Source organism: Monodelphis domestica, chromosome 1 (genome assembly GCF_027887165.1).
Source record: "Monodelphis domestica isolate mMonDom1 chromosome 1, mMonDom1.pri, whole genome shotgun sequence".
NCBI classification, from domain to species: domain Eukaryota; kingdom Metazoa; phylum Chordata; class Mammalia; order Didelphimorphia; family Didelphidae; genus Monodelphis; species Monodelphis domestica.
In genome coordinates, this window is record NC_077227.1 from 743258440 (window position 1) to 743329480 (window position 71041).

Genomic DNA, 71041 nt, shown 5'->3' on the forward strand with positions numbered 1-71041 from the left:
TAAGCTCGTGTTGCTCTGATCAGCCACAATCAGTCACACTGTGCATTGAGTGACGATGCCATTTTGGTCCTCTAACAAGTATGAAAGACAACAAGCATCCTTTTATCCAGTCACCAAACAGCAGTGCAGCAGTAGCTAAAACGATCGGCTGCGATTACAAGTATTAGATTCCTGAGCAAGTGACATGCCAAGACACAGCTATAATAAAGGTTCTCATAGCACAGACGGTATTCTCATTGGGAGCATCAAAGTCTAAGCATTGGGAGTAATAAATGCTCAAGCAGTACATGGGCACCAACTCATGTCAGAAAGAAAACTCATTTTCATTTCATTTTGCTAAGATTTCATCAAGCTCGATTGAACATTCCCTGTCCTGGTTCTTTAAACTTCACCCACTACCCACATCCCTGAGAAACTTGCCTCAACGTTAAGCCTCCCCCCTTTGTAAGTCCATCAATCACCCACTTTTCAGTGAAACTTGATTAACCTCATCAAATCTCGCCGGTTCAAACTATTGTCGCGACTCCCGTCAGCTGCAAGACAGACTCCAGAAAACCAAGGCAAGAAATGATTCGGGGTGATATTCCCACTTATAGCACGAGGTGTCACTGTGGAGCCCCAGGGCTCGCTCCTTTGCTTCAGTGAGTTACAGAGCAATTCTTGACTACTAAAGATCATCCTCCTTCCAGCTCCATTCCAGGCAGTTTCCCACCACATTGCTTATTGCCCTTCTCCTGGACCCTCCTACCCCAAGATAATGGTGGCCTCTACTCTATAAGGGGTGTTGGTGAGGTTCTAATCTCTTATAAACTCTAAAGTGCTATTTATTTTCAGCTATTCCTATTCCTGGGGGTTTTCCCTTTCCCCCCTCCATACCTTGCATTGAGTAAGCATTTGATAAAGGTGTTGTTGTTGTTGTTTTTTAATTTAGTTGAATTTAGGGGCAGCTGGTGGCTCAGTGGATTGAGAGCCAGGCCTGGAGATGGGAGGTCCTAGGTTCAAATCTGACCTCAGACACTTCTCAGCTGTGTGACCCTGGGCAAGTCACTTAATCCCCATTGCCTAGCCCTTACCGCTCTTCTGCCTAGAAGCCAATACACAGTATTGACTCCAAGATGGAAGGTGAGGGTTAAAAAAAAAAAAACTAGTTGAATTTGTCTTTAGGTTTCTGCCTCCTAAATCTCCATATCCAATTCTGGCCCATTTCTCAGATTCTAGCTATCTAATAAAGACATCTCTACCTGGCTCTCACATTGGCATTTCTCAAATTCGGCACATCCAAAGAATGAATTCCCAGCCCTCAAGGTGGAACTTCCTTTTAACTTCCCCATTTCAGCCTGTGGCTGGGCTGTTGTTTTTATCTGCCAGGCTAGGAGTCGCATAACTATTTGACACTTCATTCTTCCTCCCCTTCCCTACTGGGTCAGTCATCAAAGCTTATCAGTCCTTCCCAGTGAATTCTTTCACATACATCCTTCTTCTCCATTCCAAACAAGGGCTGTCCTCTATTTTCTCATCCTCAGTCTATGGCAATAGCTCCCAGATTGATTTCCTTGCTCTCCCCTGAGCTGCCCTGAATATAATCACCAGAATGATCTTCCTTAAGGACTATTTAATTCTATAACTCCCTATTGAATAAATGAATTAATGAAAAAGCATTTCAGTATTTACTGCCTCCCAAGGGGTTATAGTATGTGCAGGCGAGTGGTGTGAGGACTTGCTGAGCCCTTTCCTCCTTTGGTGTCCACGTGTGGCTCCAAGAAGCTCTAGCATGCACGGTGGCTCCAGCCTGGCAAACCTTCACCAAAGGCAGGATAAACCAGGTTGAGGGTAACTGACAGGCTTCAAATCTGGCAGTGAGTTCGGGAGATGTCGACTCCAGGCATGTGAAGCCTTCATCTGGTGGAAGGGGCAGAGGAGAATCCAATGGCCATGAAGGCTGTAGAAGGAGGCACTGTGGTGCCCCTAAAGTTTGGTTAGACACCAAAAGGAGCCAAGGTCATCCTCCATTGGATTTTGATGACTGTGGAAGAGGGAGTGATGACTTTGTTTAACTCTGCCTCCCTTAAATCTATTAGCAAGTCAAACGATATCACCAGTGATGCCATTTTGGACCTCCTTGAGTACAAGGACAATGACCAATGTCCCAAGTGCTGTGCTAATTTATAGATATATAAATACAGAAACAAAGAGCCAGCAGGTATAGTCTGAGTGGATAGAAGATAGCTGCACACCACACCCACCTACTTAGACTTCAAACAAGCTTTTAACAAAGACTGCTTTTAGCTTTTTGGGATGTCATCAGCTCTCCATCTCCCGCAGTCAAATTGTTCCCTTCTTTCTCTCTCTCTCTGTCTCTCTCTCATACTCCCTTGCCAAGGGTCACACAGCCAGGAAGTGTCTGAGGTTAGATTTGAATCCAGGTCCTCTGGACTCCAGGCCTGCTGCTCTCTCCATTGGGCCACCTAGTTGTCCTGTGCTATTTGCTTTATGTGTTAGTTTGTTCTTGATTGGATTTTAGATTTACAAGGGCAAAAATGATCTTCTTGTCTTTTCAGGAGCTCAAAAAAAAAAATTGTTGACTAATTGCAACCTTTTTCCAAGTAGTACTTTAGTATTTCCTCTCACATCCTGTTCTTTTCTGGGACCCTTCTAGGATGCAGAACAACCTCACCCATTTCCCCCATTTTTCAGAGGAAGGAGTTGAGTCCCAGAGATGTTGTGACTAGCCAGAGTTCACCAATTGTGAAGTAGCCTGCTGAGAATTGAAAGGAAGGCTTCTCAGGGCCTGGTGTTCTTTCCTTTGCAATCTCATTCATTCACCTGGCTTGTTAATTTTGGTGCTGAATCCTATTGGCTGGAGCGAGGATGTGATTTCTTACAGAAAAGACCACGTGGTCATCCATGAATAAGAATATTGCTTCATTAACTATTTCATTACAGTGTTTGCTTGAGATCACAGAATTTAGAGGGGGAAGAGATCTTTGGGATCTTCTAGTTGAAAACGTTTTAACCTTATTGTTTGTGTCATGGATAACATCTGCAGTCCTGTGAAGCCTGTGGGTTCTTGGCATGATTTTAAAAATTATTCATAATTGAAGGCAATTTTGAATTCAGCTAGAGGTTCCTGAAAATAAAGGCTCCTCCTCTCCCCTATCCAAACTGAAATCTTGGCTGAAATCTGGCATGGGTGACAGAGATACTTGGTTTTGTAGATGAAGAAACTAAAGCTGAAGATGAGAAGTGCCTGTTACCATAGTGAGTGGGCAGAGCTGGAATTCAGGTCCTCTGACTTCAGCTCAGGTTCTTAAGCCCTTTCACCATGCAGCCTCTCCAATTTAATTGCCAAGATTCTGACTTAGTCCAGCACTTGATATACCTAACTTCATTGTGGTCCTTGGTGCCTGGGCCACAGAAAAGCTTGGTTTGTTAGCCTACAGGTCTGGTAGTTAAACCCCGTTCTTGATTTTTGGTATGTATTTTGTTGTTTTTCATTGGTTTCAGTCATGTCTGACTCTTGTGAACCCATTTGTGGGTGCTAAAGAGTGACTCTAGCACAATAGGCAGTGCGTCAGTCTCAAAAGCTAACGTTCCCAAGTTCCATCCTTGAATGGAGGGTGTGACATACTGGGAGAGGCTTCTGGAATCAAGAAGAGCTACTTGACTTTTTGATGGGATCTGCCTCCCCACCTAAAGTGGATGTCTATTGTCTGGTGAAGAGGGACCTTCCCTCAGGGGGAAACCTCTCCTGTGACAAGGTCAAAATCTGGGGTTTTTACCCTCAAACTAAATAAACGGGGGACTTCTGGATTTCCATGTTGACGTTATCTATCCTGTTGGCTTTTCAAGGACCAGCCTAAAGAGAGTTTCAGTACTAGTAGGCTAGTGATGAGGTCAATCCATGAAACAAAGCCATAATTATAGAATCCCTAGAGTCAGAAAATTAGATTGTCTTAGGACAGAGAATAGAAAGGCTCTTAAGAGTTCCTTCAGGAGGCTGGGAGACTTGAGTTCAAATTTGGCCTCAGACACTTACCAGATATATGATTCAGGACAAGTGTTTTACCCTCTCTCACAAGTGCTCATCAGTAAAATGAGAATGATAATAGCACCTACCACCAGGACTGTTTTGAGGATGAAATAAGCATTGTGAAATGCTTATTTAGCACAATGCCTGACAGAGGGTAAGTGCTAGATAAATGTTGTTCTGTTGTGTGTGACCCCCATTTGGGATTTTCTTGGCAGAGACTGGAGTGGTTTGCCATTTCCTTCTCTAGCTCATTTTACAGATGAGGAAATGGAGGCAAACAGGGGGAAGTGACTTGCCCTGGGTGACCCAGCTAGTAAATGCTTTAGTCCAGAATTGAATGTAGGTCTTCCTGATTTCAGGTCTGAGCTCTATCCACTGAGCCAGTTAGCTTCCTCCTAGGTAAGTGATGGTAATAGCTATTCTTATAGCTAGCGTTTACTTATTCACCAAATAGTGTGTGCTTAGTGGGAGTCAGGCCAGGGCTCACCAAGCCAAAACCAGAGCTGAGCTCACCAAGCTTTTCTTCTATTGGGGGAGTAAGCTCCAAGTCTTCAGAGCCCGATAGAAGCATAAAGGTGCAGGAATGGAAAGCCTCGTCCTCTGCTCCTGCCCTCGGAGTTTACTTACATTCTTAACCCCTTACCATGGGTCTTGGAATCAATTCTGTGTAATGGTAGAAAGGACCTAATGGCTGGGCAATGGGGACTCAGTGACTTGCCCAGGGTCACACGACCAGGATTTGGGTGCCCCTAGCTGTGCCTCTTGCACCCTAAAAGGACACAGGTGCTCCTCCTTGGCGGGGAAGGAGTGTGTGTGTGTCCCCCTGTCTGGGGCATTTGCCCTGGGCAGGCAGCAGGATTCATTCTCAGTCCTAAAAGGAGCTGATATCTGGGACTAGAGATGGGGTTGGGGGAGGGAGGAGAGAGGAAGAGCGATCCGTAGGGTAGAAGGATGGGCCCGGAGGGGGTTGAAAGGCCCTGAGACAGCAGAAGAGAGCGTCCTAGGGGGTGAGCAAAGGAAGGCCAGAGTGGTACCCGGGGGGGCGTGGCGCCGCGGGGGCGGGATGGGCAGGGCGTTTCCAGGCTTAGAACCCCTTCCACTACCCAACCCCCAGGGCAGGAGCCCACTCCGTGGCCTCCGTGCAAGCCCGCTTCCGTCACATGGCCCGCAGGCTGTGTTTGGTCATGTGAGCTGATCGGGCCCTGACGTCAGGACCTGGGTGGGGTCTGCGCATGCGCAAACAAGGGGGCGGGGGCCTGGGCTTGTTGTGTAGCTGCCCGAGTGCCACAGAGGGAGCTGGAGCTGTTGTTTTCCGTTCCAGAGCTGCTGCTGCTTCCTCCACCTCTTCATCCTCCTCGTCCTCCTCGAACTCTGCTGCTGCTGCCGCCGCCGCCTGAGCATGTCGTCTCCGTTGGTAGAGCAGCCGCCGCCGCTACCCAACAATAACAACAATAATGAAGGCGAGCAGCCGCTGGCCCCGCCTGCGGGGCTCAACAGTGAGTGCCGGGGGGATGGGAGGAAGAGCTCGGGTCCGGTCGCTACTGCAGCCGCAGCTTCTGGCCGGGGCGGGAGCGCGCCGCCGCCGGAGACACCCATTGGCCCGCTCCCTCCCCTAGCTCGGCCTGACTGACAGCCGTTCGTACCTCTCCCAGCCTCCTCCCCGCCATCGGGCCCGCCCTTCCTCGGCCCGCCCTCAGCCTCTTTTCCGTCCCGGGGTCCGGCGGGAGGTCCGGGGGTCTCCCGGTGGCGAAGCGGGGGTGGTTGGAGCACGTCTGAGCGACAGGCTCAGCCGCCAGTGGTTGGCCACTTAGCCCGGCTCTTTCCAATCCACGTCGGCCTGGGGCGGGCTTTGGCCAGGGCAGTTAGCGGAGGCTGAGGGGGTGGCTGGGGGAGCTCTGGGCGGGGCCTCCGGCGCCCCTCTTGGCAGAGCAGGAAACTGAGGCAGGCGTTGGTCAGCTGGCTGGGGCCAGAGTCCTAGGAGGTTCTCGACCCACCGCCGGCCTCCCCCCCTATCCCCGGCGCCCTGACTTTATCTTCTGATTATGAGGAAGCTGAAGTAGACCATGGCGTTTCCTGGGCCACCCGGCCGAGCGCCGGAGGCGGCCTTCTGGGCCTCCTGCTTCAGGGTCTGCCGGACCAGATACAGCACCGACTGGTGCGCAGTGGGGGATTTGAAAGGCTCCCGGCCCTACCCCACCTTGTTCAGTGGAGGAGACGGGGACTCCAGGCGGACCCTGATGGGGCTGGATTGGAATAGCGAGGTGGGAGGAGGGCCCAGCTTCCCTGCCCCCAGCGGGTCTCTTGGCGCTTCCTTTTCTCCCACCTTTGTGCCTGTGGAACATGCTTAGAGAAAGGGCCCTGTGCGTTTAAAGGGCTGGAGGAGTGGAGCTGTAGGGCATTAATCCCACTTTGTTAATAATCCATCCGGAGGCCAGGTCTGAGCAAACCGGGTCTCCCCACGATCTAAGGAAGCAACCGGCGGCCTTTGGGGGTGGGGGGAGTCGGGAGGGTCCTCTGTGTCCGGAAAGGCTGCGGATACAAGCCTGGATGCCAGCTTTGCTCAAGTCTGGACCAGCCCGGCTGAGGCTTTCCCACAGCAAACAATTTCTTAGAATAACTCTAAAAGGAAGGCTCAGGTTTGGAAGGGACACAGGCTGGCCAGGTGGGGTGGCAGGAGCACCCAAGTGAGACCAAACATCCAAAGAACCCTGGCCCAAGTAACTCATGGTCTCTAAGGACACTTGCTACAATCTGCTGTTCAGGAATGGATTTCATTGGAATGACAGTAGGGATGTTAAGAGTTCATGATTCAGCCCCCTCCTTTTATACTGGCCCCCAGGGAAGTCAAGTGACTCATCCAAAGTCCTTCCCACCAGTAGCTGGACAGGGATTTATGAACAGTATTGCTTTTCACAGACTAGCTGTTGCTGAGACTAGGATTGTTACTGTTTTCTTGGAGCCCAGAATTCTCCCTTCACTGGACAGAGGAGAGGTTTCCTAACCTTCCCTCCAATTGCCTCACTGCCAGGATGTTGGTAATTGGGGTTAGACTTTTATCATGTGATTGAGTTTACAAAACGAAGTGTTAAGATGCTTAAAGGTCATTGAGAGGAACATCTAAAAAGTTTTGTTTAGAAAGTCTTTTAGAGAAGGTCCCCTGACTACAGACACCTAAAATACATTTGTGTTGGTTAATAGGATTCTTCACAAGACTTGGAGATGGGAATAGATAAAATGTTAGGATTTCTATTCTTTTTCCTTTCTCTTCCATCCTTTATTTTTAAAAAATCTTAATTTTTCCACCAGTTACAGTTTTCAACTTATATTTTCTAAAATTTTAAGATCCAAATTGTTTCTCTCCTTCCCTTCCATCAGTGCTTCCTCAACATAGTAAGCAATTCCCTCCCTCTTTCAGAACAGAAATTCTTGACATAGGGTCCATGAACCTTTTGTAGAATATATTCATAACTGCTTCAATATAACTGGTTTCCTTGGTAATTTCATGTTTTATTCCATGCATTTAAAACATTATTAGGCCTTTTCTACAGTAGAAGAATTTGTAATTAACAGAAAAGGTAAGTGATTTATCCATGATCACAGAGCTTAGGCTCAGAAGCAAGATTTGATTGCAAGCCTACATCCAAAGCAACTTAGAATTTCTTCTTTTCCCTCCCTTCCTTCCTTTCCTCTTACTCATTTTATACTTAGGAATATATTTCTAGATTGTATTTTTTTTTCAAATTTGGGGAAATTTATATCCTATACCAAATTATGTTATGGATTCAAGTCTACAAAAATTCTTTTCAGTTCATAGTTCAATCCTTCCTCCAGTGCCACTCAATCTGATAATTATTAGTTCATTATTAAAGATGTTCACTGACTACTTTTTATGCCTTTTTCCTTTTAACATCAGGATCATTCCCAATATCTTGCTCCCACACATCCATTGGATCTTACTTTCGTAGCAAAGAAAATCTTAATCAAAAAACAATGAGGAAATGACCACATCTGACAGTATATGCGGAGTTTTTATCTGCCATCTTCTGCCTTTCTAACCTTTTTCTCTGGGACCAGAATTTGTTGATCATTACCATTCTTAATTTGGCTATATGATAATGTGAAGGAAAATAATGCTAAAATGTTCCCTTAGGAAGGTTTTTGTTTGGCTTTTTCCTTTGGGACAAAATTATTTTGTGATTTTTTTTTTAAAGGAAACTAATCAGTACATTCCATCACAAAAAGAAGTAAGATTTTCTTTTCCCTTTGACCACAGGCCAGAGAAAATAAGGCTAGACTGCAGTGAATGTTGGCCTTTATGCCAGTCTCAAGAAGTTCTAAATGCTGCCGGCCAATCAGGAACAACTACGTTCATTCTGGCCCTCCTTACCATGTTGGAAGGAAAGTCTACTGTCCTAGAGATATGGAAATGCTGTTGTGGGAAATGTGCTAGAGTGCTAGAGAGATCCTCACGTTGTAGGAAATGGAGGGGAGGAACCTTTGAAAAGTTATTGAAAAGCTTTCTAGATAATGTATTTAATTACTGGGAAGTGAGTTCCTGACTAGCTAGCTCATCATTCAGCCCTGAGCTTAGCAAAACAAGTGCCTGTATATTCCCCCAAGTGATTTTTTTTTTTTGTTCTGAGTAAAGAAATATTCAGGCAGCTAGTCTAATCCATCCCCAAAAGCAGATGGGTTAAGGAGCCTGCATTGGACAGCAGAGCCCAGTTGAGAGTAAGTCAACCCTTTTGGAGAGAAGGTCTTTAGTTGATGCCTTTCTGGGAACGTGTTTCTAAGGACCTCGTGGGAGAGCCTTTTAAATCCATTGGAGTCTAGTGCTCCTTGTTCAGTCTTTTCAGTTGTGTCTGACTTTTTGTGGCCTTGTTTTTTTGGCAAAGGTGCAGAAGTGGTTTACCATTCCCATTTTTTCCTCATTTTACAGGACTAGGAAACTGAGGCAAGCAGTATTAAGTGACTTGCCAGATTCACAAATCTAGTAGATGTCTGAGGCTGGATTTGAACTCTGGTCTTCCTGACTCCAGTCCCAGGGCTCTAGTCACTGTTCCTAGCTGTCTCATATAGTGCTGCTTGTTCTGGAATTAATTTAACCTCTGTGGTGGGAGGGAACTTCCCCCTTGGTGATGCTGATAAGACTTTCTAGCTGCAAGACTTTCCAGCTGCGAGTTTTCTTGTGGGACTCACTTGAATTGTGCTATTAATCAGTGGTCAAACTCGTGAATGACTCCCAAACTCTTACAGACCTCTCAGTTGTCAGGTACTTCTTCCTTTCCTACAAAATGCTGAGGAACTCAGTAGATAGTGGTCAAGGCAGCTTCCATCTAGAAATGTTTCAAAAATGGAGGAAACATGATTAGGTGTCTGGAGACACTCCAGGATGTATGTCTTCACTGGTCAGTGGGGTCAGTAGGCTTCTCTAGGTTCTTGAAGCAACTGTGTCCTGGAAAGGCTCTTAACGTAGAAATGAAATTCCTGTCTTTTTGGTTCTAAAGAAGAAAAAGGAACCTTAACACATATTAGTTTGTTTTTACCTTTCCCCCCTTTCTTATCCTTAATTCAGCAAACTACAAATAAAATGAGGTGGGTCTGATACTTATTATAAACAGCCTGTGTCCTTTCTATAGTTCAACTAGATTTTTAAAAATTCTGTAGTTCTAATTTTCTTTTTTGTAGATAACCATGGTGAAATACTGTATTGCCTTGCTAAGATGTGTGACCTCGTGTTTGTTCTAATTGAGGCAAACCAAAGTAATAGAGTGTACCAGATTAGGAGTTGGGAGCATCTGGGATCAAATTTTGCCTTGACTTTGTGACCCTGGACAAGGCAGTTGACCTCTGAGCTAGGTTTCCTTATCTATAAAGTGAAGATAAAACCCACTTGTTTGGGCTATTGTTTGTGAATTAAGTTTAAATAGGTAAATGTTAGCTATTCTTTTTTTTTCTTTTAACCCTTACCTTCCATCTTGGAGTCAATGCTGTGTATTGGCTACAAGGCAGAAGATTGGTAAGGGTAGGCAATGGGGGTCAAGTGACTTGCCCAGGGTCACACAGCTGGGAAGTGTCTGAGGCCAGATTTGAACCTAGGACCTCCCATCTCTAGGCCTGGCTCTCAGTCCACTCAGCTACCCAGCTGCCCCCTAAGTTTAAATAGGTAAATGTTAGCTATTCTTATCCCACACTTGAAAACCTTTTTTTGGTGTGGGTTCCCATCATGAATAGAGCATGCTGCCTTCTCTTTGCTGGTGTAGGCGGTTGATAAATTATTCTGGCCCCCCCAAAAAATTTGCCAGCTAGTGCTAGTGTCCAATAACCACCTGCTTGATCTTTCCTGGGGTTTTTTCAGACAATAGACATGGATTTTAGAATTCCTTTCCTAGATTCAAAACTCTTCCAGCTTGCCAGGACCTACCACTGGCATATGTTGCCCCAGTGAACTCAGGGTACTTTAATGGAGATGATCACGTGTTTCAAAACCCAAATAAATTGAGGTTTCTAGTATCCTCTGAACCAAAGGAATATTTCATTTGTAGCTGGGTAACCATTAAAGAGGTAGTGCATGTGCAGTTGTGGAAATTCTAGGGTCAGCTTGAGGGACAGCACTTTCTAGAGGGATTGATCTTATATTCCTGGTCATTTTGGAAGAGGCTGTCTGGTATTGGTGGAAAGAGCATGGGACTTGGGGTTAGGATATAGAAGAAAGACCTGATGTGAATACTGGCACCCAGTACTTAATGTGATTATGGGTAAATCACAACCTCCCTGAGCATCTGTTTCTTCTTCTGTGAAATGGAAGTAATAATTTGGTTTCCTATTTGACAGGGTTGTTCTATGGAATGAGTTTTGTAGACAGTGATATGATCTGTTATTGTTCTGACCTACTTCTACCAAGAGCCTCAGTCTTTTTTGTTCTTTCTTTTTTAAACACCTTTCCATCTATCTTAGTATCAGTTCTAAGACAGTAGAATGACAAGGCCTAAGCAGTTGGGGTTAAGTGACTTGCCTAGGGTCATAGCTAGGTAGTGTCTGAGGCCAGATTTGAACCAAGACCTCCTGGCTCCAGGCCTGAAGCTCTATTCACTGTGCTGCTTAGCTTCCCCTGGCTTTTTCAGAGGAAGCCATGATTTTTAGCCCTCTTTGGTGAGCCTGAACCATTTTTAAAAAGATCTCCGTCTTCCTGGACAGGTAAGGCCTTGAAAAGGGTTGGAGAAGGGAAAGAAATGCTCCTTCACACTCTTATCTCTTTCCCTTTCTGCACTCCTCCCTCTTCTCCAATGTAGAACTGATTATCTTGAACTGTGAAGAAGACACAGCAGTGCCTAATAGTGCCTGGAGTCATAATTGTGTGAATGGCATTAGCTGGCCAAGTCTGTGGGATTCAGCAGAGAAACTGAAAACGTGCAACTCTGAACGTTGCCTGCCTGCCTGCCTGCTGAGATGCCAACTCAGTCAGCCACTCCCAGAGCTTTACACTGGACAATGTTGTTACTGCACAGAAAGCAATGCCATTTTCCTTTACATACACCTGATTTTACAAAAAGACTGTTTAATAATTGAATCATATTTTTAATTTAATAAAGTCCTCAGTTGAGCTAAAAGTATTTTAGTAAAATTATTCATTGCATCAAGTTCCCTTTTTGAGTTCCCCCTTCCCACTTCGCTGACCGTGGATAGATTCTTTAGACATTTCTTTGCCTATTTTTCTCTAAGTGAAATTGAGCTTTTGCCTTATATTTAGAAATTCTGAAGTTGTTATTAAGAAAGACTTTGGGTAGATCAGAAAGGATATATAAGACTCCTTTTAAAAGCAAAATTTTTCTTTTTTTTTTTCCCATATAAGAGAATGTGAAATTAAGCTATTCTGCTTTTAATTAAGAAAAAAAACAAAACAAAACCACCAAATAGCATTAGCCTTAAAGGAACAAATGTCTTAGTTACTGCATTAAATTAAAAATGTTTTAAAAATCACTTCATGAATTTAACTTTTCTCTTTGCCAGTTTTCTAGATGTTAATTTGCAGTTTCCAAAATGTACTTACTTGAGGATTTAATAATGGATCTGAATATTAATGGGGAAATGTCAGTCCTAATCACATCTGTTTGCTCATTTGTTGTAAGCACAGTTCCACTGAAAGACAAGAATTGTTGTTCCTGTTATTGCTGATTTTGTCTTTGTCCACATAGACAGATCATGAGGCCAAAAACTCCATGAAATGAGCCAGTGACCTGGCATGGATATTTGGATTAACTTAGCCCTAGAATCAGGTACTGTGGAGATAGAACCTTTAGTCAGGAGCCGTAATTTGCTATTTACTTTCTATAGGACCTCAGCAAGTCATTAACTGGACTTTTGGTTTCTTCTTGTATAACGTTAGGGGATTCAATTTGGCCTTTATTTCAAGCTCCGACTCTTATGATTCTGTGATCTTTAATTTCCTACATAAGGAAACTGAGACCTAGAGAGACAGACCGATGGCAAGCGCAGACTTAGAAATCTGTTCAAAGACCACATATCTGAACAACCAAAACACAAAGTGATAGTATTGGTGGCTGTTTCCCCAGAGCTTGTTCTCTCTCCCCATTGTGATTGGACAACTCAGTTGCATGCTTACAACTTTCCAGGAAATGACCGAAAGAAGGAAATCATAAGTGGTACCTATGGGTATAGTGCTCTTCCCAGTATTAGTCCCCAAATCTCTTCTTAGTCTGACATTCCTTCCTTCCCCAGAGTATGGCTTTGTCAGGGCCTCAGTGATTAGTAGAGCCCTAGTGGGATGCTCTCTATTTCCCAGTTTGTTCTCACTTATTGGTTGAGTCAACACTTATTAAGGACTATACGTGTAGGGGTATTAGGAAAGAGATGACACACCAGGTCTCTGTCCTCTAGGAGCTTCAGTGGTCCTAGAGAACAGATCCGTTATACTAGTGACTAAGAGGAACAGAAAGTGCTCTGAGATCATATTAGGTAGAAATTGTTTCTAGCTGAGGCAGTTATAGAAGGTTCCATGAAAGAAACCATGAAGGTCTGAGGGACTATTTTCAGTCCAGAAAAGCAGGTTTGTGTGGGATTCCTAGGAAGAACTTTGGATTTAGAGGGCATACAAGGTTTCAGATTGGACTGCCTGCCACTTAACTCCCTATGTGATCCTGAGAACTTATTCTCATTTGTATGATGGGAGTTAAACTTTTTTTTAAAAACATGGCTATTGAGAATCAAGTGTTTAGCTACTATAGGCACCTCACCCCTCTTTCCCTGGAATGCATGTAAGAAGTAGGACCCGGGCTTACTAGTTTTGCCTGGTGATGATGATTTCTCAGATCAAAGACTCTGAACAGTTTTGGTACCTACTTATGGGCAACAGTTCTACCATGATTTCAGATTTATTTTTTTTAAACATTTAATTTTTAAAATTTTCTATTTCTCAAATACATGAAAACTAAAATTTTTGAATTTTAAATTCAAAATTGAATTGAAATTTTAAAGTTTTAAGTTCCAAATTCTTTGACCCCTCCTCAGAAGGCAAGTAATTTGATATAGGTTATACTTATGCAGTCGTGAAAAACATTCTCATATTAGCTATTTTGCAAAAGAAAACACAGACCAAAAATTTGAGAATAATAAAGTTTTAAAAAAGCATGTTTCAACCTGTGTTTAGATGTTATCAATTCTTCCTCTGAAGGTGGATAGCATTTTCCATCACAAATCCTTCAGAATTGTTTTTGGATTGTTTCATTGCTGAAAATAGCTACGTTATTCACAGTTAATTTTCATACAGTATTGCTGTCTTCTTACAGTGTTCTGCTTCTGCTCATTTCCCTTTTCATTAGTTCAGAGAAGTCTTCCCAGATTTTTCTAAAATCATTCTGCTCGTTATTTCTTATAGCACAATAGTATTTCATCATAATCATATACCATAACTTGTTCAGCTATTTCCCAATTGCCAGTTCTTTGCCACTACAAAAAGCTGTTAGAAAGGATTCTGTACATATAGGTCCTTTTCCTTTGATCTCTTTGGGATAAAAGTAGTGGTATTGCTATTATCTGGAATCTGGAATTTCTTATGGGAGAACTACATCTGTCCCAGGCTTTCGTTCCTTGGTATAGAGGAAATAGGGATGGGAAAAAGGATACACGTGTGCCTTACTTCCTGATGGTGGTGGGATAACTTACTAAAACAATTTTCAACTGAGTCTAAAGACTTTCAAAGCTACCTGCATGTGTATGATGGCTAAAATGAAAAGTTCCTTGGGTTCACAAAGCCCTTGGGATGACGTGATATTTTCAACAGTAAGGTCCCTCCCCGTCCTTCTGTTGGCTCCACCCCCTGCAGCTCTACAGCTTCCTAGGCTCATAATAGGATGAGTCAGGCTGGGGCAGACACTGCTGTCTCTACAAAATCAGCTTTAGAAGAACCCAGAGAAAAAGGACAGCCTATGGGCCAGGAGAAATAAGTCAAGATCACAAGGTATATTTCTATTATAGAAAGAAGGTGGGGGGAGAGAGAGAGACGGAGAGGGCGAGGGCTAAAACTTGGTGTCTTTTTGGGCTACCTGGGGAGACTTCATAGAGTAGGAAGCCAATGAATTGAAGTTAGAGGGCCAACCAGGGTTAGTCCCAGCTCTGCCCCACAGGAAACCACTTGACTGAACTTCAGCCTCTTTTCCTCCTCACCAAAACTTGTTGGCCTTGATCCCAAAGATCTCCTTTATAGTGGAAACAGCTATGTTTTGTGAAGTCCTGGCCTTAGCAAATGTAGGCTTTTTATAATTAAGTGTTTGGGTCTAGATTAAGAATTTTTTGATCTAAATTAAATTTGTAAAATGTTTGATAATAGTGATGAACGTGTGAGAAACTTTGGTAGTTCTCTATTTCGATTTGAAGAGATCACTCATGTATGGAGAGTTAATAGCTGAGGCCTACTGTGAGTTATAGAGTGACTGGGATATATGGAAGTCCAGAAATGTCAAAGGCACACAGCCTGATTTTGCTGTTTATATTTAAACAGCGAAGATACTTTTTCAAAGTAATAGTTTCATCATTCTAGTTTCCTCAAAGCTGCATGATTCTCTGAATTGCTTGTCCTTTTTCTTCTGAGTTTTTGTGTTTGTTTTGAAGGTAGCATCCAGGATTGTTATCAGAATTCAGCACATTCACATCTGGGTGCTGTGCATGGCAAATTTCTGTTTTACTGTGGTTCTAACTGAAGTTATCTGGCTTGCTCAACAGGTTCCTGGGTGGAGCTCCAGATGAACGGCAATGGCAATGGCAATGATGGGAACGGAAATGGAAAGAATGGTGGTCTGGAGCACGTTCCCTCCTCCTCCTCCATTCACAATGGAGACATGGAGAAGATTCTTTTGGATGCCCAGCATGAATCAGGACAGAGTAGTTCCCGGGGCAGTTCTCACTGTGACAGGTAAAAGAAACATTTATTTTTGCCTTTCATTCTCAAAGCATTTTGTGGGTTTAACTTCTGGCAAGTTCAAAGTTGAGCTTTTCCAAAAGCCAGGCCTCAGTTCCAATTCAGAACGGGCTGCAAGATGTCTTGTGAGTCCCCTGTAGTGTGAGGGTCTGCCCTGGAGAGCTGCCTCTTTCCAGTGCTGGAGGGCCACTGACTAGCTATGCGAAGCCCATCGGGGTGTTGGACTAGGTGACCACAGCTGTCTCTCTGACTTGTGATTTTTTTTTTTTAAGCATAGGAGGACTTTGACCAGTTGGGTTTGTGTTTTTAAGTCTTGGCTGATTAATAGTTTATCAAAGTGCTTCCTTGGCCCAGGGCTAGTGTGTTGTTTGGGGTCTGCCAGAGTTTCTGAAGGAGACAGGAGATACCTTTGTTCTAAGCATCCCCCTATGTAGACACAGTCTTGGTTTTTTTTTGGTTTGTTTTGTTTTGTTTTTGTTTTTTAAACCTTACCTTCCATCTTGGAGTCAATACTGTGTATTGGTTCCAAGGCAGAAGAATGGTAAAGGCTAGGCAATGGGGGTCAAGTGACTTGTCCAGGGTCACACAGCTAGGAAGTGTCTGAGGTCATATTTGAACCCAGGACCTCCCCCGTCCCTAGGTCTGGCTCTCAATCCATTGAGCCACCCAACTGCCCCCCATCTTTGGGTTTTAAATGAAGAACTTTCTGGCCCTGGACCCAAGAGGAGTCAGCAGCTGGTTTTTGTTTTGTTTCCCTTAGAGCAAACTCAGTAAACAGTGACCTTTACTTGCTTTAGTGAACTTGAGCCGTTCATTGTTTATCCAGCTTGGCTTTAACATCAGTGGTGGCTACCACAACGAGGTTTTATAATAAGGAACTGTCTCACATACTTGTTCCTGAAGGTTTCTGCTCAGATAACAGATCTTTACCTTGCATTGGATTACATGACTCAGGATCCCCAGGAGTGCAGAGAGCTTTATGTTGTTGTTTTTCACCAGCTGCTCTCCGTGAGAAAAGAAGTTTAACCCCCTTCCTTTCTGGTGGAGAGAGCTTTCGTCTAAGTGTGTTCCTGAGTTAGCTCTCATAGACAGTCCCTCCCCACCTCAGTGGCCCCATCCCCCTTTTGTAGGCCCCCCTATTCTCTGGTCATTCCGATTCCACACCTCAGAGCCACCCTTACTTACCCACCATGCTGCTGCCTAGTCATTTCTCAGGTCTTGTTAGTTTGACCTCCATGGCATCTTGCTTTCTTCCCTTCCATTTCCACAGCCAGCTCCTCATCCTGTCTACTCTGTGGTAGTTGCCACCTTGTTTCTGGCCTCCCTCATTTATCTTCCACAGAGCTGCCGAGAGAACTTTGTGGAAGCCTCGGTTTGGCTGTGTAACTCCCTGGGCAAAAAGCTTCAGTGACTCTGTTCGTCCATTCGGACGGTTTAGCTTGTTATTCCAAGCCGTTCCAGGCTACCTCTAGACTGTCTTAGTTGGCACTTGTCTTTTTCAGCCATCCTGGCCCACTACCCTTCCCTGAAATTCATTTTTCATCTCTTGAATATGCTTTTGCAGCCTCCACTAATCCTCTGGTACCTTCTTTCCTCATCTGCCTCTCAGACAGTTCAGGCCCTCCCTCTGCTGGGAAGCCTTCAAAAGATGCTCAAGCTCAGTGTCTTTGCCTCTCTTTCTGGCCATGGGACTGGCATCTCATTCGATCCCTTTCTCAAGGCAGTGACGTAGTAAATATGGGATGATTGAATGAACTGTAAAATGGAGGTTAGTTACTTCTTCAGCTCTTCCACTGAGATTGATTACAATTGACTCAGCATTTTAAAAAGAGCTTGAAAATTATGGAAGCCATTTTCTTGGATCCCCTTATGGTCCAGCAAGCCAAATAGAATTTTCTTCCTGCCTGCCAGAAAAAATTGGCCTGGAATGGTTCATCAGTTTTTCTATTACTATGGTATTTGAAATCTCCGGTGATAGGAAAATTTGATAGTTGTTTTTATTTTGAATCAGCCTAATAATGAGTTCCTAACCTACCATTGCTTTCTTTTCCACCTGCTATTGTTAAGTTGTAAAGTGGATAGAATGCCAGGTCTGCCGTAAAGAAGAGTCCAGTTCAAATCTGATCTCAGATACTTAGTAGCTGAGGGACCCTGGGCAAGTCACTTAATCTCTTTGCCTCAGTTGCGTCATCTTAAAATGGGGCTAATAATAATAGCATATACCTCTCAGGGTTGGAAGAGGTAAGTTTGTAAAGCTTGTAGCACAGGTCCTGACATAAAATATAATTATTATTGTCATTACTGATACAACTACCTAGATAGGGATTCGCAGTGTTTGACTCTGAATGGGAAAGAGTGGAGGCCAGGGTCAGTGGTTTGCTACTTAGGCATTAGTCCAGTGTCATAACAAGAGAGACTCTGTGGTACAGGGAAAAGACCTTGAGACTTGAGTCTCAGCACTGCCTCCCCGTGCTGAGAGGTGTGTGACCATGGGTGAGTCCTTGATGCTCCTTAGCCTCCGTGCTCTCATCTGTAAAAGGGCAATATCAATAATCCCTAGAGTGTTCTTCTTCCAGGATTATTTTGAAAGTAAAATCAGATAAGGAAATGCACTTGGCAGACCCTTCCAGCACTATATCAGTGTTATTGTTTTTATAACTTGGGCTTTGCCAGTCAGATCCCTGAATGGCATTGATAAGATAGATGCAGCTAGATTATAGAAAACAGAAAGACAACTCTAGCTTGTCTTTGGGAGCCAAAGGCATCTTGGTGTAGTCGGTCACCAGGAGCTTGTTACCACTCCTAAATTGATAGTTGCCTCACTCAGGAGGGACACTAGGTTCAGAGATGCTTCTGTTGATGTTCATTTTTTCATAGAAACACCCTGAATGGAAGCTCGGGCATGCTGGGCCAAGCTGGCAAGGATTCGAGGACACTCTTGGTGATAAACTATATGCTCTGTGCCTGGGCCTGCCCAGCTGGGTTCTAGGAGGCTCTGAACCTACTTGGCCTCATGCTGATGAGTCTTGTGGCCACACCAGCTCTTGGACCATCAGCTTTGAGCCATTGTATGTTAGAGTGGAAAGGATTTGACTGAAGAGTCAGAAATTCCTGACTTGGAGCGAACCTTTCTAAGCTTTGGATCCCTCTAGCATCTCTCTGCCTTCCAAGATGGTTGGTTGTAGAGGCCCACATGAGGAAGGTTTACAGAGTGCTTTGCAAACCTGATGGTCAGCTCTCTTCAGGAAGTCTTTTGGGGACTGAGCTGAGGACCCAATGAAATCAGAGCATTTCTAAAGTAATTCTATTCCTCTGGAGTCACTTGCAGATGTTAAGCTCAGACACTTGGTTTTTTTAGGACCTGGGAGTTAATAACCCAACCTTCCATGGAGAAAGGCCCAAATGCCTGCCATTCATTCCAGCTAAGTAATTCAGCAGGGCCAGAAAGTGGTCAAGTACACTGCTCCCATTGGGCATGTGAAACTGCTCATCCATCCATCCTCTGCATTCTGCATTCTCTAAGCTCGGAAAGTGTATTTCATTGGGAAATTGTCTATTGGGAAAAGGTCTGAAAAGATTCAGTGCATTTAGATGAAATTTGACTTTTCCTCTCGGATAATTTTTAAAGAAGTGGTACTCACCAACTAACTATGTTTAATCCCTTTTTCTTCAGATTTCTGACAACACTGTGAGATGTTTTGAGGGGGAGGGCCTACCGGGGAGGGAGAGAAAGGTCTTTTTCCTTGATGCCCCATTAGAATCTCTTGGCAAGGACATAGGCTGTTGCTTTGGGTCATTCAATTTTTCTCTAGCAGAATGAAAACTAATGGTTCACCCTTTTTCCCCCCCAGCCCTTCTCCACAAGAAGATGGTCAGATAATGTTTGATGTGGACATGCACACCAGCAGGGACCATAGCTCTCAGGTACCTTTTCTCATTCAAAGTGAGATATCTAGCAAAATGCAAACTCCTTTTTCAAAAAATAAATACATTTCACTTAATTGATAAAAGAGTAAAATTCTTGCTAAAATAAATAATTCTGAGTCATTTGGTTTCTGATTTGAGATTGGTGAGGTTGGAAATGTTAGTTTTTACTTGTGTATAAAGATTGAAAGTTCTCCTGTCTACCGTTTACCACAGTGATATTGCTAGAGAGAAGAATGGATTATTTTCCTTATCTCTTAAGTGAGAGACAGAATGGCCCAGTGGATAGGGAGCTGGCTGGAGATTTGGGAAGACCTGGGGGAAGGTGTCCTGTCAGGACAGTGTCCCCTTGCTATCCCCACCCCTCTGCTAAGAGAGAATTGTGTGTCAGCTTGGTTCCCCCAGGGTTTGATCTTGACAAAAAGGAAGGTGAGCTCCTCCTAAGCCCTCTCTACTTTTTCTGCCATTTCCCGAAAAGCCAAACCTGTCAGCCTCTCCCTCCAGACCTCCTTACACCAGGTTGCCTGGAGCATGCCAGTAGTAGGCCCTATTTAAGGAAGGGAATCCTTCTCATAGTTTGTGCTCTGGGACCTTGGGAATTAGAGCCTTTGCTCAGGAACAACACCGAGGCTGAATGGATTGTGTTGGTTTTTTTAAAGAGGAAAGAGGGAGGAGTCTTTTAGACTGTGTTTTGAAGCAGGCATTTGGAGCCCCCACCTCAGGCCTGTATGACAAGTGGAGTGTAGACAGGTCACTGAGGTTCTGGCCACTGGTGCCTGCCCCTGGGGGACCCACGCGGATTCCACCCCTGAGGGATTCCACTTCCACATCTCAGGAAGAGGAGGATCCCTGACTGAACCAAGTGGAAGCTTTGGAGGGGAGGCAGCCTTGTTGCTGCAAGGAGTAGTAATGCTTGACCAGTCTTCTGAATTCTGGGGGGGGGGGGGGAGGTAACAGATGAGCATTATTATGTAGAAGGCCTTTGACAAGTTTCCACACCAAAGCAACCAAAAAGAAAATGTCAGTTACTAGGGATGGGATGGGAAGGTATTTGTTTTCTCAAAGGTACAAAAGTAGCTGAGAAACAAAGCACTGGAGACGGATCAACAGGCATTTCTCTGGAAAGAACCCTGGATTTAGAAATGGAATTCTGGGATTGACCCCCCCACACTAGTATGTGTTCCTGTTGGTTGTGTGATCTTGGCCAAGTCACTGGTTATCCCTGGGCCTCATCTGTAAATGGAAGGGGCTTCTGCTAGACCCACACGTAGAACCTTCTAGTCCTAAATCTTAGGATGATCCTTCAGTCATCTCAGGCTGTCGGTATCCCTCCTGCAGCCAGTGCCTGCTTCTGAAAGAGATGATGAATGAATGAACAATGAGTATTTCTGAAGAGTCTTGGAGAAGGAGGTAGAGAAACGGTAGCTTGGAGTGTCAGGGAGAGCTTTGAGGGTCCTGCAGGTCCAGACAAGGGGCTGCCTCAAGGCACTGGTAGGTAATAAAGAGGAAGAGCAGAGGGCAGCCCTGACTCCAAGGATGATCAGTCCTGAGCTGTTGGCTTTGATTTTGGAAAAGAATCCTCTCTAAAGAGACTGTGCTGCTAATAGCTTAAGATGGTTGCTGGCATTAGGTTTTTGGAAACAAAGTTAAATAGTGTTACCCTTCTTTCCTGGGGCTCCCCTAGTCTATACAGGTCTTTCCAGGCTGCACAGAGCCACTGCTTAGAGCTTCTGGCAACAAGGGCCTTCTAGGTGCTCCCAGAACCACAGTGGGTCATCTGTCGGGGGGTGGGGGTGGGGGGTGGGGTTGATATGGAGCAACTTGTGAACAGCTCTGCATTTCCCCCTAGTTCTGGAGTGCTAGAACTTCAGGGCACCTCTAAAATCCCAATTGATAAGTTTAGGACAGAGAAAAGGGAGCTTGTTAACTTCCCCAAAAAGTGATGGTGCAGATGACAAAACCTAAACAGAAGATTTTCAATGAATTTGTGGTTTAAATCCATAAGTCAGCGATTCAAGAAGAGATTTGTGCAAGGCTAAGCCCTGCTTTTGAAGTGGAGACAATCGAGAATGGCTGGCTGTGCCCTTTCTTTGGGGGGAGGAGGGGGAGGGAGGCCTGTGGTACGCTTGGGAGACCCTCAGCCCTTAGCCGCCTGGTGCATTGACGAAAACCTTATTTCAAGAGACTGGAAACATAGCTACCTGTCCAAAATAGGGCTTCATGGACCTCTCCTTCCCCGGAACTCATAGGCTGAGGCCTCTGGATCCCTTCTCAGACTGTTTCAGTGGTTACAAAGAGAACCAAATACAACGAAAAACAGTTATCAAAGTGGTTTGTTTTGCGTTTTTTTTTTAAATGATGATGGTGGCAACTAAGATGGCTCAATGGATAGAGGGCCAGTCTAGGTCATGACAGGAAGTCCTGGGTTCAATTCTGGCCTCAAAGACTTCTTGGCTATGTAACCCTGAGCAAGACACTTAACCCCTGTTGTCTAGCCCTTACTGTTCTCCTGCCTTGGAACTGAAACACAATACTGATTCTGAGACAGAAGGGAAGGATTTTTTTAAAAAAGAGGACGGATCCCAAGTTAAGAGCCCCAGTTTAAAGGAAAATTTATTTTTATATGTAGAACAAAACTAAAAGTTTCCAAATTAGTGAAAATTGTAAATAACCTTTTTAAAGCACTTTTGGAGAGAGAGAGAAGTACAAAGCAGTAAACTGTGGCCAGTGTTAGTGTGGTATGTGTAGGAATCAGGCATGATAATGGCATGTTTCTGTAAGTGTACAGAATGGCTATGTGTGTACACAATAGTGCTTTAAGTAAACTGTTACCTTTTGAAGTGGCCTGATTTAGTATTGCTCCTTAGAGCCAACTCATGATTCAGTCATCTCAGTAGGGTAAGAAAATACTCAACAAGAAAGCTTCCTCCTCAATGCAATAGTGTGTCACTCTGGAATTTGCTCACTTAAGCAGACCAGCAGAGTCCAGAAGCTGACTGTATCTGTCTCCTGCCATGGATAGTTAGAGAGAGAAGAGAGAGGGCAGAGGGATAGACAGTGTGGCATGGTGGAAAGAGCCCTGCCTTTGGTCAAGACCTGACATTCGGATTCTTTGCCCATAAGTTCCCCTCCTCTGCCCTTAAGTTGAGTGAAGACAGAACAGATTTTGGAAATCCCTTGGAGCTCTAAATCACAGAAAAGATGGGCCACCTTTGGTTTCATAGCATTACTTTTTTGGAAGCCCTTCTGGGAGCTCTAATGGAAACTCACATCTGCTTACTTTGGGCTTGATTGTGATTAAAAAAAATAATAATAAGAGGGGCAGCTAGGTGGTTCAGTGAATAGAGAACTAGGCCTAGAGAAATGGGAGGTCCTGATTTCAAATCTGGCCTCAGATATTTCTTACTGTGTGACCCAGGGCAAATCACTCATCCCCCATTGCCTAGCTCCTATTGCTCTTCTGCCTTGGAACTAATACTTAATATTGATTCTAAGAGAGAAAATAAAGTTTTAAAAATAAATAGAAGATATTTCTCTAATTGGTTGTGGTTATTATAAATAAGCTAGATAGTGAATAAAATCAGGAGGAGAATGATATATCCCAAATTACTTCTGCTTGAGTCAAATTGTTTTTTAATGTAGCTCTTTTGGCCAATTTAGGCTAGTGATAGTCTAAAACCATCATCTCATAACTTTTACTGCTGAATTTTCACTTCCTGTGCTGTTTGTTTTGGCTAGCATCACATTCTTAAACAACTTTATTCAGGTCAGTGAAACCAACTTGAGTCCTCAGGAAGACATTCAATATTTATCATGCCTTGACTTGTGTAACACTTCTAGAAAGCGCCCAGTATTCATCAGCATCTATGCAGCCGATTCTTTTGGATGGTCTTTGTGAACGGCACTATTTTTGACTTTTTGTCCCTGGAGCTAACTGCTCTTTAGAGTAAGGTGGTTTTATTACTTTTTTTTTTCTTGTATTAAAATATGAATTCTCCTTCCCAGTCTGAAGAAGAAGCTGCAGAAGGAGAAAAAGAAGTGGAAGCTTTGCAGAAAAGTGTGGACTGGGTGTCGGACTGGTCCAGTCGGCCTGAGAACATCCCCCCCAAGTGAGTGGCCCAGCTGTTGTTCGAGAGGCCGTGATGGATCACTGTTTCCCTCCATTCTCTGTAGTTGGACCTGACCATTTCCTGGTGCTCTCTTCTCCTCTCCTCTTCTCCTTAAAGTCTTTCTTGGCACAGGCTTCCTGACTCATTTCTCCCTCTCTTACTTTCATCAGGGAATTCCACTTTCGGCACCCTAAACGTTCTGTTTCTTTGAGTATGAGGAAAAGTGGAGCCATGAAGAAAGGGGGCATTTTCTCTGCAGAATTTCTTAAAGTGTTCATTCCATCGCTGTTCATCTCTCATGTTTTGGCTTTGGGACTAGGGTAAGTAAATAGGAAATTTTGACATTTGCATTATTGAATTTGTTTCTTTTTTCATTTAATGCTGTAAACCGGCCCTCCATGTAGTGCATGGCACATAGTAGGTGCTTACTAAATGTTTATTGATTGTAATACAAAGAATATGTTTTCAAAAAGCTTATGGTGTCTTGCATTTTATTTCAGAGTTTCCAAGGAGTTATCCTTTGAGTGTTTAGGTTGTATCATGAGTCAGCCACAGGTTAAGTACTGTCAACAACTTGAACTTGTCTTTACCTTGGATTATTTTCAAATTTGACATCAACAGCTATTTAAGAAACCTCCAATATCAAGGTGTCTTGAAAATTGAGGAATTGATTCAGCTGTCCCCACCCAGAGATGGCAGAATTCCCCCTTGTATTTGAGAATGCCTATTGGTAGACTTCTGGTCTGCAGCTAAAGTCACCAGGGGTCTTCTTTTCGGCTGTGTGCAATCATCAGAAGGAGAAATATTGGCTGTTACAGAGTGATAGAAAAAGCTTATTTATGTTAAGCTCTTATCATGTTTCAGTTCTTGTACATAACGTAGTTAATAGAGTATTCCCTTTAAGGAGCTACAACGAAAGGCATCAAGTGGCTCTAGAGGTGCCTTCTGAGCTGGGAAGACCCAGGTTCAAGTCCTGCCTCTGATGCATCCTGGATCTTGATTTAATCTTGTCACCCCAAATCACATAAGAGTCCTGTCCTCGCCCACACTGGTTGAGAATTTCCTCTCCCGGGAATTCACTGTAGCTATGAAATCCTAGGTCCAGGCCTGTCCCTCTCCTTTTAGAAAGTCAACATCACAGGAAACCTCTCACAGCCTGACATGACATCGTCAGCATTGGTGTGGCAGTGTTTTGGTTTTTCTGTGTGTGTGAGGGGAAGGAACCCCCAGACAATAGCATGAAAGGAGTTTGAAGAGGGGGTGTAGACGGGCCTGTATGTAGTGCAGGGAGTGGCACAGGCCTTCTTCTCAGGAGCCTCCAGGCTGTTCGGTGGGTACGTGATTGGAGGGCTTCGCCTTTGTCCTTATGGGTCTACTTCCTTCCCCCTTCTTGCCCAGCTTCATTGATCAGAAAGCAGGGATTCGGTGAAAAGGAGCTTGCCTGGGTAGATACAGAAGGGAACTAAGCAAACGAATATTGATTAAACCCTACTATGCAGCCCTGCAGCAAACTATGTGCTAACTGCTTGGGATGCAAAGAGAGGGGCTGAAATGAGCTGAAGTTCTCAAGGGGAAGATGCTGGGCTCAGGGATGAGGTGTGCTGCAGGCCCCAGCCAGGAAGACACCTGGAGGAGGTGGCTGCAGGATGCTTTAGGCCCCAGCACTGGGGGAGGAATTCCTGAAGCTGGGACAGACCCAGGCCAGCAGAATGAATTGCACATGGGTACAGATGGCTGGCTGGCCAATATCTGGCTGGAATACATTTAGTAGCTATTGAAGAAAATTATGGGACTGTGTTTTAGGTACAAGCCTAGAGGAAACAATTTTTTTATTACTGCATCATTGCTTGGATTAGAACAAGAGATGGGCCTCTAGCCCCAATCAGTTGCACGTCCCTTGCCTATCACTGGTTACTCCGGACTGATCTAGGAAGAAGAAAAATCAGGACGCTGGTCCTGGAACTGCTAATTAAAAGAGGATTTCTGACATTTCTATGAGAACTGGTTGAGGGTAAGGCTGCAGAGGACAAGTCAACGAAAGTTAAAGAAGCCCCAATTTCTTTTGTTGTTGAGTCTCAATGAATATTTGCCTTCACAAACTCACTAGCTTGTCAGCTGTGGGCCAGTAATTTAAACTCTATGGCAACTTGGTGGTCCAGTGGCTAGAGCTCTGGGAGTCAGGAAGACTCGCATTGAAATTTGACTTCAGCCATTTACCAGCTTTGTCACTGTGGGCAAGTCACAGCCTCTGTCTGCCTGTGTTTCTTCATCTATAAAATGGGGATAATAATAGGCCCTACATCCCAGGGATGTTGTGAGGATCAAATGAGATAAAAGATGAAAAGCAAGCCTTCCAAGTGCCACAGAAATGCCAGCTGTTATTAAACTTTTGAGCCTTATTTTCCCCATCAGTGAATGAAGACCACTAGCTCTAGGGCTTCCCTGACAAGTGGGGCACTATGATGCCTGCAGGGTCACTGGAGAGCTTTTCTGGGATCTTCCACAAAGGAACAAGTGTTTTTGTAAAGTTAAAAACCTTACTTACACTTTGACATGATAAAGCTTGGCTAATTATTTCTGTTACTACATTTAGTACAAAACCCATCACGAAGTTGTCTCAGAATGATTTTGCACTTGGTAGATGAGCACCAGGGCAGGTAGATGGCACAGTGGATCGGTGTCATCCCTGGAGTCATAGAGTCTGGAAGATGCATCTTCCCAAGTTCAGATCTGTCTGGTGTGGCCCTGGGCAAGTCACTTGTTTGCCTCAGTTTCCCCATTTATAAGATGAGCTGGAAGAGGAAATGGCAAACCACTCCAGTACATTTGCCTCAAAAACCTCAAAAGGGGTTGACTGAAAAGAGATGTTAAACAACAATGACAGCTAAAAGTACTACCAATTTAACATCCTTGACTTGGCTAAAAATGAAAGTTGCGGCCTTGGCTTGCCTATCACTCTGTAGTACAGACAGCCTGGGGGTGGTAGAGGAGGAGAAAGCTGGGGGCCTGGGAACAAAAGATGCTGCTGCCTCTGCTTTGGTCTGGAACCTCTTTCTCTCTTTGGGTCAACTCCAGAGTCACTAGAAACACTCCATCAGTGACCACTCCTAAGCAAGCATTTTAGGCCTAGGAAGAGCGTTCATCTTTATGACCTGGAGTGAGATTCTGTTTGGAAGTAGGAGGTGCTTGACAAACGCTTGTTCTTTTCCCTTTAAAAAGTTCCTTGGTCAGCCTTCGGCAGTGGTGCATAACTGTCCAACAGGTGAAATCTAATGCGCTGTGTTTCCTTTCAGCATCTATATTGGAAAACGACTGAGCTCCCCGTCGGCTAGCACCTACTGAGGGAGAGGAGAACCCTGGACGTGCGCGTGCCCTGTGAAGTGCTGTCCCTGTCACGTTAGTGTATTTGAACTTGAGACCATTCTAAGCATGCCCCAGCCCACGACCTCTTTTTCATAGCCACGTTCCAGCTCCTCTTGGGATTCAGTATTTTATTCGAACTCTTGGGAAGCATTTTCATGACCTCATGCCCTTTTTGGCCTGTAGACCCTCAGAGTTTCCTCACAGAGTTTACCATTGTCTAGAAATTCGCAGTCTTCTTTTCGACGCAGATGCCACCAGCAAGTGATTTTTCCACAGCCTTCTTTGTCTCCTGCTTTTCCATCCCACCTGAGTTAGAACTTCAGCCTTCCCATAGAAATGCTGCCTGCTCTAGGACAACAACCATCACTCTTAAAAAAAAGAAAGCAGGCTAGCAAGTATTCTATCAAACTCTGACTTTTCAGGATAAAGACAAGCTCTCCATAAGCTCACAATTTGTAGTTAAAACAAAAACAAGAAAAAGAAACATGAGAAAAAGTAGTCTGTGGCAATAAAAAAATCTCAAACCAGCTTTGGGGCCATTTTCTCTCTGAGCCTCCCAGTGTTGGCTAGCACAGTGGAGTTTGTAGGAGGCTGGCTGCACAAACATATGATGGAGACCAAGCAGTAAGCTTCTAGTACGATGCCTAATGTTTTGTATCTACGATGTTGGCTTTCCTGTGACGTAGAACCCTTCTTTCTGCTAGACAGTGGCTCAGGCCTAGATGAGACAAAAAAGATGGCATTTGGGACTTTGGGTGTTTGGAGTTTTTCCTGCTATGTGTGAAGAAATTTTCATTTTCATCTCTTTCCTTAAAGGATTGTTTTCCTTCTCCCTCTCCACCCCTCCCCAAAGAGAGTTCTGGTTTGTTTGGTATATTTATAGGCTTCCTGTTTTGGGGAAATTTCCTTTCTTCTGGAGCCCTTTAAAGACACCCTTGGGCTTCTGAAGCTATTCCAAGCCCCTGGGCTGCTTTGGGGAGCAGATGACCAAGTCCTAAATGATGTCCCCTTCGGTGTTCTTCCAAAACTCCCTCTGTTACTGTTTACTGTACAATCTTCCCCGGGGCAATGCCAGGGACCCTCAAGCAGGATTCTCCCAAGGCATCTTGCTCTAGATCATGGAACTCTTCAGTTGGGGAACACAGCCTCTCCTTCGATGACACTTTCCTTCTTCAAAATGTGAAGCTTTAGTACCAAATTGTTAGGGAGCACCAGGATTCCCCGTGTCCTCAAGTAGATTTTATTGGGTTTCAGAACATGTAGCATGACTGAAGGATACTACTATATGTTTGCTATATAAAGAATTACTGTTTATGATAGAGACTTTAATATCGGCTATTTAGAGAACCATTGTTAATTTGAAAACTAGCAATTTGCTCATTTAATTAGAGTGCATTAGATTGATGTGAGTAAAACACTAAGATAACCAGTTTGGCCCATTTGCAGAAATTGCTCCATCAAACAGTTTTCTGCATCACGTTTTCTAAAATGGATGTGTTATAGCAGAAATGAACGGACAGTTCAAACACAGAAATGAATTTGTAACTGACTCCTTTTGTATTAGCAAAGCTGGCTATGGCAAGTATAGAATAACTCCTTGATTATGCTTAAATCTGTTTTCTCCCTGTCCTTTGAGAAAACATCGTAAGATACGAGCCAGGGCCAAATCCTCTATTATTTCTCTTCTCCACCTGAATTCTGAATGTGGTAACCCTTGATTTGCCTTCTGTAACCTATTTATTTCAAGTATATGTCTTGGATTTCATTTGGAGGGTAATCGAGAAGTCTGGTGAGGCTATTCGCTGACATGGCATTGACCACATGATTTAAAAATTATTTAAATGGAAAAAGGCTAGTTTACTTGTAAGGACTAATTAACAGCATCTTGTTTTGTATTAAAATTGGCACAGTTCATGGGTGGGGGGAGATTTCTATTTCAAATTGGTGACATCTTTTTAAGAGAAATAAAGCATTACCCCTTTGATTTTTTTATCTGTAGTGTGTTTAAAACTCGATTATCTTTATGGCTTTTTGAACATTGAAAATAAATCCAGTTCTATTCTGTTATTTCTCAAGTAGCTGTGAAATCAACTGTTCTTGGACTCTTACTGAAAAAAAAATGGATAGATTCATGATCACTATAGAGCTTGTTATCACAAGATGATACAAAGCAGTATTTATTATAACCCTGAGAGAAGTTTGGGGTGGAAGTGTTGGTCCCCCAACCTCTGAGTGAACAAAAACAGATCAATGTTTAATCTGAAAAGGGTTTCAACTATTAACAGTTGAGGTTTTGTTAAGACAAATATTGTTTTAAAAGCTTTATACCTGTTTACAGTTTTGGGGAAAAAATGCAGGCTTCATTTTTCTTATGTTCAATGAAAACTGGCTTAGAATGTTTGTAAATAGGAGCAAAAATGCATAAACTCGCACAAGGAAGAAAAATGTAGCAAGTTCACTTTGCTACAGCAGAGACATTGACTGTTTGACAAAAATGACAAATGGAAGACCACCGTTCAGATTCTTTCCAAAAATTTAACCATTTGATGAAATGATTGGAGTTAACTGAGCCAAAGTGATTATGCATTCTTCATCGATTTAGTTATTAGCACTTTGTAACATTATATACAGTTTACAGTATGTGTATAAGCTGTAGTTATAAACATTTTGTGCCATTAAAGCTCTCACAAAACTGTTTTTTTCTATTAGTAAATCATTTCATGCTCTGCTTTTCTTGCCTGGTATATAAAAGAGAATCCGGGTTTAGTATGTCTGCCTTTTAGTCTTTGATCCTTTACCAAAGACTGGCCATTTGCAGGGAAAGTCCAGCTGATTTCAGCGATATTCGAGGCAGCACGGCATTGATGCTAGAGAACTAATCTTAAACCCAGGAAGCCCTGAGAGCACCCTGGCTAAAGTCATTTAATCTCTTGGTGTCCTAGACTGTATGTTGCCAAGAAGGTGCCCGCATGAACTGGTAGAAGGAGCCTTTTCTAGACCAGTGAACGTCCCAGGTCCAGTCCCTATCCTTTGTCCTGGTTTGTGGGCATCCCCTCCCTCCACTGACTCAGATTTCATTGCTTCCATAGAATCTCAATGGGATGGTCCATCTCAGAGACCTTCTGGCCTCTAGCTGCCCTAGAAATCTCTTTACAGCACCTTCAGTTAGTCTTTGGAGCCTTTGAAGACCTTCAGCATCTCAGAACTTCTCCCCCTGAGGCAGTTTATCCTCTTTTGGGTAGCTCTCCACGTTAGGGAGATGATGATGCCCAGATTAAGATTGCTTTTGGGAAGTGGCTTTAACTCAAACCTCCTCACCTCGTGGACATTTTCCTGCCATTTGGCCATGTTGCAGTAAGCTGGCAGGTGTGAAGCCTTTTGACTTGGACAGGGTCTCTCAGCTTTTGAGAACGCCAGGCCACCGTTACCTACCACTGTCCCAAAGTTAGCTAGAACTAGCAGCGTGGTTCAGAGAAGGCCAAGCGATACAAGCAGGGGCTATTCAGTCAGCACCTTGGTTTGAAGACCATTTTCCATTTGATGGTCCTATGATCCCCACAGAGCTTTGAAATAGAACCACACGTATAGGCTGTAGGCTGCAAAAAGTGAGTTGGGGCAGGGTGAAAAGCTGGCCTGCCTGGATTTGAAACAACATCTAGTAAGTATACCTTTTTTAAACTCTTCGTTTCTGTCTTAGAATTGATACTAGGTATTGGTCCCAAGGCAGATGAGTGGTAAAGGGCCAGGCAATTGGGTTTAACTGACTTGCTCATTGTCACTCAGCTAGGAAGTTTCTGAGGTCACATTTGAACCCAGGGCCCTCTGGCTCTCAATCCACTGAGTTATCTAGTTGCCCCTCAATAAGTAAACTCTTGAGGGTTCTCTAATTATTAATCGGTACTATCAGAAGTGAAAGAATACAGTTTGGGGTATTATTCATTCACTATAAGAGAGTTTGTTGTGAAATAACAGCCACGGATTTTAAACTTAGGTCATACTACAAGATATATTAGGTTGTCTTTGATTTATTAAGTATTGAGAGACTATCAGCGTTTTCCCAGTGGACAAATTCCAATGCTATTGGATCAGCCTTTCTGTAAATAAGACTACAGTCAAGTCAGTAGCAAGCATTTATTAAGCACTTATGTGCCAAGACACATTACATTAGCAAGCCTAGCCCACGTTCTAATGGGGGGAGGCACTCTGCAAAAAGCCCATGGGCATTCATGCTGTACAGGGTAACTTGGAAGCAGGTCATCTCCGAGGGAAGGCATAGACATTGAGGTCACCTGGGAAAGACTCCTTGAGCAAAGTGGGATTCGAGCCCTGTCTTGAAAGCCAGGAGGCAGAGGTGAGGAGAATATTCCACACCTTGGAGGTGGCCAGAAAAAAGTTGGAGAGATGGAGGGGACTGTTGTCTGAATCACAGAGTAAGTGGAAGTGGGTAAAATGGACAGACTAGAAAGGAAGCAAATTACGGAGAGTGCTTGGGGACACCCAGGGTTAGCCAGCGAAGGAAACTGAGGAGGAACCTTTCAGAAAGGTAGGAGATCTAAAGAGCAGTGACATGCCAAGCCAAAGAGGAGAGGGTGAGTGATTATTCAAGACAGGAGAGGGGCTGCCCAGAAGGATGATAGAAAGCCCTTTTAGATTTGTCAATGAAGAGATGATAAGATTGAAAGGCAGGCTGCAGATAGTTGAGAGTGATAGGAGAGGATGTAGATGCCCCAGTTATATTTAGCCTTCTTGGGGAGTTTGGTTTTGAAAAGGAGGAGGAATAGAGAATGGTAGCTAGCAAGAAAGAATGGTTCAAGGGATATTTTTTGAAGGATGAAAGAGATGTAGATGAATTAGTGGGTAGTAGCGAAGTATATGTGGGTGATGGCCTAGGAAAGAGACCTAAGCAGTGAGGGGATTAAAGGTACTGATTAGGACGAAAAGTCTTAGAGGTTATAAAGTAGAGGGAAACATGGTTAGTGGGGATGGCATAGGTTGGTGGTCAAAAAGCAGAGACCAAAGTTGAGACAGTTTGACACAAGCTTCGAATTGAGGTATTCTCTGCATCCTAGCCAGATCCCTTGACCTGTTAAATTCTAATCAGGCTTAATTACATATGGAGAGGCTTGTTTTTCTGTCTTAGAGTTGTGAAAGTAAGGGTTTTTGAAAAAGTAGATGTGGAGAGGAAACTTGATAAAAGTGGGAAAGGAATTGAGCTTGGAGCCAGGAAACATACATACAAGTGGAAGATAATTGAGAGAAAATGTTCAACTAAGTCTAAGATGGAATTCAATAAAGATAAATGTAAAGATTTTCACATGGGCATAAATAATCAATTTCGCAAGTGGAAGATGGTGAAGGGCAGGATTAGGCAACATTTGTTATGAAAAAAGATTTGAGTTTAGTCAACATCAATCTCAATCTGAGACAGGCTTGTGGTATAGCATCTAGCAGTCTTAAGAGGGGCACAGCTTCCAAGAATAGGTAGGGGAGACCTGCCTTGTCAGATCTTATTTGGCAAATGGTACCGTCATTTAAGAATGTCTGTATTTAGCTAAAGAGTGCCCAGAGGAAGATGAGATGGTGTCCTGAGGATGGGTGGGAAGAACTGGGAATGTTCAGTCTAGAGCAGGTCCAGGGGGGATATACATGTACGATTCTCTGAAGGGTTTTCATTTGGAGGAGAGATTAGATTTGTCCTGTTTGGTGCCAGAAGCACCAGAAGTTTGAACCAGAAGCAATGGGGGAAATTGTTAAGAGGCCACCTAAGAGTAAGTTATCCAAAAGTAGAATGACCTGCCTTAAGAGGTATGGTAGGTTCCTCCTCCTTGGAAGCCTTCTAGCAGAGTGGGTGACCATTTGTATGTTGCAGTGGGGATTCCTTTCCATACATTAATTGGACTAGATAGATTCGGGAATGTCTTCCAGCTCTTTGGATTTTGTGATTCTGTGAACTCTCCCAGCTTTTGCATTTTGCTAGCTGTGTATCCTTGGGTAAGTCAATTAACTTTTATAGGCTCCAGTTTCCTCTTCTGCAAAATGGGGGTGATACTATCTTCCAAGGGGATTGTCAGGATCAAATGGAAGTCATGTATATAAAATAATTTGAAAACCTTAAAGCCCTGTATAAATGTCTTATCATTTGCTTTTCAGTGTTGTAACACAGGAAATCTCTCCTTATTAGGCAACTTCTCTGATGGTGGAAGAATTGGGGTACGTACTTCAAGAGACAGAAAGGGAGAAGTAACTCCATTTCAGCCAGGCCTGCTGGGCAGATTCCCGGAATTTTGGAATCATTTACTCACTTGTGAGCCCCATCAGGGAGTGAGTGTGCCCTGAGCCTGGGGTACCGACCCCTTGAGCTCAATCTGGGATCCAGGCGGGGTCAGTAAACATTTGGGAATGGCTGTTGATGTCAAAAAGCAAAACCTTCTCTGGAAACACCAGGCTTAGGCAAAAAGGGGAGCTTTGCATTTCTGTCTGGGGGCTTTGTAGAGTTGAGAGCTCTCCTTGCTTAGAGCCCCATCCATCGTTCAAACGGCCCAGCTTCTCCAAAGCTCTTAGCAGCTCCTGATGCTAAACAGACCAGCCTGGGCAAGGTCTCGTTCTCGGGCTGGGTGCTAGGCGGGGCCTTAACTGGAACCACAGCACCTGACGAATTAGCCATTCTGCTGCAAAAAAAGTATGAATGTGGACAGAGTGGAGGATAGAAGTAGTCGCCTAGATAAGGGGCTGGTGGCAACATGAATAGAGCACTGGGCCTGGAATCAGGAAGGCCTGAGTTCAAATTCAGCTTCAGTGATCCTGGGCAAGGCAGAGTTTGCCTCAGTAAATTGGGGATGAATCTCCCCTTACCTCCCAGGGTTGGTGGAAGGGTTTGTGCAGTGCTTAGCACAGAGTAGACATTCACAAATGCTTCTGTCCTTCCTGTAATTTTCTGAGTCAGCGTTGATGGCAGAGTTCTAGAGCTGGATGTCACCGTAGAAGATTTCTGCTCCACCTCCTCATGAGGAAGTAGCTCCAGGGGACTGACTCAAGGTCATACGTCAAGTGGGCCGCAGAGCCAGGACTGGAATTCAGATCTGGCTCCCAGATATTTGTCCTTTCTTTGACTCTGCGGGAGGTTCCACGTTGGTAGCATGAGCAGATGAATGCAGGGCTTAGCACAGTGGCTGCCACTACTGAAGTTCCCAGCTCTGAGAGGGGCCGGCTTCTGGACAGGGATCCAGAAGGCTGAACAAGAGGCAGTTGGGAGGAGCTCGCGCATAGGCTTCAATCCAATTTATTGGGCACCTACTGTGTGTGTGTGTGGGGGGGGGACCATTAGGCACAGAGGAAAACAAGACAGCGAAAGCATCCCTGCTCCCGTGAAGCTGGTATCCAGGTATCACACGGACACCAAGAATCAGAGTAGATACCCAATAATTTGAGGAGGGGGCGTGCCCTGGGGGGGTGAGGATGGGCCTGAGGGGGTGGTCAAAGGTCTCCCGGAGGACGGGGCACCCCAGGGAAGGAGGGCACGCGCTCCGGATGCCTGTACAAAGCCTGGAGGAGGCAGGTGAGACGGGAACAGAGAATCTCTGAAGGGGACTAGTGTGAACCACGAGAGGAAGGGCACCAAGGCCGCCCCGTTTGAGTCAGAAATGCCCCACAAATCTGTGCTTGATGACTATGTCAGCTGTGGGGGAGAGGAGACCGCAGACGGCCAGAGACCATGCCGTGATCCAGGCAAAGGGTGCCGACTAGGGTAGAGACCGCTGAGAAGGGCCTCCGGGTCACCCTGGGGAAAGAGGGGATGATCCAAGGTGAAGATCCAATCAAAGGATTGCCCAGTTTCAGTGGTGTGTTTGTGGGTGATGGCAGGAGTGGGAGGATGGGTCGGAGGAGTCCTGATTGCGGGGGGAGTAGCGCAAGGATGCTGTCTCCTCGTGGAATGCCAGCAGCTGGGGTAGGGAGAAAGGCCGGAACTGAATCCTGACCTCCTGGAGGAAGGAAGGAAGGAAGGAAGCAGGGCGTCCTGGGCACCAAGACCGAGCTTGTAGACCTGGAAGAGGAGGTTCCTGAGCGGAAGGGCCATGCGGGAGCTCGCAGGATTCTGACTTGCCCACCATGACCAGCAAGCCCCCCAGGGCCGTGAGCCGAGAGGGCGAAGGGAGCCAGTATTAGGAAATATATCAGGATGCCGTGTCACGGGAGGAAGTGAAAAGAAAGAACGAGACAAGGGAGGGTTTGAGATGCAAACAAGTCTGCTAGCCATGGAGTGGGTGCTCCAGAGAGCGCAGAGCAGGGGCACAGTCCCCCGTCTCCAGGTGAAGCCAGTGTAGACGCCGGGGCTGGGGTCTCCAGTCCCAGAGAGACGTTGACGGTGCCTCTGGGAAGAAGAGCCCAGCTCCCCCGACTCAGCAGGGATTTTGTGAGGATCACATGATTGTAAGGGCCCTAGCACAGGCCTGGCACACAGCAGTTGCTTAATAAATGCGTTTCCTTCCTTCCGATCTCTGATTCAGGATATGACACTCAGGAGTTTGTGCCCTAGCTACATTAGCCACAAGGTTCTGTGGGAAGCCTGTATGGGAGATCTTCATGGCCACCATGCTTGTCCACCGAGCTGGGGGCAATGTCTGACCACTGAGAGGTGCCCATAGTTGTAAGTGCCCTGAGGGCTTCCTGAGTCCCAGAACCCTGCAGGAAGGTAGGTAGGCAAGCCCAGAGAAGAAACGTCTTATACAGAGCCCATCTGGGAATGATGGCTGCAATTAGAAGCCTCTGCTTTCTTTTAAAACATTTGTTGGGGCCTCAAAGGTAGCTTTTACAGAGCAGACCTAGAGACGTGAGGTCCTGGGTTCAGATGTGGCCTCAGACAGTTCCTGGCTGTATGATCCTGCCTAAGTCACTTACCTCCCATTGCCTGGCCTTTATGGCTCTTCTGCCTTGGGACCATACGTATTGGCTCTAAGATGGAAGGCGAGGGCTATTCAGAACAAAGCAAACCAAGCCATTTGTCTCTTCAGGCGTCACACTGACTTCATTTCTAATTCGGTCCCTTTTCCCTCTCCTCCCAGTGAGCTGCCCCTTCTAACAAGGATTAACAAGGAAAAGCAAAGCTTTTAAAAAATCTCCAACTCAATCCAGGCAGACAGTGTGCAGGAGCCCCCAGCAGCCCCCACCTGGCCATGCATTCCTTTACTGTTCCTGAGCTTCGTTTTCTCAGCTTTGGGGCATCAGATTTGAGCATTAGCTCCAATAATCAAGTGATCATGTTCGCTTCGTTTTTGAATAATGTTGCACTCAAAAGTCATGGCTAGCACTTTATAGAGGGCTGGGGGGAAGGGGAGAGAGAGAGAGCATGAACTCAGGTCTTCCTGACTCCCAACCCCCAGTCATCCTGGTACAAAAACCATTGGATTAGATTTTGCTTCCTGCCTTCTAGGGAGACTTTCTTTGGGGGCCCTTAGCAGACAATGGATGGGGTTCCTGAAGGTCTGTGGGTCACTCTTTGTGGAGGACCGATGTCCTACGAGGGATGAGGAGGCTCCCAGGCTAGCCCAGGTGACCCCATTCACAAGGAACCTAACCTGTCAGCTATGACGTCTTTGCCACTTGTGAACATTGTGTAGTTGGGTGAGAAAGCCTTCCTTGGGTCCTGCTCGGGAGTCCTGGTGGGTTCCTGGACAGAATGAGAATCTCGGAGATTGGAGGGATCTCAAGGCTTTCCCGTCCCAGCTGGACGCCCCCCCCCCCCCAACCCTCAATTTCCTCTAAAATAGACCAACCAAGTGGCCATCTAGCCTGTGCTGGTAGGGCTCCGGTGAGCAGGACTCCTGCCTCCAAGGCAGCCCATTCCCTCCCCTTTGGGACGACTCCAGTTGTTAGCTAGCCTAACCCTAATCCATCTTCCTCTTGCAGCCAGGACAGAATAAATGCAGACCCTCTGGTTCCCTGAGACAGCCCTTCAGATATTTAATCGGGGTCCACTGACATTGGCTTCCTATGTTCCAGGTACAGTGCTAGGCTCTGGGGATAAACAAAGACAAGCCTAAGTTCTGGTGGGAAGATGGCCTACGCCAGCCGCCCACTTGTGTGTAGCATACCCGTGTGTCTGGGGCTCTTGGGCCCATTGGCCTGAGATTCCCCTGGGAGAGATGTGGGCCTCCATTGGGCGCCACAGCTTTGAGAGAGATGGACTCCCCGTGACTCCAGGATGCTCATGGGAGAAGGAGCCAACCTGAGAGGAGCTGGAGGCCTCCATTGTGCCCCAGGGTCTCCCTGTGTCTCCCCAGGGTGCTGCCCCGGAGCTGGGCCTCTTGGGTGGGCTCCTTCCCTCGGGGTGTTGGTGTGTATTCTCTCCTGTGGGGGCCTTCTTGGATTTCTCTTTTGCTGCTGGCTTGGATAAGGGCTCCCTGGCTCCTTTGTGTCTCTCATTGTGGAACTGGCCTGTGGTGGGAAAGGGCTCCATCCTCCCATATCAAGCTTGGGCCCGCCTCTCCCCAGTAAAGAACTAGGGAGCAGAACCAGAAAACCGCCTCCCCTGAGCTAAGGAAGCCAAAGCCCAGCGGGGTACAGCTGGGCGGCAGTGCTAGACCTAGCTTGGGTTGAGATGTGCTGTCAGACACTAGCTGTGTGACCCTGGACAAGTCCCTTCTCCCTCTGCCTCAGGTCTCCTCATCTGTCAAATGAGCTGGAGAAGGAAAGGGCAGAGCACAGGGCTGAAATGACTGAACCAGGCCCTCCCCCTCCGTTAGGGGGCCAAGCTTCTGGCCCCAGCCTCACCCTGGGAGCCCCCAGACATCCTCCCACCCCAGGGGGAAGCCCTTAACCAAGGCAACCAGCCAAATCGGGTGCAGCAGCTCAGCGGGCTGGTGGCCAAAGAATGTCGGCACTGAGGACCTGGAGAGGAAGGAGACGTAGGAGGAGAGGGGAGGGATGAGGGATGAAGGGCTTCGGGTGGGGCAGCTCAAACTCCGGGCAGGACGCTTACTCTCTTCTGTGGGGAAGCCGAGGCTCAGAGTTTAGCGGTGCCCAGGAAGTGGCAGAGGTACGATTTGAACTCGGGGCTTCCTGACTCAGTGCAGCTCTCTCCGGGGCTGCAGGAGGAGCAGGGAGGTGGGTCCTTGTGGCACTGCCTGGAAAGGGCAGACCCAAGTGTACGTGCCGCCTGATTGTGGAATGAATAAGTGGCCTTTGCGCAAGCCTAGCTAGGACTGCTTGTTTTCCGCTGTGATTGAACAGGAAAGAAGGCTGGGGGCGGGGGCGGGGGCGGGGGTGTTTTCTCAGCTGAAGAAACAGAACCAGAGCCTCCCCCCACCCTTCCTTTTCCCCTTGGTCCCTGGGGATGGTGACAACCTTGGCCCCAATTGGTCTTCCCCACGTGCCAAGAAAGCCAGTCACCCTCTGCCCGACCTGGGCTGAGCCCCCGTCTGCGCGTGGGGCAGGGGCAAGAGCCCTGGATCCACGTTCGAATCCCTGCCCTGCCTGTTTCAGCTGGAGTCCGGGGGGGGGGGGGGGTGGGGGCGCTTGTCGAGTGCCTTTTCAGTCCACATCAGAGGTGGGATTTGCACCCAAGTCCTCCGACTCTAGTGCCAGTACACGCCCCATTGAAGCATGACCCTCTCCTTGGCTGGGATCCTGTCAAGCCTAAGCAGGAGCTACTCTGCCCAGAGGATGGAGGCTGCTGCCATGTGGGCAGCCCGGAGGGAAGGGGAGCCCGGGAGCCGGGCACCTGGCTTCCCCCCTCCCTGTGAGCGCTGCCCCAAGGAGCGGGTCCAGCAGCCCCCGGCCGGCCCCCCTGCAGGCGAGCGCGGATGCTGTGGGGAAGCTGCGCTTCTAGGGTTGGTTGCATCAGCCGTTGGGGCTCCCGGAGCGGCGGAACAAGTTCTCCGGGTTCAGACCTCGCTCTTTGATTAGGGAAAGAGGCAGACCGGCTCCGCCGCTCACTGTCTGCGTGCCCTGGTGCATTCCAAGTTAATTAGCCAAGCCTTCGGGGAGCGCCTGGCGTGCCTGCTTAATGAGGAAACTGAGGCAGGCGGGCTTGTCCGCGGCGCCGCACTGCCCTGAGTCTGTGTAGGGACGAGGACACCGAGACCCAGACAGGAGACCGGGTTTGCCTGGGCTCGCCCGGCCGGCCAGGGGCTTCAGCCTCTCTCCTGGGGCCTGGGCTGGCACCGCTTCCTCCCTGAGCCCGCATTTCCCTCTTCCGGCCGGGAGCTGGACCCACTCCCCCCCTCCCCCCCCCCCCGCCGCTGGCCCGGTGCCCTCGGGCCCCCACCTTTCTGTGGGCCCCCCCCCCTCCACATGGGGCTCCCAGGCCTCACGTACACACACGTACAGCCCGCGAGGGCAGCATCTCTGGCCACAGGTTCCCGGGAGGGGAGAAGGGAAGGGGCAGGGCGGCGAGCCGGGAAGCTGATTGGCTGGGAGGGCAGTGGTATGAGCTGAAGGCCCGCCCCCGCGGAGGCCCTGCTGTGGTAGTGGAGGGCGAGAAGTTGGAGCCTCGCTTAGCTATGGAAACCAGCGACTCCGTCCGCCGGCCGGGGGAGAGGGGGTGCGGGCCCACTGGGTGCCAGCCGGATCCGTGCCTGGGCGGGGCTGCCCCGGTGTCCGCAAGCTCTGAAGGAGGGAATGAAGGCGAAGAGCGCGCATGCAGGGCTAGATGTGGGGGTGTGGGAGGGGGGAGTGGACGGACCTATTCATTCGTTCGTTCGTAAGTTCGTTCTTCCTTCCTTCCCTTACTATGTATCGGGAGACGTTCCAAGCCCCAGGATACAAAGACAAAAAGCCGAGGCAGCCACTCCGCCCTAGGAGCTCATTCCCATCGGGAGAGACCACCCAGAGAGCCGGAGGGAAGGCTGAGGCGGAGATGTCTAGTCGGGGGTGGGGGAGGGGCAGAGAGCGGAGGGGCCGCGGAGCAGAGCCCTGCCACGCCCCTCTCCGAACCCTGGCCTGGAGCTGGAAGCGGAGAGGGGGAGGGTTCGAGGAGAGGCGATGGACACCAGCCGGGGAGCAGTCTCAAAAAGAAAAAATGGTCCGGGTCTCCAAGCCTGGGAGAGGCCCGGGCTGGAGGGGCGAGAGCTCCCCTGGGCATGCGCTGTCTGGACGGAGGAGGTCCTGGGGGGAGGCAAGCTCCTGGTCCAGTAGTCTAGGAGCGTGTATGGCCAATCCCCGTTCATTAGCCCGAGAGACGTGCGGGTGCCGGGCGCCTTGCAAAGGACCGTCCCGGAGCTCACTCCAGGGGGGAGGCGGCGAGCAAACACCGAGGGGCAAACGCGGTTTGCAGGATGACCGGGAGATCAGGAAGATGGGGGGCCCAGGCGGGTTTCTGGTGCGAGATCTCAGCCCGGCCCTGAAGGGAGAGCATCCCGGCGCTGGGGACAGCCATGGAGGATGCCCCAGAGAGGCAAGGCCGAGGAACAGCTAGGGGGCCGCGTCTGCATCCCAGAGCCCACGGGAGGAATAAGGGCTGAGGGGACTGGAAAGGTATTTGGGAAAACACATGGAAAGGGCTATAAAAGTCCAACAGAGGGCCTAGCAATGGGACTTCCTGGGTTCCAGCTGTGTGACCTTGGGCAAGTCACTTGACCCCCATTGCCCAGCCCTTACTACTGTTCTGCCTTGGAGCCAATACATAGGATTGATTCTAAGGGGAAAGGTGAGGTTTGTTTGTTTGTTCTTAAGTCAAATGGGAGGCGTGTAGGTAGCTCAGTGACCAGAGTCTCTGGAGGACCTGGGTTCAAATTTGACTTCAGACGCTTTCTAGCTGTGTGATGCCTGGCCCTTGCCCTTCTGTCTTAGAATTGTCACTAAGACAGGAAATGAGCGTTCAAACAAAAAGTCCCTCAGGGGATTCGATCCAGGAGGCAGTGGGGAACCCCTTGAATGGTGGCCAGTAGAGTTGGTGGTGGGCTGTGTGGAAGACAGACTAGGGAGGCCAGCCAGTGGGCTGTGCCAGTCCCTAGGCGTACCAAGATGATGGCAGTGTCCGAGGAGAGCCCAAGCCATGCACAAGAAATGGTATGAAGGAAGAACTGAGGGGAGGAGGGGCTCAGCCTGGCATGGGGCGGGGGAGGGGAGGAGACGGGAAGCTCAAGGCTTCCTCCTCTATGAACTTCGGGCATCTGATCTCAGAGTTCCGAGAAACCTGGAAGATTTGTATGAACTGGTGCAGAGCAAGAAAGCCGAGAAGGGTCTGCGGAAGGGTTACAGGGATGGAGGGTGAGAAGAGCGCAGGTGGCTGAAGGCAAGGATCAGAAGGGGGCCAGGAGGACCAGGGACGATAGGAGCCTCCGGCCACCTTGGAGAGCGCTGGGGGGCGGGGGAGCCCCACTTGATTGTGGCAGATAAGAGACCAGGTCACTTTTATTTTCTTAGTTATAAAGGAAGGCTCCACGTATTCCAGGGGAACCGTTGTGTTTTGGGGACTCCGTCCATCATAAATAAAACTTCTGACATGGAGGGGTCACTTCGTTTGCTTCCTCCCCCTCCCCAGGATCCCCATCATTTTCACCCCCCCATGAATTCCTCCCCGTTTGATGAGAATCTCAGAGAATGCCTCTCTCTCGTCTTTTATCTTTTGGACCAGAAAAATGTCATCAAGCAACTGTCAGTTACTCTGCTTTGGGCCGGGAGGGAATACATCGGGCAGGTGGACCCCCTTCTGACTCAGGGGACTCTGCCTGCACCTGGTATCCACCTCCCTCTGCAGGCATCCCAAGCACAAGGATGTTGCAATAGCCCCATTGGGAGCAGACACAATCCAGGCAGAGGGGATGTTTGCTTCACCCTTTGGAAGGGATCCAAAGAGAGACATCTCTCAACAATCTGAGCCCCAATAGGCCCTCTGAGGGTAGCTTATGGGGACCCAGAAATGGAAGCTCAGTTTAGCACTGGCACATAGTGCAGAATAAATGCAATCTTATGGATTCTCTCTCTTTCTCCCATCATATTACCCTTGAGGTAGCAAGTGGCAAAGTGGATAGAGCAACAGACTTGAGGGCAGGAAGATCTGAGTTCAAATTTGGTTTCAGCAGTCTCTTTGCCTCAGTTACCTCATCTGTAAAATGGAGATAACAGCATCTACCTCTCAGGGTTATGGTGAATACCGAGATAATACTTGTAATAAGCCCTTAGCACAGTTCTTGGCACAGAATAGGTGCTCTATAAATGTGTTCTCCCTTCCATTCCCCTTCTCTTCTCCATTGTTGAGAAAACAAGAAAAACAAAATAAGAACACTGAAAATAAGCCACAATCTATCAGTGTATTTATATACTGTGTAATATGTGTAAATATAAATGTGTCCATATATCTGTGTCGATCTAGATCTAGGTCTAGATCTACAGACACCCACATATAGTCAAGCAAAACAAATTCCCTTCAATGGCAAACAAACAAAAGCATCTGTACTCCGAGTCCATCAGCTCTCCGTCCAGAGGCAGGCCAAAGACTTCAATTTCCAGGAGAGTTTTCAGGAATTTGCTTGGTCATTGTTTTCATCAGAGTTTCCAAGTCTTTTAGAGATGTTTATTTTGACAGTGTGACGATGATGATGATGATGATGATGATGATGATGACGACGATGATGATGATGTAAATTGTTTTCCGGGTTCTGCTCACTTCACTTCGTATCAGTACATTTAAGTCTTCCTTGGTATCTCTAAAACCATCTCCTTCTTCATCATTTCTTACAAAACAATAATATGGTGTCACCTCCGTGTACCATACCTCATTCCTCCATTCCCCAGCTGATGAGCATCCCCTCAGTTTGTGATTCTTTGCCACCACAAAAAGAGCTGCTAGCAATATTTTTGTTCCTATGGATCCTTTACTTCTTTATTTGAGCTCCTTAAATATGGACTGAGTACCAGTGTTGCTGGGCCCAAGGTAGTCCCACATTGCTCTCCAGAATCGCTGGACCAGTTTATGTCCCCTCCACCGAGCAATAGTGGATTCCTCCCTCCCCACCATGGTGCTTCCAGTATGTCATTTTTCTTTTCTGACATCATAGCCAATTGGATGAATGGGGAGTGGCATGTCTCATGGTTGAATTCGCATTTCTCTAATTATTGTGATTTAGTGTAATTTTTCATACAGCTATGGATAGCTTGGATTTCTTCCTCTGAGGGATACAATTGGAAATTCTGGGTTAGTTAGGAGGCCACTGAGTGGTCCTGAGACTTTCTGTGATAATTAAACAATAGTCCTCATCTATGAAATTGGGTTTGGATTAGGTGAATGAATGAATGAATGAATGAATGAATGAATGAATGAATGAATGAAAAAAGCACTTACTTTGTTTCTAGGCACCATGCTTTGGATATGAATGCAAAAGCCAGGGAGTCCCTACCCTCAATAAACTTATATTCTAATAGAGGAAGACTGTACATAAAGGGAAGTGTTTGCTAGAGAAGGATGTTTTGGTGAATGATGAGTGGAACCTCAAGGTAATTTATTGACTCATCCTTTTTAGGAATGATAATGTTTTGATTATCATTCCCAGAGCTTGAGGCAGAAAGCAGGGAGGGGCTGGGGAGCCTTGAGGTGACCTGGGATGAAGATAGCCAGAGAGCAATGCACTGAGTTTGAGCCTAGGACAGGACTAGCTAGCTAGGTATGGAGAACTAGCGCCCATCAGGAGTTTGGTTCTCTTGGAGAGGAACTGGAGCATTGGTTTGGAGGCCAGAGGCTGGGTGGAGGAGAGTCAAGGATGGAGAAGCAGATGACCTCCACAGTCCTATTTAGTCTTAAATCTCATGATGAGTCTCACACTTATTATAACTCTAAAATGAGATCATAATTGTTTTATGAGTTAAGCCAAGCATAGCCTAGAAGAGTCAAGTAAATAATCTCCTTGATGGCCCCTAGAATGAGTGTGAGTTCTCTTCCTTTGTATAAAATACCTTCCAGCCTTAAATTGATAGGATATCAGAAAGGGATCCCTGGGTTGATGACCTGTGGTTAGTTAGAGTATTAAGTAACCCACAGGGAGCCTCCTTGCTGCCTGAGCAGGGAGCCACTGGCCCCTCCTGCCTTGGCTAGCTCTCTAGTGGAGAGCTAGACCAAGTAAGTGCTTGTTGAAGGGTAGGAAAAAGGGAGACCCCCTAGAAGATGTTGGTTAGTACTGGTCAAGATGGACCTCAGGAGGAAAACCCCTTCTCCTTGACAGAGAGGCAATGGTGGCTCCTTTTCCCAATGGAATAGGGTTGAGATAAAGGGGCAAGCAAAGGTCTGTCCAGGATAGGGACACCAAAGGATTTAAAGTTTAAAGGATTTAAAGGATTTAAAGACCAATGTCTCTTCCTATCCATCCCCTGCTGGAGGGAAAGTAATAATGATCACGTCAAGATTTTATGAAAACTTGGGGTTATGGAGAACTCCCCCCCTAAGCAACCCTTTACCCTTCAAGCCCCTTTCACCCTCCCAAAGATTTCTCTGACTGCAGGGTGTCTGTCCACTGAAAAGGTGGTTTAATAAAAAAGTCCAAAGGGAGAAACCAGGATAGAGGGAAAAGAGGAGTGCCCTAATCTGAACCAGAGTGGTGAGGAAGTCCAGGTTGAGCCCAAAGCTTCCAGGCTTATGTGAATTTTAAAATTACTCCACCCTACTCAGACAGTACTTTAGGGGAAGATAAAGTCGTAAACTCCTGATTAAACAATGAAGGTACTTAACTCATACCTTATAGTGAAGCTAGAACTTTAAGCTAGGTCTATTTTTAGATCTAATACAAAAAAGGTGTTAAGTACCTATAAAGGTTAAATGGATCACAAAAAGGTCAAGTAACTCACAAAAGGTAAGCTTAACAAAGAGGTGTGAAGTACCTCAGAATATATAATCTAACCAGGTGAGAACTAAAGAGTGGATAGTTCTGGAGAAAATCTAATCAAAGAAGGTGAGAACTAAAGAATGGACAGTCCTGGAGAAAAGTGTCTACTGTGATTGGTAGACGTAAAAATTTAGGGGAGGTGACATAGGAGAAAATTTCTTTAAAAGGAGACTAGAAAGGTCATTTCAAGGAGTTCAGGTGAGTGGAGTGGAGTTCAGCGGAGGAACTAAGCCTGAAGGATCTCCCTCAGACAGCTTCTTGAGATGGTCTCCTGGTGAGTGAAAAGACTGACTCCCTTTCCCTTGGGCTCAGGGGGGCCACTTTGACCTTTAACTACTGCCTGGCTCAGTCTGAGCCAGAGCAGTTTAAATTAACTCTTTTCTCTCTCTCTCTCTTTTCCTTAATTCCTTCTCTTTATGTTAATTAAATCACCATAATTTCCAGCTGACTTGGGTATTTTATTATTTTGGGATTTTCTCTGGCGACCAGATTAAATAGATTTCAAATCACAACGCTAAAATTATCCTTACACTTAGCAGTTATTCTATCTTCTTTCTATTCCTATGCCATTAACTATGCTAGAGATGTCTGAGTACAATGTCTTCAGCAGTAGTCAGCACAGAGAAAAAGAAGTTCTTTATCTCCAGGCTTGGCTTAGCCTACCTTTCCAGGTAAATGCCCTCAAAGTAAGCTCACAGTTCAGCCAGGCCCCTTACATCTTTGTTTTCTAATAGGCACAATCCAAGGGTGAACAGATCAGAGGAAAAGGCTGGGAAAATCCTAGCAATAGATGGATTTCTGTCCTGAGAAGGCAGAGAGGACCTCTGTTCAGGTCCAGGTCCAGGAACTGAACTCCCACAGTAACTGTCCTTTCCCAGAAGTTTCTCTTCCTCCCCCTTCCAACTGCCTTAGTTGTCACTCAAGTTTCTCTGTCAACATTTCAAACCATCTCTTTCTCAAAATCGATTACACCTCATAGCACTTCTCAAGAGTGTATCCCTCAGGCTAGTTTCCCTCAGAGGCTCATGTGCCTCACTTCTAAGTCGCTGTTAAGTGTGTGCTCACTCTTCCCTATGTGGGTTCTTGTGGGAGAACATGACTCAGGTTTATGGTTGTATCTTATTTTTGCTTTTATAGTCTATTTAGTAAATGCTGGGCTATGATCATTCTTCCTTCAGCTTTCTTGTTAGGAAGTGTTTCATGTTTAAGAATTAGTGGTGTCATCGTGACTGATTTTGTAGAGAAGAAGCACATCGGTGGGGGCTTTAGTAGCCCTGAGTTCTTTCCCCTTGAGAAAGGAAGAGCCCACCAGTAGGAAGTGTAAAAATGGAAGGTGAACTGACTGTAAACTAAAGGGTTTCCCCAACTGATTATGATGGTGAATCAATGGGGATTAATGTGAAGCAGGTTTAATAAGGGAGAACTAAGGTTGAATGGAGTTAGCCTATGTTCTTCCCTTCCTTTCCCCTGAGGAAGATAGATGTAAAATATAGCCCTAGATTCCCTGAGGTGATGGCTGAAGGGGAGTTGACGGTAGGCTTCCTCAAACACCTAACCCTAGGGAAGCTTTCAAGTTTCTTGCTCAGAAGATGATCCTGAGGCACTCCCTAGCAGGGGCCTTGCCTCAGAGGGTGATGGCCCAAATGACCTTCTCTCTCTTTCAACACTGTGTGCTCTTCCAAACAACATTTGAGAATCTGACTGCTTTATGGAAAGGGTTTAATAACAGGTCTTAGGTAAGCTGGGTGAAGGGAGGAGGGGGATGTGATCTGTATGGGGAGAAATTCCCTTTCATTCAGATTTCACTGTCCCTTCCCAATAAGAGAATTCCTCTACTAACCTAAATATCTATTAAGCCTCAGAGACTATAAAGGAATGAATGCAGGAAGGCAAAAAGGCCAAAGGAGCTGGGCTCTCCTTTTGTGAGCCTCCTGTGGGGGTCTGAGATATCTTCTCCTCAGTCAATAGGTGGTTGGGGAAGACTGCTTGAAGGTTTGAATGTAGAATCAGGATCCTGGGGGCAGCTGGGTGGTTCAGTGGATTGAGAGCCAGCCCTAGAGATGGGAGGTCCTGGGTTCAAATCTGGCCTCAGACACTTCCCAGCTGTGTGACCCTGGGCAAGTCACTTGACCCCCATTGCCTAGCCCTTACCACTCTTCTGCCTTGGAACCAATACACAGTATTGACTCCAAGATGGAAGGTGAGGGTTTAAAAAAATAATAATCAGGATCCTCTAAGGTGGCTTTCAGAAAAACCCTCAGTCTCAGAACACAGATCTCCTCAGCTTAGGAGTTCAGCTCACAAGCCCCCAGCAGTTGCTTAGAACACCCCCAGCTCAGGTTCCTTCCAGAATCCTTTGCTTTCTCCAATTGCCACAGACATTCCCTCGTTTTCATGTCAGGGTTCCAAAAAATCCATCCACACAATTAGTCAGAAATCAATGTTCCCTAGCTTTTCCTGGAGTCGAGGCATGGCTTAGAGAGGTTCCATGAGTGACTCCACTTTACCACTGTTTCCCTGGTATGAATCTTAGAAGAAACTTTATAATAGACACCCCTAAAATCATCTGCTTCCTATAATGGTTAAATTGGGATTTTGACCAAACAAGAGTTATAAAAAGTGGTCGCCAATTATTATCCCTTAAGTCAGGAAAACTATTAACTTTTAACAATTTTGTTTAATTGCAATATTAGTAAAAAGAAGGAAATGTGAAAGGGAAAGAGGTAAGGAGACTGCCTAGCCTACCCTAAGTGCTGATCTTGTGAAATGACGCTCGCTCCCCAACAGAGTTTCAGTCTCCATGTGGGAATCTAGTCACTCAACAGCAAGCGGGGCAGAATCCAGGCAATCCACCCAATGCAGAAAACCTCTTGTGAGCTAAGCTCACCATAGCAGCAGCGAACCCAACAAGAAAGTCCCTGACTCCAAGAAGCTCCAAAGCTGAAAGTTGTCCTGAAGCTGAAAACTCCAGTTGAAAGTCCAAGTCTAAGTCCAAAATCCCCAAGGAACCATCCTCCAAAGAAGAAGTCCAAAGGAGAAGATCCTTGGACAGGAAGTTTAGGACTTTTTATAGTCCTTTTCCCATGTCACTTCCTGTCCCTTCCCCACTTTACGGGAACCAATTGCAGTCTTTCAATTTGTCTAGCACTGCCTGGGGGGTGGGTAGGGCAGTGGCCTATGGAGTTGTCACCCACTCTAGCAAGTGATTTGTGGACTCCCATACTCTGTAACTGGTAAGGTACTAAGTAGGGATACTTACTAAAAGTCATTGATTGATAGACAAAGAGAGTTTGATTCACTCTTCATAATCCCCCTGTGATTCTTTGGGAGACTAGTCTCCCCAATGAAGCATTTAACATAATCAGCTTTTACCTCTAAAGATCTTCTAGCTAAAGGTACATACAATATTGAAACTCCCTGATAATCATTGTCTTGGACTTCTCATTTCCTTGGAGCCATTGTAAAGCCAATCAATCATACTTCCCTGTCCTCAGTTCCCCAAAAGGTATATAAGATCCTTATGTTCTGTCATTCTTTGGAGAATGCTGTAGCTTGGTAATCCTCTCAGAGACACTGTCCCCAGAGCCCCAGGGTCCCAGGTTTGACTCTCTGCAGTATTTAGCACTTGGCTCTGGGTGGTGGCCAATTATGAAGGACTTGTCTCTCTCCTGATTAAAGATGTGATTTTGCTGACTACTTCAGTGGTTCTGTGTTTTTTCCATGTTGACACTCCCAAAGTTGAACTATTTTCATAAATAAGGACAGTCTTCCTGGTAAGCTTTAGATAAAAGGAGAAGAGAATGGGAGAAAGGAGTCTTCCAAGGACCATAAGGGGGGATGGTAAAGATGGTCCAGTCCACCTCTCTTGTTTTAGAGGGGAGAAACAGAGGCCCAGAAAGGCTAAGTGAATTGTTTGTCCTGAAAGTCAGTCAGCTCAAACCTCTGGCTCCTCAGGTCCTAGCTTTGTTCCTTTCTACCTGACCCACCAAGCCACTCTTGGGGCTACAGATGGCTGTTGAAATTAAGTTAGAATGTGACACAGACCTTAGAAGTTTCCATCTGGGCAGCATGAATTGGTTTTATTACATTGGTCATGGGAGAGGGTTTGGGATGTGAGAGAAATAACTAATGATAGGGTAAAGAGCTGGAAGGGAATTTTGGGGGTCATCTAGACAGTCCTCTTCCCCCTCCTCATGTTACAGGAGAGGAATCTGTGGGCCAACAGTGGTTGCCATAGTTTATGTGTAGAATCCAGATTATGGGATCCCTGAATTTCAGTTGGAAAGAGATCCAGCAACCATCAAATCCAAATCATACCTAAACAGGAAACCCTTCTTTAACATCCCTAACAAATCGTCATCCCTCTTTGGCTTGAAGATGTCCAGTGAAGCAGGGAAGCACATTGTACCCCGAGGCAGCCCAATGTTTTCTGGGGCAACTTGAACTAATGGGGGGCATTTTCTTTATATTGAGCACATATGAGAGATATGGGGTTCAGAGAAGTTAAGGGAATTGCTCAATGTGACATGGGGAGTAATTTCTGGGAGCAAGATTCATATGATTATGGGGTTCAATCATTTTAGTTGAGCCCAACCCTCCCTTTGTGACCCCATTTGGGGTTTCCTTGGCCGAGATTCTGTAGTGATTGTCCATTTCCTTTTCCAGCTTATTTTACAGATGAGGAAACTGAGGCAAACAGGGTTAAGTGACTTGCCCAGAGTCATACAGCGACTACTTGCCTAAGGTCAGTTTGAACTCAGATCTTCCTGACCCCAGGCCTGGCTCTCTATCCATTGTGCCATCTAGCCACCCTCAATGTGAAGTACATACTAACTAACTGATAGGGTAGAGTAGGGAGTACTTATAACTAGGATAGAGTAGAATAGCATAGAGCTTCAAATCCCAGCCTCTGCACTTAAAAACTGCCTTGCAGTGGCATCCCTGAGCTTTAGGGCCTCATCTATGAAATGGGAACAATCCTGGAACCTCTTGGAACCTCTTGGAGTTGTTAAAACATGATAGAAATATAGAAACAGAAATAAAACTATGTAGAAATATCTTAAAAATAGTATTATTATTATTACAATGAATATGATGAAGTAGAATAAGTATACTTGTTCCCCTTTTCTAGATGGGGAAACTGAGGCCTGGAGAAGTTGTGACTTGTCTGGACTCACAAGCCTAGGTTGGAACAGAGCTGGGATGAGAACCTGGGCGTCCCCTTTGTGCCATGCCCTACTGATAGGACTCTGAAGCTCCCTCTCCCCTCATGTGCCCCTCCATCCTGCCCCAGATGTGCCAGCCTTGGGCTGCCAGGCTCCAGCTGGCTCCAACTGCAGCAGTCGATACCATGACGTTACTCATCTCTACTCATTACTCAGCTGCTCCATCTTTGTCTAGGAGCAACACTTTTTCAGAATAGAATGGTCGTTCATCACCCAGGAGGGAGGAGGTGATTTCTGCTTCCCTTTTCTCCCCTTAAGTAAGCTTGCAGAAGTGTTTCCTCATCCCCTGGCCTGAGCCTGCCCCAAGGGGGTGGAACGGGGGTAGAAAGCAGCCCCTCATAGAAGCCTCTGCAGTGGGACTGGCCCTCCTCTGAAAAATGTCTCCCTGATGATGGGCTCCAAGCCTGGCCAACAGACTCTTTCCTGGCAGAAAGAGTCGGGAGTAAGGGCAGCAGCGGGGAAAGCCTCATCCGTGGCTGTGCCAAGCTACTTGCCTGCCCTGTGTGTTGGCTCCTGCTTCTCTAAGGTGTATACAGTACCTGTTAGAAGCATCAGTCCAAGTGGGGGGATTTCAGGAGAACTCCAAACCACAACTAGGCTAGAGCGGCTGGACTTTGTCTCAGGGCACTGCAATGTAGAGGGGGCAAACCTAAAAAATAGTGATTTTAAAAAATGGTGCCGTGGTTCAAACTGGTCTGTTTACATCCCGATGGCCCTCTTTCTTCTTTAATGTTTGAAAATTAGTTGGCAAAAATGATTAAATGATCCCAGGAGGAAGCATGGAGAAGACGACTTCCGACTTCCTTTCTTCACCCCTTTTCTGGTCCCAGCCTTCCCTTCTCCCAGGCAATGACCTTTTGCCCTGTCCTTGGACTTTGAGGACTCTGGAAGAGAGGCTGAGCCAGATGAATTTGTACAACTCTGCTTCCCTTCAATCGGATTCATGCACAAGTCAAGCCAAAACCATCACTCTTGGTGCTGTCATCTATTGTCCAGGAAACAAAGGACAAACAAGTCAAAAGAGCAGAGAGGGGAGATGGGAGGGAACCTGGCGATCATCCTCCTCCCCATCCACAGGCTGCTCCCTTTACCCATTATACAGGTGAGAAAGTGGAGGTCTGTTGCCCAAGGCCAAAGGGACTCTTTGAGGTCCTGAGTGGCTAAGAGCCACTTTTGCAAGATCTGTAGATCCTGACTTAGAGGGCTGCCAGGAGGAATGAGGATGAGGAGGATAGTTGATTGGCTCTACAATGGGAACCAAGAAAATGAGGAGTCCCTGACAGGAATAACAGTGAGGGTCTGAAGCTTTACAATGAACATAAAAGGGAAAGATTAGGCCAAGGGCTTCGCCATCTTGGTAAAGGACTTTGGCCCAAGGGGAAAAACCATTGGGACCAAAGAGATACTTAACACCTGATGGGATTAGCCCTGCCACCTAAACTACTTTAAAGCCTATTGTTAATCTGAGACCAGTGAAGTTGGGCTTTCCCTCAGGGAGAAGCTCTCCTTCCAGGAGGCCAAACCTAGGGCCATCTCCTGTAAACTAAGTAAACTGGGAATCCTTAAATTTTTCTAGGCTACAAGTTTGGGGTTTCTAGATCTCATGTTGACAGGAGGATCATGGGAGTTTGGGTGCCAGAAAAGACACCCCAAATGTCGAAGGTGAAAAAGATGATTTGGGCAATCAGTGGTGGCAATCGTTGGGAATAAAAGATGGAGGAGATGGATTGGACAAAGTTCAGCTTCTAGGGGATGTATGGAAATCGCATCTCCTCCCTCCACAGGAAGGCAGTGATGGCTTCGAAGAGGGGAACTTGCTTTGGGGCCCAGGGAGAGAAGAGGAAAAGCCATAAGATGGAACCAAATCACTGGCCAATTCTGTGCTTGCTTCTATTTGATTTGCTCCCCAGGTAAACAAATCCTCAGTTTTCCAATTTGATAATTCTGTATACCCAGAGTTCAAGGGAGCCAGGACCAGACAGTGCAAATTCCCTCCTTCCCTGAAAATCCTTTTTGGCTAGGAACAGAATAATCCGCAAACACAAGCATGTCAATGTATAAGGAAGGAAGAAGATTGTGTATGAACTTGTGAACATCAATTGTGGGTGATTTGTTTTTATTTATCTCTATTAACCTTAAAAAGGGAGGAACAACAGCACCTGTTTATGGTCCACTCTGGACTTTGGACTTTTCTTCATTGTGTTTTTTTTTAATGTTTTATTTATCTTCTTTTCTTCCTAGGATTCCCCCCTCACTAGCCATCTACAGACTTTTTTTTTTTTTGGCAGAACTTCAGAAACATAAAACACCCACATGGTGGATGGGCAGGAGTCTCACTAAAGCTGGGTAAAGAGCAGGACAGGATCCAGAAAGATCCCAAAAGGCTACAGTGGTGACTTTGCACTAAAAATCTGAAATGATGCCCTGGGCAACACATAATTGTAAAATATGTTATACGAAAGGGAGATAGATGACTCAGGGGATTGAGAGCCAGGCTTAGAGATGAGAGATCCTGGGTTCAAATCTGACCTGAGACACTTCCTAGCTGGGTGACCCTGGGCAAGTCACTTCACCCTCACTGCCTAGCCCTTATTGTTCTTTTGCCTCGGAACCAATGCACGGTATTGGTTCTAAGATGAAAGGTGAGGGTTTCAAAAATAAAATGTATTACAAGTGCCATATTACCTTACCCTTGGGGTTCACAATACTTTGTTGTTAAAATATTGGAAACTACTGAGTTCAAGCCATGGGCTGAAACTGTTACGAAGGAATTTGATAGAAATAAATGTAAAGTCTTTACTTGGGTTCAAAAAGTCAGGAGGGGAAGCCCTAGTTAGAAAACTGACTGGAGCAGAGGGTGTTGAGTGGACGCCAGGTTTGAGATGAGCCACAGGTGTGATGTGGCTGTAAATGAAGTGTCTGGGAGTTTAGACAGAACCAATCAATTGACAAGATTTATTAGGTGCTCACGGTGTGCCAGGCAGTGGGGGCAGAAATGCACTGAGTAAGACACCCCCTACTAATATGCCTTCTTCTGGTCCCTGAAGAGCATGAGCTGCCACTGTGGGTTGACTTCAGGTGTTTGGAACTGGCATTGAGTTTATCCTGCTTGGCTCCAGGGGACAGAGTGACAGGAAAAAGCCCCAGAGAATCCCAATTCAGTCTGAAATACTTCCCAGCAATTAGATAGAATCATCCTCAAAAGGAAATGGACGACTTCCATGGATGGTGGGTTTTAGCTCCCTGGAGATCTTACAGAATAGAATGAATTATGACTTTGTTGTTTGTTGTTTCGTTGGTGTCTGAGCTTTTGCGACTCCTTTGGGGGTTTTCTTGGCAAAGATACTGTAGTAGTTGGCTGTTTCCTTCTCCAGCTCATTTTACAGATGAGGAAACTGAGGCAAACAGGGTGAAGTGACTTAGTCAGGGTCACACAACTAGGAAGTATCTAAGGCTGGATTTGAACTCAGAATGATGAGTGTTCCTCACTCCGAGCTGAGCACTCTATCTACTGTACCACCTAGCACCCCTGGATTCACTGACCACTTATTAGGAAAGATGTAGACGTGACCAGCACCTAGGAAGCCCTTAATAAATGCTTGTTGATTAATTTGACTAAATGACCTCTGCATAATTTGGAGTTGAAGCACTTGGACTTGTGTTCTACATCCTGGTTCTGCCATTTAATAGCTGTGTGACCTTGGGCAAGTCATCTTACTGCTTTGGGTCTAGGTTTTCTTATCTGTAAAATGTGTGCTTTCTCTAAGATGCCTTCCAGCTCCTTGCACAAAGTTCTTTCTCCTTTTGGGGCCTCAGTTTCCTTATCTACTATAAAATTAGGAGATGGGGCTCCATGAGCTCAGGCTGTTCCTTCCGAGTTCCAAGAGGCTTTGAGGTCATGAATTCTCATTCTTCTGCAAGAAGTGGGTTCAAGAGGCATAGGAGAGATAGGGGTGGGCTGTGGGAGCAGTGGGGGTGGGAGGGGATTTTTTTAACCCCTTACCTTCTAAATGCTGTGTATTAGTTCTAAGGCAGAAGAGCAGTAAGGCTAGGCAATGAGGGTTAAATGGGACTTACCCAGGGTCACCCAGTCAGGAAGGCTGACTGTTAATCAATCTACAAGGCTATGCCTTGGTCAGCTGACTGTCCAGTTCATGCAGAGCCTCTGGAGGCCTCTTGGAGAAGGCCCCAGGAGGGCTGAGGGATTCTAGCTCCTCCCAAACAGGAAAGGCTCAATCTGGGATTCTTCTGCTCCCCCCTCCTCAGAGCCACTCCCAAACTGGGTGTAATGGCCTTTAGGCTGAGATTCTCATGAGTAACCAGTCCAAGAGCTGGAACTCCCCTTTCTGGGCTGGCCTTCCCTCCAGGCTGGATGCTGGCCCTGGGGAAAACTGTTTATAAGTTTGCATGACCCAGGACTGTTCCTTTTCCCCTGATCCCTGGCTGCCTTGGGACACAGGCCAGGCTCTGTAATCAGTGGCAGGAAGTCTCTCTCTTCCGGCTTCTGCAGGCTACACTGGTTTGGAGGAATGTAGAGCATCTCCCTCTGGCCCAGAAAGAACAAGAATCCCTTCCTCACTGCCCTTCCTGCCCTCCAGGGTCCACCCAATCTCTAAGCCTCCCTGGGCTATCCACCTACTACAGAAACCTGGACAAAACGGTTAGGATCGGAGGTCATAGACATAAAAACAGCTTCATTTTACAGATGGGGAAACTGAGGCCCAGAGGCAGGAGAACTGATTTGACCAAGGTCCTATAGTGGCAGAGCTAGGATTTGAACCCAGATCCCTGGCTCTAATTCTAGCGTTCTTTCTGGTTTTCTCACACCTCCCTTTTCTACACTCCTCTTTCCACTCTTGTACCAGAGTAGTTTCAGCCCCACCTAGTATCTAGCTGGCCAGCGCCTTTCCCAAGCAGTGCCCCTTCTCCAAACTTGGACTTCTCTCAAGTACTCCTTCCCCATCACTGCTCACACAAGGAGTTGCCAAGTCCTATTAGTTCTATCTTTACATCTTTTTATCTTTTCTCTTCTCTCGGATCACATGGCTGTCACTTCATCATGTATCCAAGACTGGACCATGGCAGGAATCTCCCAGCTGCTATCCTTGTGGAAAATTCTCAAAAGAATTGAAACTTTGCATTTTAGAAAAACAGCAATAATAATAATACATCCCCCCTGAAGAGGGTATTGAAAAACACAGGGATCCCTTAGGAATGCATGGCTGAGTTATGAGGTATATGAATCAATTAGCAAGAGAAATAAAAAACATCAAAAAAATCCAAAGAAAAGAGGAAAAAATAATTTCTGGATGAAATATAGACTATCCAAGTCTTATGTGTAAAAATTTCTAAGTAAAGGAAAATAAACCTATAACAGGTCCTTGAATCAGGGACCAATTAAAGTGATTTCTTTCCCACAAGTCTGTAGGACAAAACGCAGTAATAGTTCACTTACCCTTTGCAGCTAAGGCTACAGGAAGTCGCCATACTATAAGAGAGATGTGGGGCTTCCCTCCAAATTATCCTGTATTTATCTGACATGGATTCTTGATATTCTTAAATGTCTCTGCCAATGAATGTAAGCTCCTAGAGAATGCTTTTGCTTTTGTCTTTTTATCCCAATGTTTAGCTCAGTGCCTGGTAAACAATAGATGTTTAAGAAATTCTTTTAAAAATAAAATAAAGTAAAAAAACAAAAAACCCCTTTACCTTCCATCTTAGAATCAACACTGTGTATTGGCTCCAAGGTAGAAGAGCAGTAAGGGCTAGGCAATGGGGGTTAAGTGACTTGCCCAGGGTCACACAGCTGGGAAGTGTCTGAGGTCAGATTTGAACTGTTAATTTTAGTTTTACTCCACCCTGCTTAGTCTTTAGAATTCTAGCAACCAGGAATGTAGACACCCCTACTTAAGGATTAACTGTGAGGAGGATGGCCTATGACTGACATGTGCTAGCAAGTGACAAATCAGAAACAACTGACAGACCCCTGGGCTGTCCTAAGTCAAGCTTAAGCTACTATTGGTACATGTGAGATGCAAGAAGTGATGTAAAGAACGGTCTATACATTTTGCATCACTTTCTCTCTCTCAGAGCTCACTCGGTGAAGTTGGGCTCTTGTGGTTCGGCATTGGGAGTTTGTGGCAGCGTTCGTGGCGTGCTTGTGGGGTTTTGCTCTGTAGTCTGGTGAGTGGTTAGGCTGATTCCTCCTTTCCTTTACCTCCTGAAAGCACTATCCTCCAAGGAGATCCCTCATCTTGGAGGAGGCCTCGTGGCTAGAAGCAGAACTAGATTAAATCTTGGAGGAGGCCTCGTGGCTGAGGTTTCTGAACTTCCCTTAGTTTAGGCTAGGCCAGAGAAATCTTATACCCTTTCCTCTCTCTCTCTTCTTCTTAATTTCTTCCTACTATTGAAATTAAACCACCATAAAAATCTCAAACTGACTTGAGTACTTTATTGGGATTGAATTTAAATCCCTGGCGACCACTAATATAATATATTCAGTCAACAACCCTAATTTTACCCTTAACATTCAGAACCTAAGACCTCCTCTCTCTAGGCCTGGCTCTCAATCCGCTTAGCTACCTCTTGGAGTATTTGTGATTTAAAACAAAGGGGTCTGGATTTCACACTGGTATAAGATTTTCCAAACTGTTGAATCAGGGATTCCAGCCTCGCACAAAGTGTCTGCCGGAGAAGGCCACGCAAAGCTTAGTCTAGACATACTAAGAAATGGACTTGACCAACAGTCTGGGCCCTTTGTCCACGGTGAACTAAGAAACAAAATAAAATGAAAAAAATAGTGAAAGAAAATTCAGGGATGGCATCGGTAGATGTGGAATGGAGAGGCATAAATGGTACGCCAACATTAATTTAAGTATGGTGCTCAGGATGTGGGTATAGTGGGTGGAATGTCATTCATGGCTCATTGGGGCCAAAGAAATCTCTGTCCTGGAAACCAGCCTCTCCATCTTGAGCTAGGCTGGTCCTTGAGCATCAGACTATGACACGTTTCCTCCATTAGATGATGAGATCCTTCAGGACAGGGATTGCTATTCCCTAGTGCTTAGCACAGTGCCTGGAACATTGTAGGTGTTTAATAAGTGCAACTAGGTGATGTTGGGCCTGGATTCAGGAAGACCTGAGTTCAAATCTAGCCTTAGATACTTACTAGCTGTGTGTCCTTGGAAAAGTCACTTAACCATGTTTGCCTTGGTTTCTTCATCTATAAAATGAGATGGAAAAGGAAATGATAATCCATTCCATTATCTTTGCCCAAAAAATCTAAATGTATTCATGAAGAGACAGGCATGACTGAAATATTGGCAAACAACCCAAATACTAAGTAACTGACTGATCTCGTTTTCTAATAATCCATTTGTGTCATTAAGAAAACTATGTCTTTCTTAAAGTAACCCAAGATAATATTAATGAGGAACGGAAGGAGCTGAATTGCTTTGGGCAGAGTACAGTTCTTTCAATGGTTCCCAGATGTTTCCAAAGCAGACCGCCATCTTTTTAGCACTGATATTTTCTGGGTGGTGTTAGAGGTCTGCAAATCATGGAATCCCCTAACCTGCGAGGAATCAAAATGGCAACCAACTCTAAAGGCGGTGGAAAGACACATGATGGACCTTCCCAGGCGATTGCGAATGAAGACTTAAAAGAAGTTAGTTACCTAAAAAGTGCACCGGAGAATATTCTTTGTGACAGAAATAGATGATTCTCGCACTGATGTGCAGGCAGTGGTCAAAGCCCAAGTAGATGGTCTCCAAGATATTGGATAAAACCTCTATGGAGGATTTTCAAGAGGAGGGAAACCAGAATTGAACAGAATGTGATAGTGTAGATAAGTGGCAGTCTATCGCATTGGAGGGGGTGTTCACACTAATGGGACGGTAAAGTGGAAGGATTCAAGTACTTTTTTTTTTAACCCCTCACCTTCCATCTTAGAATCAATACTGGGTATTGGTTCTAAGGCAGAAGAGTGGTAAGGGTTAGGCAATGGGGGTTAAGGGACTTGCCCAGGGCCACACAGTCAGGAAGTGTCTGAGACCAGATTTGAACCCAGGACCTTCCATCTCTGGGCCTGACTCTCAATCCACCCAGCTGTCCCTGGATTTGAGTACTTTAAATGGGAAGTCTTTGTCTACTGACCAATGGACCAGAATAGCACTTCACTTTGGATTGTCCTTTCCATGTATTTTGTGGTAGTCCTTTTTTTGTTGTTTTCTTGGCTTCACTTACTTCACTGTATATCAGTTCAGTGGAAGTCTCTTGTACTGACAATCTCAATTTAAGTGAAAGCAAAAGACATAAAGTTTCTGCTAACTAGAAGGATGATAAATTTGAAAAAAGAAAAGAAAAAATGGCTTTCTCTTCAGAAAGGTTAAGAAAGGAGCTCATTCAACAAGATCATCCAATAAGAAAAAAAATTAAATGCCTACTATGTGCCAAGCGCTGTGTTAAGTGCTGGGATTACAGAGACAGGCCTTGCTTTCTGGGAGCTCACAGTCTAGTTGGGGTAGACGACACACAGAAAGGAGCTGGACGGTGAGCTGTGGGGCATGGCTTATAGCTTGGGCACGGTGCTGAAATCCCAAAGCTCAGAAGCCCAGCCAGGAACAGAATAAAAGGTGGCAGGCCTGTATCCCCCCTCAAAATGGAGGACCAAGAAGGAACTCACCAATGGGTGATGGGGCTGACATAATAGAGGGACGTGTCTTCTCAGATCTCTTCTTGGGGCTCTGCTTGTTCTTTTGCATTCAGTAACATTCACTTTTTATTTTTCTTTCTACTTATATTATTGTAGTTATTGCATATACTGCCTCTGTTTAATTCACTTGACCTCAGTTCATATCAAGCTTTCCATGCTTCTTGGTACTCACCATATTCGTCATTTCTCATATCATAGCAATATTCTATTATATTTATGTACAATAATTTGTTTAGTCCATTCTCCGGAGGACATCTACCTCATTTCCAATATTGTGCTACCACCAAATAAGCTGCTATAAATATATTGGAGTATAGATTTTTTTTTTATCAGTGGACTTCTTGGGGTATAAACATAGAGAGTCTGAGTTAAAGTTATGGACACTTTATTTGTAAAATTACAATTATTTTCACTGATTCACAGCTTCACCAACAATGTTCTAGTAAGTCTATTTCCCCTACATCCCTCCAACATTGATTAATTCCATCTCTTATTATTTTTGTCAATTTCTTGGGATTGTTTTGGTATGTCTCCCTCCTCTTCCCTTCCTCTCCCCTCCCCTCCCCTCCCTTCCCCTTCCTTCCTTCCTTCCTTCCTTCCTTCCTTCCTTCCTTCCTTCCTTCCTTCCTTCCTTCCTTCCTTCCTTCCTTCCTTCCTTCCTTCCTTCCTTCCTTCCTTCCTTCCTTCTGAAATAAATAGATGGGTTTTGGGGGTTGAGGTATGATGGTATTTAGATGAGAATCAGAAGTAAAATCTTGGTTCTGGGAAGGTCAAGCAAGCACAGAGCTGGCAAAGCCAGGCCCTGAGAAGACATCCACCCACAAAGATGTTAAATAAAAATTGTTTAACTTTAACTAGGGAAAGGTAAGAAGGTAGTTGGAAACCTTAAGCTAAAAGTATCTATCGAAACCCCACCAGACCTAAATGTCCTGTCACTAGGAGTCTTCATGGAATCAGCTACACTAAGCTCACTTTATCTATCTATCTATCTATCTATCTATCTATCTATCTATCTATCTATCTATCTATCTATCTACCTACCTACCTACCTATCTCTCCATCCATCCACCCACTTATCCATCCATCCATCCATCCATCCATCCATCCATCCATCCATCCATCCATCCATCTACCATCATCCATCTATCTATTTATCTATCCATCCACCCGTGTCCATCTATCTATCTATCTATCTATCTATCTATCTATCTATCTATCTCTCCATCCATCCACCCACTTATCCATCCATCCATCCATCTATCTACCATCCATCCATCTATCTATCTATCTATCCATCCACCCATGTCCATCCATCCATCTATCTATCTATCTATCTATCTCTCCATCCATCCACCCACTTATCCATCCATCCATCTATCTATTTATCTATCTATCCATCCACCCATGTCCATCTATCTATCTATCTATCTATCTATCTATCTATCTATCTATCCATCCATCTAGCCACTTATCCATCCATCCATCTATCTATTTATCTATCTATCCATCCACCTGTGTCCATCCATCTATCTATCATCTATCTATCTATCTATCTATCTATCTATCTATCTATCTATCTATCTATCTATCTCTCCATCCATCCACTTATCCATCCATCCATCTATCTATTTATCTATCTATCCATCCACCCATGTCCATCTATCTATCTATCTATCTATCTATCTATCTATCCATCCATCTAGCCACTTATCCATCTATCCATCTATCTATTTATCTATCTATCCATCCACCTGTGTCCATCCATCTATCTATCTATCTATCTATCTATCTATCTATCTATCTATCTATCTATCTACCTATCTCTCCATCCATCCACCCACTTATCCATCCATCCATCTATCTATCTATCTATCTATCTATCTATCTATCTATCTATCTATCTACCTATCTCTCCATCCATCCACCCACTTATCCATCCATCCATCCATCCATCCATCTATCTATCTATCTATCCATCCACCCGTGTCTGTCTATCTATCTATCTATCTATCTATCTATCTATCTATCTATCTATCCACCCGTGTCCATCCATCCATCCATCCATCTATCTATCTATCTATCCATCCACCCGTGTCTGTCTATCTATCTATCTATCTATCTATCTATCTATCTATCTATCCACCCGTGTCCATCCATCCATCCATCCATCTATCTATCTATCTATCTATCTATCTATCTATCTATCTATCTATCCATCCACCCGTGTCCATCCATCCATCTATCTATCTATCTATCTATCTATCTATCTATCTATCTATCTATCTATCTATCTATCTATCTATCTATCTATGGGCCCAGATCTAATATAAATATCCTACACTAACCCAAAACAAAACCCCTTTTGGTGGTAATGGAGGTAGTTAAGCAGCGGGGCAGGATAGGGCCCAAGGAGATGCTTTGGATCCAACAGGATCTCAACCAGAATCTCACAGACAGATGACTCAGCTGAACAGGATCACTCAAGAAGCTCAACAGATGGTTCAATCAGGTACAGAGAAACAGGTAGGATGGAGAAGTCCAGATGTATTACAGCCAGCAAAGGAAGGTATCTACTCCCTCTCCAGGTAAAGAGAGAATGAATCCCAGTATGTGCTAACTGACTCTCTCCCAGTAGAATTCTAGAATTTCTCACTCTGCTGTCAGTCTGCCTCTGCTCTCTGCACACACTTAACTTTACCTATAATGCTTCCTTTGTTCCGTCCCTCCTTATATAACATGGAATAGCCTCTTCTCTTGCTCCCCTCCTTTTCCAAGAGATATTTAATTCCTGCCAAGAAAGGAAGTAGGAGGTTGGGGCCAAAATCTTGGCCACTCTGCTGTCCTCAGAGAGAGGGAACACTGAGGTAGAATTATATCTATTTATCCCCTTAAATGTTGTTAGCCTAGGAGATGTCGTTTTCAAGTTCAAGCTAAGCTTATGATAACTATTTGTTTTGAGTGAGGCAATGAGAGAGAAAGACAGAGGGAAAGGGAGAGACAGAGAGAGATGAGAGAGACAGACAGACAGACAGACAGACAGAGACAACAAAGAGAAGTGTGTGTGAGACAGAGACAGACAACAGAGAAGTGTGTGTGTGTGAGAGAGAGAGAAAGAGAGAGAGAGAAAGAGAAGAGAGAGAGAGAGAGAGAGAGAGAGAGAGAGAGAGAGAGAGAGAGAGAGAGAGAGAGAGAGAGATCCCACCCAAAGGGAAACTTCTTCTATAATATTAGAATTATATATCCATGTTGAATGTGTTGTCAAATATGGTATAAGATGTTAGCCTAAGCCTAATTTATGCTAGATCACTTCCCAGTTTTCCCAGTTGTCTCTATCAAATATGGAAGGAACTTGCATTGTAAGAGGAAAGGTAACGTGTATGAATGTAAGTATAGACAGGATGGGTACAAAAGAAATACAACGTGATTGGCGATGGGGTATGGGGAAGAGCATGAGAGGGAGGGAACTAGTACCTGAGAAGATCAACTCATGTAGGAGGTGGCCTGAGCTGAGTCTTGAAGGAAATCAATATGGAATGGCCTATGTTTATAGTAAGGGTTTCCTTGATGAAGTTATGAGATGTCAATAGAGCAATAGGCAGATTTTTTTTTTTAGTAGACCACATCTTTACAAAATAACTCTACCCCATTTGACTCCATAGAACAAAATGGAGTATTCCTTGTTTGTGACAAAGAATCTCCTCGGCACAGGTAATATAATATCCTGTTATACACTTAGCTTTCTTTTCTACTTCTAACTACCTGCCTCCTCCCTTGGTTAGAGAAACGGTCTTGAAAACTTTGGAGCTCTGAAACTTCCAACTTTCCTTTTGGCATCCTAACATTATCCAAATTTTAAAAAAGAATCTTTATGATTAGGAATGGCTCTCTAGGAGGGAAATATAGAGGGAGCCATCAAGGCAATGCAAACACAAAAAACAGCAATAAAAATCTATTTAAAAAAGAAACACACAAACTAAAAAGGATGCAGCCGCAGAGAGGATTTTGTACCACAGCCCTCCGATGATCACTGTTGAATCAGGATGAAGCGAGAGAAGCATATGGTCCTCGGGGGTGTCTGCCACAGCCGGGGCGGCTGTCCAGCCCAGAATCTAGGGCACAGATGCATTCTCTGCGGACGGTGAGGGTCTCCAGATGCTCCATTCTGTGAGTGACATAATGCTGACTGGAGTGTGCCCCAAACACAGTGGTGAACCTGCAGCTGCTCTCTAGAACCTGTAGAGCCTAACAATGCATGCAGGAAAAGCAGAGGGAAGGCAGATGCTGGCTGATGTAGATATGAAATCACTCCAGCAGCCCAAAGGGCAAACTCACGTTAGCCACACGTGGTGGAAGGACAGAGCCAAGAGCTTCGAATGGAATCAGGGAAGAGGTGGGTTAGCTCACACTGACGTTAATGGTGGCATTTAATGATCTCCAATGGTTTTCTTCTTGGAAAGTCAATGTTTTTATGACAATATACTTCAAATGACTTTATCAGTTAGGAAAGCCACAATTTCACCAGAATAAAAATTATAATTGACCCAAAAGACAATGGAGAGGCCCATGGGGTCAGAGGTCCCATGCCGGGGTCCATTTTGGGGAAACTGAGGCCATGTCTCTCTTATTTTACAGATGAGGAAACCGAGTCTTGAAGCATTTAAATGATTTGTCTAGGACTCTAAAACTAGAGTGTCTGAGGCAGGATTTAAATCCAGGTCCTGTGCCAGCTCCAGAAAGGATTTAATTCCTCTGTCCAAGATAGTTCTCCCAGACTTCTGTGAATCCAGAATAGAGAGACATGTTTCATTCCTTCTTGGTGATCATTGAGTTGAACCAGTCTATGGTCCATGGGCTATTTAAGTTCCTGTGTAAGCCCTTAAGTGACTTTTCATAGGCTCTGGAGTAGGAAATGACCTTCTCGGTCCAACTTCCTGTCCTGTCTTTCCAACATCTCTGATAGTTCCTTAGCTTGGACGTCAGGGATTCAGGGGGTGGATAGCAGGAAGAGGACTGGGCTGGGACGCCCAAGCCCCCAGGATGTGCTGTGAGTATTTGTTAATTAAGTAGGCAATAAAGGATTATTGATAGGTTAGGCAATGGATGAATGGAGAGCCGCCATTTTTCCTTGACCGAAAAACCCCAGATCAACTCAAGAGCCTGTCCGTATGAGTATCGACTATTGGCCATACCAATACCAACAATCAATAAGGGTCCAAACCCCTTCTAACAGCTGTTCCTGGCTAATGATGACCAAGCTCATGAGCCACTTCCTCTCTCTGGGCCTCTAGAGTTTCCTAGTTAGCAGGAGGACTAGTTGATTAAGCTTCCAACATTCTATGAATCTCATTGACTTTCTAGGGCTGGGAAGCTCACTACCTGCAAGGGCTGGGCAGGGGAGCATGATATCATTTCCAGATTTGGCCATTGGTTTCCTTTACCCTGAGATCGAATTAATTTATCATCTATTGAAGATCTGCAAAGTGCTTCATTTTTTTAAACCTTTATTTTCCATCTTAGAAAGAGCACTAAGCATTGGTTCTAAGGCAGAAGAGCCTTATGGACTATGAGATGGGGGTAAGTGACTTGCCCAGGGTCACACAGCCAGGATCATCCATCTCTAGGCCTGGCTCTCTATCCGCTGAGCCACCTGGCTGCCCCAGTTTCATTAGAACTGTTCCTCATCTTACAGATGAGAAAATTAAATGACACGGAGGTGTGATGACTTGCTCAGACTCACATGGCTGCTAAGGCTCTTGGGATGGGCTAAGGCCATTGGTATTTTGACCAGTTCAAGCCGCCTCACATTCTAGGCAGAGTCAACCTCAATTATTCAGTGCTTATTAGATGCCGGGGCTGGGCACTGGGATGACAAATACGGTACAATCCAGGCTCCATCATGATCCCTCTTCTGAGATCTAGGGGTAACGGGGTGGTGCAGTGGATAGAGTGCCAGGCCGAGCACTCGTCTTCCTGGGTTCAAATCTGGCTTCAGATACTTTTTATTCTATTTATTTATTTTTTATGACTATTATTTTATTGTTGTTGTTGTTATTCATCCTTTGTGTTCAGAGGGTCAGTGACATCACGGGGCGACGTCTTAACTTGCATATGAATTATATTTAAGTGAAGCAGAGCTGCAGAAATTTGGTCCTGGCTGTGTGGCCCTGGGCAAGTCACTTCACTGCCTTCGTCTCCTCGTCTGTACAATGAGCTGTAAAGGCTGTGCCACACGGGGTCACGAGGAGTCGGACATGGTGGAAGGACAACAACGAACTCCCGAATCTATGCTGCAGCCTCCACGGGAGCTCTGGCGCCACGTACTCTGCCACTGGGCGGTGGGACTGCCTGTTGCCTTTCTCTTTATTCTCTGGGCTCAGCAAGGTACCAGTAATCCGTGGGAAGTGGGGCTGGCCCGTGTCTGGGGGCTGAGTGCCCCCTGGTGGCCTGGTGTCCGCAGAGGAGGGCCCTGGGTGCCCACATCCAGGAGGTGAGGGAGGGGACCCCTTGCACAAGCCTTGGCACAGGGGGACGTTACTAGATGTAGGATCTTCGGGATGAGGATAGAGTTCGGGCCGGAGGTGACGGTGGAGCTGAGCTTTCCCTCTTTCTGCATCTGTGTATCTGTGGGTAGGTGCAGAGAGACAGACAGACGGACAGGCAGAAAGAGAGGCAGCGGCGTTCAATGGTTAAGAGCATTGGACCTGGAGTCAAGAAGATCTGAGTTCAAATCCAGCCTCAGCCACTTCCTGGTGTGCGAGCTTGGACAAGCCACTTAACCTCCAATGGCGGGACAGAAGGCTCCAGGCATCCACCGGAGAAGGAAAGGAGCGCTGCACATGGCGATGGTCCATGGGGCTGGGAAGAGTTGGGCGTGACTGGGCACCTGGACACACGTACGTGACCTCCCTACCTCTGGTTTCTGTTCTGTAAAATGGGAGGGTTGGCTCCTCTAATCCCGGAGGTTCCTTCTGGCTCTAAATCTGTTCCTCACACGTCTGATCCCTTTGGGAACTCCCAGGAAGGGGAGGCAAGTGCTGCCACTCCCAGGTTACAGAGCACACCGTTCAGGCCAGGGACCTCGGGGGCTCCCGGGCGGACTGCGGGAGAGAGGCGAGGAGCCCTCTTCATGCCAGTCTGAACTTCCTGGTCCTGCCCTGAGGAGCCTGGAAGGAAGCAGCCAGCCCTCAGCCTTGGCTCAGGCTCAGCTCCTCCTGGAAGGGTTCGGGTGTTGCCCTCGACATTCCTGCCTTCCTTGTCACTTCCCGGGCTGGTGGATCCCTTTCCCAAGGGGCACGGCCGGGCATCTCCCTGGGGACAATCTAATTACGCTGCTCAGGTGACACATTCCGAGGCGAGAAGGGCAGGGCAGCGAGGAAGGCTGTACAAGAGAAGGCCATTTGCTCTGAGGATCCCAAATCGGGAGCCGGAAGGGACCCAGAATCCATCGAATTCAGCCCCTCATTTTTCAGACGAGGCACCCTTGCTCCTGTGGAGCGAAGTCAAACCTTGAAATGGTTCCAGAGTATAAGAGCAGTAAGGGCTAGAGGAATGGAGTTAAGTGACTTGTCCAGGGTCACACAGCTGGGACGTGCCTGAGGTCACATTTGAACCCAGGACCTCTGTCTCTAGGCCTGACTCTCAATCCACTGTACTACCCAGCTGCCCCCCATTTTTCTTTTAAACCCTTACCTTCTGTTTTAGAGTAAATACTGTATATTGGTTCTAAGGCAGAAGAGTGGTAAGGGCTTAGGCAAAGGGGGTCAAGTGACTTGCCCAGGGTCACACAGCTAGGAAGTATCTGCGGCCAGATTTGAATCCAGGACCTCCCATCTCTAGGCTTGGCTCTTAATCCACTCAACCTCAGTTAAAGTTGACTTTAATTTAATTTAAATCTTTAATCCATTTGAAGGGATTTTTCAGGGTTTATGTGGCAGAGTCAGGATCTAAACTCAGCCGCCCATTCCAAAAACCTTAATGCTTTCCACCACACCATTCTCTCTTCTTCTTCCGTTAGTGAAAGGGTTGGACTGGAATCCACAAGGCCTGACTTTCCATCCGAGCTCCTTCACTTGACTCCCTATGTAACTTTGGGAGGCTCCTTCACCTCCTCAGGCCTCAGTTTCTTCCTCTCTAAAATGGTGGAGACCTCGAAGGTCCCTTCCAGCTCTTCCGATACTGGACAGAATTTTGCCTGTAAGATTGCTTCCAGCTTAAGAATCGTTCCCAAAGTTTCATCTCCAAATACACAGTCTAAGCATGTTTCAGTGGAAGAGGATTCCAGGCACTTTGTGGTCCTGGGGGCAGCTGGGTGGCTCAGTGGCTTGAGAGCCAGGCCCAGAGACAGGAGGTCCTGGGTTCAAATGTGCCATCAGATACTTCCTACCTATGTGACCCCCATTGCCTAGCCTTTACCACTCTTCTGCCCTGGAACCAATATATAGTATTGATTTTAAGATGGAAGGTAAGAGTTTAAAAAGAAAAAAAACAGAATATAAGTCTGGCAGAGAAAGAACTGTGGGAGCGGAAACACAGAAGAAAAACAACTGCTTGATCACATGGGTCAATGGAGATATGGCTGGGGAGGTAGACTCTAAGCCATCGCCCTAATGCAAATATGAATAATATGGAAATAGGTCTTGATCAATGACACATGTAAAATCCAGCAGAATTGCACATCAGCTAAGGGAGGGGGTTGGGGAAGGGGAGGGAAGGGACATGAATCATGGAACCATGGGAAATATTCTAAATTAATTAATTTTAAAAAAGACAAGGCCCAAAAAAGGAATATAAGTCCGAGGTCATGCCCACAAGCCCTTTCCTTCCCTCAGCCAATGACTATTCTGTTACAACAACAAAGAAAAAACCTGGCCAGTTGAAAAGTGCCAAAAAAAAAATCCGTGAAACCGGTTTGTTGGTATTGTGCAGAGGAACAACCTGGGCCTGGGGCTTAAATCAACAAGAGGCTGTTCTTCACTTGCTAAATTTAGTCGCATCAATTTTTATGAACACACTCCTCCTGGGAGTGAGGCCAGATGTCCCCAGGCTGCAGATCCCTGTTCAGTCAGGTGGAATGGAGTCAAGCCTAGGAGTGTATGTGAGACACCTACTATGTGCCCGGCAGTCTGGGGACATCACAGAAAGGCAGAGAGCAGGTCCTGCCCCAGGGATGTGCACTTGACTCTGGAGCTCATCATCTGTATAAATGGCTTGGTCCAAGGGCTAGAGGAGGTGCTGATCCAATCCAAAGGGTCAGAGTCAGTGCTGGAAGGGACCTCCGAACTCATCTAGTCCAGGCTGCTCATTTCCCAGAGAAGACCTTGAGCCAACAGCCAAGTGGGGACAAGGCAAGACATCCCCCAAGAAGGGCCTTGAGTGAGGGGGCTCCGATGGTGGGTGCTCTTGGGAAGGGGGAGCGGTGATGCTGAGAAGGGAGAGGCTCTGGGCCATAGCTGGAGATCTGGACAGGACATCCAGGTCTTCTAGGGTAAATCCCTCCTTTTACAGATAAGAAACAGACTCCGATAACTAAACCATCTGCCTGTAGTACACAGCTAGTACAGAGTACCTAGTGGGATTTGATCCCAGGTCCTCTGTTTCTAGAGCTAATGCTCTTCCTAATAAACTCTTATTTAAAGTCCTTCCTATTTCCGACATGCCTATCCTATTAGGTCCTCCATGAGGACAGAGATGTGTCTAATGCTTGGGAGTGGTAAGAATGGAAAGAAGCCCAAGGGTCTGAGCTCGAATCCTCCCACCATCTCGGTGACCAAAGGCAAGTGTTAGAGAAACAAGATTTCTTACACATTGTGTTTGGGATCAGCATCCCACTTGGCTTATTTGGAAGAACTCTGCAGGGCCTGCCTCTTGGCCCAACTGGGGCACAGCACGCAGTTGGCCCAAGGTTGTTATTCTGTGGAATGTGAGTTGTGTCAAGGACCCATTGGCCAGAACACAATGTCCCACCTTATCTCAAGGACCCTCAGCTGCCGGCCCTCAACTGTTACAACCTCTGACCCAACCAGCAGTCTCCGCCTGGGCTGTTAGGCTCAGAGGACAAAGAGTTTCAGGTCTCAGAAGTCCTCCCCTTCCTGCCCAGCTTTAGTTTTTGAGGTCTGAAGTCTTGTTCACACACACCACCACTTCCAGGAACCTCAGTTCCCTTACCTGTAAAATGGGAATTAAAAGAGTACGGTAGGGGTATGTGGCTTAGAGAATTGAGAAAGCAGACAGACTAGAGACAGGAGGTCCTGGGTTCAAATTTGGTCCAAGACACTTCTTAGTTGTGTGACCCTGGGCAAGTCACTTAATCTTGTTTGCCTCCATTTCCTCCTTTGTAAACCGAACTGGAGAAGGACAGAGCAAGCCAGTATTTCCACTAGGCACACAGTGAAGCAGCTAGGTGGTTCAGCAGATAGAGCACTGGGTGTGAAGTCAGAGGGACCTGAGTTCAAATCCAGCCTGAGAAACTTATTTGCTGTGTGACCCTAGGTAAGTCACTTAGACTCTGTTTGCCTTAATCCAATATCTTTGTCAAGAAAACCCGATGGACAGCTATGGTCCACAGGCTCATGGAGGGCTGGATACACTGAACAACAACAGATTTAGAGCTATTTAGAGGATTTTGTTGTTGTCCAGTCAGCTTCAGTCACATCATATGAGGAAACTGAGGCAAACAGGGTTAAGTGACTTGCCCAGGGTCACACAGCTAGGAAGGGTCTGAGGAAGGATTTGAACTCAGCACCTTAGGAAGATGAGTGCTGATGGCAAGCCTAGTGCTCTGCCTCACTGCCTAGAAGGGATTTGGGAGGTCACGGATTCAAATTCTGTCATTTTATCAAATAGAAAAATGAGGCCAATCCAGAAAGGTCTCCTATGGGAAAAGCCTGGACCCTGGGAGGAGGCTGGAATTGGGGGGGAGGGGCACGCCGGCCGCCCGGTTGGGGTCTCTCCCGCTTTTCTGCCCCTTGACGCAGCCTACCCGAAACCTTTCGCAGCCTCCCGCGGCTTCCAGGGGTTTTGCAACCTTTCTGGGTTTGCCGCCGAGCCTGCCGCGCCCGCGGGGGGATTTAATAAAGGGCTGACTGTGTGGGAGGCCGGGAGGCACGAGAAGCTGCGGAGATGGGAACGGCCTCCCCAAGCGTCTGGGTGAGCGCTGAGCTCCAAAGGGACGAGGCAGTGCGCTGGCGGTACAAGGCAAAGGCGCGCAGATGGGAGATGGAGCTGCGTGCATGAGGAACAGCCAAACAAAGCCGTGTGATCGGAACGTGCGGTCCGAAGGGACGAGGAGGGGAGAGCCGGGCTGTGAAGGGCGGGAAACGCCAACCAGAAGAACCGATCATTTGGGACTTACACGGAACCGCGAATCTCCATTAATTACAGCCCGCTCTCCTGGGAAGTCAATAATCCTTCAACACCCGACGCGGAAAGCTGTCCTGCTGTCTGCGATTCCTTCTGGCCTTCCTTCTGTTCCCCTCCGAGCACTTCACAACTGCTTCAACGAACTTCATTTCCTTTGTGTGTGCTGGTGGGGAGGGTGGACAGCTCTGTTGTCAGCCGCCCTTTACTGCCACCTCACAGTATGGAAGGAGGGAGGAGGGGAGGAAAGAAGGAAAGGAGGGAGGGAGGGAGGAAAAAGAAGGAAGGAAAGGAGGGACAAAGGGAGGAAGAAAGGAAAGAAGACAAGGAAGGAAGGAAAGGAGGAAGGAAGGAAGGGAGGGAGGAAAAAGAAGGAAGGAAAGGAAGGACAAAGGGAGGAAGAAAGGAAAGAAGACAAGGAAGGAAGGAAAGGAGGAAGGAAGGAAGGGAGGGAGGAAGGAAGGGAGGGAGGAAAGAGGGAGAGAAAGGAGGGAGGAAGGGAGGAAAGAAGGAAAGGAGGGAGGGAGGAAAAAGAAGGAAGGAAAGGAGGGACAAAGGGAGGAAGAAAGGAAAGAAGACAAGGAAGGAAGGAAAGGAGGAAGGAAGGGAGGGAGGAAAGAAGGAGAGAAAGGAGGGAGGAAAGGAGGAAAGAAGAAAAGGAGGGAGGAAGGAAAGAAGAAAGGGAGGGAGGAAAAAGAAGGAAGGAAAAGAGGGACAAAGGGAGGAAGAAAGGAAAGAAGAAAAGGAAGAAGGGATAAAGGAAGGAAGGAAAGAAGGAAGAAAGAAAAAAGGAAAGGAGGGAGGAAGTGAGGGAAGGAAGGAGGAAAGTAGAGAGGGGAATTATGGAGGAAAGGAAGAGGAAGAAGGGAGGGAGGAAGGGAAGAAGGAACACAGACAAAATCCTTGCAAAAAGTATGCAGGGTGTGTGTGTGTGTGTGTGTGTGTGTGTGTGTGTGTGTGTGTGTGTGTGTGTGAGCTGAATTGAGAGCCAGGCCTAGAGACAAGAGGTTTTGTGTTCAAATCTGAACTCAGATACGTCCTCAATGGGTGCCCCTGGGCAATTACTTAACCCCTGTTG

General features: G+C 46.1%; 1 protein-coding gene across 2 annotated transcripts; it reads left to right on the forward strand.

Moving 5' to 3' along the window:
• The first annotated feature begins 5239 nt into the window (after positions 1-5239).
• Positions 5240-29555, forward strand: BNIP3L (BCL2 interacting protein 3 like). 2 transcript variants are annotated; one of them, XM_001362471.4, is made up of 6 exons: positions 5240-5526; positions 15269-15458; positions 19316-19388; positions 23394-23497; positions 23668-23817; positions 26791-29555. In XM_001362471.4, the coding sequence occupies exons 1-6, from the start codon at positions 5430-5432 to the stop codon at positions 26837-26839; spliced, it is 663 nt and encodes a 220-aa protein (XP_001362508.1). In that variant the 5' UTR covers positions 5240-5429; the 3' UTR covers positions 26840-29555. The 2 variants fall into 2 exon arrangements, with proteins under 2 accessions (XP_001362508.1, XP_007477872.1); XM_007477810.3 differs by lacking the exon at positions 5240-5526 and adding an exon at positions 14353-14507.
• Positions 29556-71041: the final 41486 nt, after the last annotated feature.

Bases quoted from the DNA above. Each gene is read 5' to 3' on its own strand.
- BNIP3L (XM_001362471.4), top strand. From the start codon at position 5,430: ATGTCGTCTCCGTTGGTAGAGCAGCCGCCGCCGCTACCCAACAATAAC. The intron at 19,389-23,393 runs GTACCTTTTCTC...TCTCCTTCCCAG, and splicing joins GCAGGGACCATAGCTCTCAG to TCTGAAGAAGAAGCTGCAGA. The intron at 23,498-23,667 runs GTGAGTGGCCCA...TACTTTCATCAG, and splicing joins CCTGAGAACATCCCCCCCAA to GGAATTCCACTTTCGGCACC.